Below are 72,089 nucleotides of genomic sequence, written 5' to 3'. Positions count from 1 at the left end.
CTCTTTAGAGAAGGTTCCTACGGAAATTTAAGGGTGTGTGAGTTTGTGTTTGGATTGGCGAGGAGCATAAAATCAAAATTCATACATGAGCTCCACATTATTGCTCATTTCATCTTCGAAAATTCCCAAATTCAATACCACATTGCCATGTTCATACAAATTTTCAATCATAACAATGGCATCCAAACAATTTGTCCACAATTGTGCATCGATTGAGCAATTAGCTTCAACCGTTTTGTCAAATTTGTGGTGCATATACTAATCACTAGCCAATTTAATCATCATAATTGGTAAAATATCAATTAATCATTCACAATTTAGGCATAATTGGCCATTAATTAGGCACACACACCTAAATTTAGGCCGTTGATTTGTGCAAAAATTTCATTAAACACTCATTGCATTTCATCAATTGCACACTTGATCACACATACATGAGTATATACATGCTAAATTAACTCAATTTGAATAAAAAATTGATCAAATTTTAACTCAATTTACCATTGCACACACACAAAAATTAGGTGCACAAATCCAATTTTTTGCTCAATTAGCAACGAAATTAGGCCAATTTGCACACACATTTCTTGCAAAATCATCAATCTACAAGCATTTAGGTGTTCAATTTGACCATAAATCTTCTCATCAAAGTTATTTAAAAGGGGCACACACATTCAAATCTTGCCCTAATTTTGGCAATTAGGCCTACTCCATGACCGGAATAGCCTCACATACACATCAGTTTAGTGATTTGCACGCACAATTTATGCAAAACTACCATTCCACAAGCATCTAGGCATCCTATTTGATTACAATTTCATTCCAATTTCATCAAATTAGGCATAAATTCCATCAATTAGGCACACACACCTATATTTAGCAATGATTTAGCAACTCAATGGGATCAACTTAATCAATCAAAAATTGAACGGAGTAGGTCAATCCACTTACAATTGATTGCTTGCTCGCTTCGTCATTGCTCCTCGCGTAGACACTCCATTGCACACACATGTGTGCAACTCCGATTCAGTCCAAAATTGATCAAAAAATTGACCAAAATCAACACTCAATCACATGATTAGGCATAGATTCGAGCAATTAAGAGTGATGATCCTCCTCAATTAAGGGGATTTAGCATACATTACAAATCAAAATTAGTGGTTAGGTTAGCACATTTAGCATAAATTGGATGCAAAATTAGTAAAGGTTAGTGAAAAATTAGCAAAATCAAAAGAGAATTTAGGGAATTTTGGGGTGAAATGACTCTATACACATCTAATTAAACCTAATTACACTACACACAAATCAAATCCTACCTAATTAAAAGAAATCGGTAATCAAATTACTCTTATCTTTTGCAACCTCAACTCCACAAGCATAGGCAACCCGTTCCCCGGCAACGGCGCCAATGTTTGAGGCTCGCCATAGCATAGGCAATCTCCCAAAAAATCTATCAATCCGGAGAGAGAGAGAGAGAGAGAGAGAGAGAGAGAGAGAGAGAGAGAGAGAGAGAGAGAGAGAGCATGACCCGGCTAGGGCTTGGAGGCATCACACAAAGAATGTGCGAGAGCGTCATCAGATGCAAAGATTGAGAGGATTCAAGAGCGTGCATCCTCCAATGCAAATAGAAATCATCCCAAATCAACTAATACTAATCGCACATCAAGCATCAATACAAGCAATCATCTACACACATCAAGCAATGAAGTGAAACACACTAATCTTGGAGTCTCTCAAGCACAACTCTAATTACATGCATTGATGATTAAGCACACAAGATCCCATTCAAGTCGGCCACCCCAACCATGCCAATCATGGTGTCCAAATCAAGTCACACATAATCAAATTAAGCTCAACGCTTCTTAAACCTACACACACACAAGCACACCATTAGAGGACAACTCTAATCCCTTAATCACGAGTACGCCCACTCCACTTAATCGAGAGAGTTAGATAAGGACTCCACTAATCGGAGTAGCTTAGCATAAGTAAGAGTTAGATTAGAAAAGGTCAACACTTCAAAAAAATGACGAAAAGTAGAGAAACATGATTGACAACATAATGAAAACTAAATTAATTAAGAGAGTATTACACTAATTACATGTGATTAGCACTAGCCTTCTAAGCATGGGCATTAAGCTCAAAGGCTAGGCCATCAAGACCTACTCTAGAGAGAGAGTTCTCAAAAGGACCACTCCAGAATGACCTCTTTGCATAAAAGGGTTCCTTATAAAGGCATGCACCACAAAGCCTCCTACTATGGGATTAAGTTGAGCTTTCTAGCTAGCATATACAACTTTGGAACTCCCAAATTAGCCCAAGATCTTATACAATGTGGATAGAAAATTTTGTGCACTATAGCACATCCACAGCTTGACATCCACAGCTTGGTGCATAGTTGGTGTAGCCTGTGTTAGCCGATGCTAACATTCCCCCCTTCCTAATTTGGCGCACGTCCTCATGTGCCGGTGAAGCAAGACACGGTGACATGATAGAAAGCATGTCCTTGGAAGAAATGTTAAGCTGCAAAACATAAGAACAAGTAATGAGAAAAAAGGCCACAAAGGATACAAAACATGAAGTACAATGAGAATTCATGCAAAGTGAATTTTTTCTTCTAACTAATGGGTGAATCATGGTAAAAAACTATACAACATAAAGCAAAAAAACAACTATACTATTGTGAAGATTAAACCACTTGAAATTTTAGTTTTATGCATGAAACACAAGCAATCAATTATGACCCTAGGTACTGTAGGTTCATAAACCTACTAACCTAAAAACTATGTGAACAATCTTAATAAATCATTCAAAGTCTATCATGTCTATGGGCTATTCAAAAAGCTCCTAATCTATTAGTACATTGTCAAAGCTTTTTGAAGCTCATGGAAGTTGTGTTTTTGTCATTCATAGAAAAATTAAAGCACAATCACAAGGTTACCACCCCAAGGCAAGTCTAGGTGTGACTCTCAGCTCCTGGAACCCTCAAGAAGGGGTTCCAAAAGCCTACTAGCTTACCAAGGCAACGGCTAACCCTTATCAACCCAGGGCATCGATTTAGGGCCTTGATCAAGTGAGCCAAGGTGATTCCCCTCGCCTGCCAAGTGCCAATAAGGCGCTAGGCCTCACGTAGACACAACATAACATAGAATTTTTATTTTCATGTCCCTTAGTATCATTTTTGCTACTTTTTTGGACACTTCTTCGCTTCATGATTCATTTTTTACCAAATTTTTATTCTTCCAACATGAGATTCTAATGGCAATTGGACTAAAAGACTAAAAACCTAATCATAGCCCTAGGTTATGTTAAAAATGAATGGAGTATTAAGACTATCACTAAGAATCTAGGACTAATGAGAAATGAACCTATATTAACCTAAGGTCAAGGCCAATTACCTATGATTTACACACATAAAACCTAATTTTTTTATGAGTTAATTTTCACAAAGCAAAATTTTGAAACTTCAGGATGCCTAGCTTTCGAACATGAGAAGAAAAATTTCACTTAAGCCAAGCAAAAGAATTAGAAGATGAACAAAAGAGCAAAATCATGGAAGGATTACACCTATTCATGCTCTTTGTGTATCCTTGAGCAAGCATCCCCTTTGTGTAGAGAAGTCTCTTGATCTTTTTATTTGCAAAAGAAGCTGATTTGAAGACAAGTGTAAACACAAGCTCCAAAGCCTTTTATTAAAATCCAAAAGCACACAAAAAACATTAATGAAAACCTAACGCTAGGGTCTTGCATACCCAAATTTGCCAAAGGGAAAAAACCCAAGGAAAAAAATGCCTTTGGTTATGCACATGATGCTCTAAAGTAGCAAATTTATGCATACATAACAACAATGAGAGAGATAAAATGCTTCTACATAAGCACATTTGAGAATTTTTACCAACTCTCATGCATGATTCAAAAGTTTGATTAGTTTCAAGCTCACTTGAAGTATGGAATTAAAAACAAGCCAAGAGCTGAAAATAATGCAACTTTATGAAATGAAGTGGCTCTCGATAGCCAAATTTTACAATTTAAAGTTTTCCAAAAAGTTGGCTTCTAACAACTAGCTCACATGAGATTTTCAATTTTTTAGTGCAATCCATGAGCTAGAGATGAGTGCAACTTGATGAAATGAAATGAATGGCTCTTAATATCCAAATTTGTCCTTTGAAAGTGCTCAAATAAGTTGGCTAAACACTAGCTCACAATGAAAATATTTAATGTTTGAACAAGCTATGAGCTAGCATGTATACAACTTTAATCCAAACATTTGGATTAAAAGGGTTCCTTATAAAGGCATGCACCACAAAGCCTCCTACTATGGGATTAAGTTGAGCTATCTGGCTAGCATATACAACTTTGGAACTCCCAAATGAGCCCAAGACCTTATACAATGTGGATAGAAAATATTGTGCACTATAGCACATCCACAGCTTGGTGTATAATTGGTGTAGCCTGTGTTAGCCGCTGCTAACAGTAGGAGAGATATTTTTTCAACACGCTTGCCTTGAGTGAGAGTCCACAGTGTGTCACGTTTTTTAAGCATTTCCCTACACTCTTCCACACTATTCTTTGGGCACCTCACCTTGGTTGCCTACAGGGCTTATGAGTCTTATGGTCTTGCTAGATAGTTGCATTGTGATTTTAATTATCTCTTGTACGCTTGCACCCACTTCAGTTACTCAAGAAGACCCTTGAGATTGTGCAAATATTTTCTTTGTCTTCGGGGTAAGTGTAGTATTGAGAAGTCCAAATTGATCTCTCTGAAGTAAAATGACACATTTGATCCTTCGGTATGGTCAAGGGAGACTATGTCTAAAGGAAGGATATTTCAGCATTTGGGCATCCCCTTTGGGAGTGGACGTTTCACACAAGAAAAGGTTTCAGTGGATCTCAGAGAGAAGATCTAGAAAAGACAAACGGGTGGAGGCCATCATCCCCATCACCAACAGAAGCTCTCGAAGGTGCCACCAGGACAGAGCCGCTGCCACCAATAAGCCACCTACCTCAGAGAGCTTCCACAAAAATCCACAAAACCCAGATTCACCAAGGCGAGCATGAGCGGACCAGAATTTGAGCGCCAACAGAAAGAAAAGTCCACCATAGACCAGTGATCACCACAAAGTACTACAACCAATAGATCCACCAAGGGAGCAGGCTAAAAAAGGGGAGCCAAGCCCGAGCTAAGAAAACCCTTGCTGCCTGCACTTGAGTGAAGGGCCCGCAATGGCGAGACGCTCACCAACTGGTTGCTGGTTCTCCCCCCGTAGGAGGCAGGCGTAGCAACCTCTCTCGTGATCAAAAAATATGGGCCAACGAGGGTAGGGCGCGGTAGGAGATGCGATAGCTCAACCGAGAGATAGCCGCGCTTGGCAAAACCCCCACCCCTACAAATTGGTCCTTCTCAAGAACCCCACCCTGCCGTAGAACCGCCCTGAGCCTCTTGCTCCATGGCCTTGGAGGGAGCAAGGTGCGGGAGCAGAGAGCTCCGAGAACCCTATATAGATATTTGAAAAAATCCTTACTAGAAATCCTATGCATAGATCACAAAATGAAAGTGATTACATCTAAAGAGCACCAAGCAAATGTTCAATCTTGACATGCCTGACTAAGAATTCCATCATTGTCATAGAACTTCCAAAGAAGCAACATACAAACGTATTTCATCCAACATCCAAAAACGCAATCTACAAACACTACAATAATTGAAAAGAGTTGGAAGAAATGCATCCGCCGATGTCTTTGAAATATCAACCATAGTCTCCTAGAACATGAAACGGGAGCAAGATCAACAAAGCCATCTCATATGAAAATGGTTTGCTCATTTCACTACAACATTCCAAACTCCCCAAAGAAACGACAACACAAAAGAGGGGAACCAAGGACTTTGGAAATAGATTTTTTGATTTGATAGGCCCCGAAGCAGAGTTTCCTTGTAACTATGATATCAACAAGGACACAAACCAAATCAAAGCATCGACATAGATCACTTGACTAGCCCATGAAAAAAACAAGGCTGAAGTGCCTACAAGCATGGAGTGAATGATGGACAAAGGAGTGAGCACATTCCCAAATACAGCAGATAAAACTATAGTAATGCGACATCCAATGCTAAAAAAGTGACAATTCTACCTCTAAATTTATCGTTGCATCCTTATAAACCAAAAGATTTTGGGCTGCTACATGTTACATGAAGAAGAATTTGTTCTACATTTAACTACTAACCTTGCTCTGATTTGAAGCCAAAAAGAGATCTGTTATCTTTCTTGTTCCGGCTTGTGGAGCAAGCAATAGCTTCTTCGCTATCTTTGGCTTTTTAATGGAATGCCCCTTTTAAGTTTACTTTCTCATCAGGGGTAGCATTTGCACCATCACTACTAGCCATCCCTATAGGATGTTGAAGGCCTGTTGTAGCTCCTTCTCGCAAGGGGAAGGGCAGATGCACTCTCTCTCTCTCTCTCTCTCTCTCTCTCTCTCTCTCTCTCTCTCTCTCTCTCTCTCTCTCTCTCTCTCTCTCTCTCTCTCTCTCTCTCTCTCTCTCTCTCTCTGGGAACAGATGGTTTTTTTCTCAGTACAATAAATAAGAAGTTATTGTAAGTCAATCATTTTTTCGACACTGCTAAAAATCTCAAACAAAAGCAGGGAGACTTAATGACTCAACACTAACAAATCATGTACAAATATCCCCTAACTAGTTGTCAATCACCTGGGCACTCCCATCTGATGCAAGATTATCACAATTTCCGAGCGATCACAATATAAGAGCCATGAGCCCTATCTAAAGCTCCATCAAAAAAAATTTCAAAAGAATCACAACACCATGAGAGCAAAAAAAAGGCGGCCCTGAAGAACCAACACAGGCTCTTGAGATCCCAGACTCAACCACGAAACAAAGGATTCCTGGGGCATAGCATCTTCTAGTGGCTGGAGAGACTCCGAACACAACATTGCTCCTCAATTCCTCGCGACCCAAGAAACTGGAGCACCAAGTGAGCTACTAACGAGCTCAGATGACACAGCCTTGCAGAGGCGAGGAGCATCCGGAGGGCAAGAGATGTTGCATGCCTTCTGCAAGAAAGACACCGAAGAAGCAGGCCGCCTCATTTGCCTCCTCTTCTCTCTCTCTCTCTCTCTCTCTCTCTCTCTCTCTCTCTCTCTCTCTCATGTACGTTGGAGAGGGGGAATAGGGAACACACCCAGCACACCAAATGTCTGCCTCTCTATAGCCCAGGGATTCCACAGCACCCCTAACCTCTCAAATAACACCTTCAAATTGGCTAATTTGCATTAACAATCCCACCATAACACACCGAGCTAACGCCTTGCACCTTGCAAGAAACACCCTTCAACGTATACACACCCACACTGCTCAACTCACCCTTTTTACTCACAAAACATACCAACTTTTCCCTCCTAGTGACACCCTTCAAGCTGCAAGCAAACCCTCTGCAAACACCGGCAAGTACACAAGGAGCTAGGAAAAAAAAGGGAATGGGGAGAAGCAACACAAGACGTAGGTGCTAACACTTGGTATTATTGCATGGGGGGGGGGGGGGGGGGGGGGGGGGGGGGTAGTACAGTAGAATATGCAACTCCAATGGCCAGCTTTGCACTACAAGGCTTGCAACTTTCAATCACACCCTCAAGCAAAAAAGCCCTCAAATCTTCACGTTTACATTCTTTTATAGGGGGTGTATCTAGGAGGCCTAAAAAAGAAATAATGGGTGTGCTTCTCATCTCTTGCACTTCACTTAGAGCTCTTTTTGGAATTTGATTTGCATTGTTAGCATTTGTTATAGTTCATTTTTGGTAGCTTTTGCATAGTGTACACATCTCTCTAATGTCCGCCCAACTCGGCCACCCTTGCACTTGCCCTTTGAACCCTTTGAACTCCTCTCTCTTGCTTTGCTTGATCTTAGCTCTCCATTTTCCCTTGCTAGATCCTTGAACGGCCTCATGCTCGCCTTCTCTTCACTGTGGGACCCCTCCCCTCCATATGCAATAGTGACATCGCTATTGGGGCAGGACCTTGCCCTCAAAAAATTGGTGCGGGCATTGCCGCTTACAAAAATCCACGTCATCCGACATCACCAACTGCCGTCGGCCACCGGTTACGGTAGCGCGCCACTACTCAGCTCTACCCTGCACCACCAAGCCCAAAACAGCGCTCGGCGCCGCCCGAAATACCACCGCACAGAGCCCCTACGGGCTGCCATCGTTAAGACAAGGAAGCTCTCACGCTTCACCACATGACCAATAAGAGCCCACGGCTTGGGTCATGTACCCCCATTTGTTGGCTCCAACCAGCATATGTGGGATTAGCTCCCCTGCCATGTGGCAGTCACGGGCTCGCCTAGCCTTCAAGGCCCTTGGAAGATTTTTATAAAAAAACCCATGCTTAGTTTTTTTTTTTTGCTACTTTCCTCTAGGCTCCCATTTCATGTTCCAATGTTGGAGTTCTACCAAACATCAAGCGAACTTATCCGAGCAAGCTCAAAACCGAGCAAAGTTATAAAGTCATTTGAGAGAGAGAGAGAGAGAGAGAGAGAGAGAGAGAGGTTTCTCTAAAACCAAATAGTAAATGTCAACACCATTGCTAACAAAAACATAGTTTTTGGAAACTTAGAAATACTTCATGTGGAAAGTTCTAGAAGTACATGGACCACGTTTTGAAGTTAGGTCACCATTATACAAATCTAGTGATCGACTTTACTATTAGTATGACTACCAGCAAGTGCAAGGCATCTTCACAAGTGTGCTATGTGTGAAAGAAGACACAAATTTACTAACACATATATCATGTGACTGTGCATTAAATCTCTCGGAGTTCTTTCTCATAAGGCACGTCTCTCTCAGGCTCTCCCATTCCTTACCTTCCCTTTAGAGAAGTATCTCCCATTCCCTTACCTTCCTTTAGAGAAGCACTTCAAGAATTGTCGATAGTGATATGAAGTATCTTGTGGAATGTTCCTATGACGTTAAAACGTCTCGTCCTCTTCATCTTTTGCCCCTCTCTCTCTTCTCTCCCAAGCTACGATTCTCTCCCAAGCTATCAACCTTTTCATGGGTTTTGACCTTAACATCAACTACTAAAGGATCTATGCCAAGAAGCTCACACAAGTTTGACTTTATGGCCTCCTTATGGGGACTACACTTTGACCTTCGTAATATGAGGGTGACATCTAAATCTCCCATAGTACATCTCGCTGCATGCATCAAATATTGAACAGCTTCTTTCACAAAAATTAAGGATGCGGTTCCTTTCCATTTTGAATCATTGTTTGGAAAAATCTGGCAAATGTCAGAAGGACATAGCATCTACCACACAATGGAAATGCACACAGTATTGGAATATGCTTCACATTCTTGGTCATGTCGCATAGTCATGGCGTCGGCAATTATAAGAGGCAAATTTGGCTCCAATCTATGAAGACCAAAACTAGGCCCTACTCTAAAAGGTAGTACAAGATCCTTATTCACACTTGGAACGAAAGTTTCAACAAGATGGACTTTCCATACTATTTTGTTTGTGGAAAAATTTAGTATGTTTTGAGCTTGTGTCTGCTAGAGATAAGGTGGTTCTTGCTACCTGGACGATCATGTCCACCCACAAAGAAGAACGCTACTAAGTGAGAGAAGATGCTTAGATCTCTCTCTCTCTCTCTCTCCCCCCCCCCCCTAAAACAATCAACAAACAATATCACTATCATCGGGACAAAAAGCAATTTGTTTTACATATCAGTGTTTGGGAAAAGTGTGCCTCAACTTGTCCTTGGGCCGGTTGAAAAATCAAAATAACCGGTTGATGGGAGAGGAAAGAAAAAAATCCTCTTGAAAAGTTTAGGAAATTAGAGTAAAATACCAATTATTAAAAAAAAAATCCTCTTTGAATCTATCATGAAGGGAATTTTGTATGTTTGTGAATTTGTTTTTTCCCTAACACTGCATTAGATACAAAAAATGTCTACAGCAAAGTGTCAAGCATGAACAAAATGTCGAGCTTGGAGAATCTCCATGAAAATTTGCAAGTATTCAAAAAAGTCTTTGCACTCCGAGGATCACAACTGACTACTTCGATGTGTGCCCTCATATCTCTTCACTTTTTAGCCTTCAGCCACCATGTTTGTTTTTTCTTCCACTTAGCTCTTATGATAACGAAGCCAAAGCGTGAACACCAGCACACATATTATGGAGGAACCCCCCTCTCTCTCTCTCTCTCTCTCTCTCTCTCTCTCTCTCTCTCTCTCTCTCTCTCTCTCTCTCTCTCTCTCTCTCTCTTTGAGATTTTATAGTCCTTCGTCCTCAATGCCCGCCTTGAACCGCAGTGGGTGGGAAGGCAATAATCCGAGAGCCATGTGTCTAACCATCAGGACGAGCTTGTTCACTTGACTGCACCAAATCTAAAACTTTATCTGCCCTATTGGCCTTTGAAACTGCACTGCCGCCTTGTCAGTGGGAACAACAATCGATGAAGCCCGGTTGCAAGCCCCTTTGTGCCCACTATCCAGCCGACACGTTTCTCTTGTATTGTTGTCGTCGTAGTGCAATACCCCATGTCCTACTACCCATGTCTTTTATTTCACATTACTTGCGTCTATCCCACGACAATAGAGCAAATGATGGGCACTGAGAAGATCGCATAACGTTAGTGGCTCTCAGAGCACGTAGAGAGTAGTATGTAGGACATTGTCAACATCTTTATATGTAATGCTTTTGGAGAGATATTGTCATGTCGTTGTCAAGGAGTGACTAACGCGCAACCGACGAGAAAAGGAGGGTCATGGGCTTTTCATGGCATTTACTCGTTTCTATTTCTCTCTTTCTCTATAAAACAAAGGGAAAATTACTAGAATACACCTCTAATTTGTGGAATTCTCAAAATACCCCTCAAATTTTAAAAATTCCCAAAACACCCTTTATATATTTTGGTTGGATTGTTCATATTTTAATCTTTATTCTTTTTTTATAATTGAGATCCATTCTGAGTCCTTAGCATGTAAATAACCTGGCAAAGAATTATGTCTAAAAATAATGAAGCAATTCATCTCCAAAGCCTACATAACCAGCACAAATTCTAGTTTTAGCATCTCGCATTGATAAACAATCAATCTTCTTATGAAAAGCTACAATTTTTTTTATTTTTGAGAAATTTAATCTCACAACCAAGGGTATTTTTGGGAATTTCGAAAAGTTTGAAGGGCATTTTGGGAATTTATGGGGGTATTTTAAAAATTTCCACAAATTATAGGGGTTATTTGGTCATTTTCCCTGAAAACAAAACTCTCTGGAAGAGCGCGCTCTCCCCCAGAGAGTTTTTCTAATGTACGAGCAGGGCCGTAAGTTTGAAAGAGGGGGCGCCGGCCTTGAGAATCTGTGCAGGAGCTGCTAGTTGCATGGGAGAGAGGCCGCAAGGGGGACTGGCCTGGAGCAGAACAGAGGAAAGAAAGAGGGCGTTGTAGTTTGGAGGACCCTACCACCATCTGATCGGTAAAGCTGGGGTATCGATGCAGGGAGCTTTAGAAAAGGATCTCTGGTTTTCAGAGACTCTGTCTTGAAGGCTTTGTGTTTCTGACGCACAAGGGGGCTGCTCTAATGCGACGGGCCGCCCTGGATTGGCAGAGTAAGTTGTAGAATTGGTGAAGTACGGGGTTCCCCCTGTTCCCAATTGGGGGTTTCCGCACTTCGGTGTTAGGGAGCAGACACTGCCCTTGATTGTGATTTATCCAAACGTCTACTTATCATCAGGACAATAGCTCTGCTCATGACATCGTGGTATGCAGGATGATGGAGCCGGTAACAGCCATGATGGTTGATGATGTGGGCTTCATGATCTCAATGATAATAAGGCAGTGACGATGATGATAGAAGTACTAATGATAGAGAGGATGTCGATAAGTGTGAGATTAGCACCGTGCTGTTGCGGGGTGATGATATGTCGATTACATTACAAGCTTACATTCTCCTGCAATGTCAACACACTAGAAGAATTTCGCAAACTAATTTCGAGCTGCCACCTATGATTAAGCAGGAACATAAGTGCATCTGAAATGTTAACTACCTTTGTCTCAAAGAACTGTCTCTATGGTGCAGAAATGATCCCTAACTACAGTTTAGATTGATGACAATACAAAACCACACTAAATGCACCTGGTTTCCAGACTTTCCAAATCAACATGTGAATAAGAGTAATGGATGATCCATGATACAATTTAAATCCTCATCTTTAGTCAACAGATTCGCAAGTACCTTGTAATCTACAATAATTACTTAGGGAGCAACCACCTTGCCTGACACCGAAGAGAAACCTTTTGCAGCACCCTTCACTCCGTCTTGCCTTGCCGATAGCTACGAGCTACCCGCTACTCCCCTCCATTCATGAGTTGTTGAGCTAGCGACTACAGCCTTTGAAAGGTTTTGAAAGGTTCACTTTTGCAGTATATCAAAACCTTTGTGCAGCATCCATAGCAAATGTGGTGCTCTTTCATATGTTCGGGCTAGGCTGTTGAAGACTACGTACATTGTAGATGGAATGATAAGGCAGTCACCTACAGTAGGATAGTTTTTTTCTATATTAGACAAAACGTACGCGCGCGCGTGTGTGTGTGTGTGTGTGTGTGTGTGTGTGTGTGTGTGTGTGTGTGTGTGTGTGTGAGTGAGTGAGAGAGAGAGAGAGAGAGAGAGAGAGGGAGACAAGGAGAGAAGATGAAAAATTAAATGTTGTAAGAACAAGCCAAGAAGAACTTAAAAATCTAACCAACACTTTGAAACTTCACTAGTACATTCCATTTTGGCTATATAGGAAACAATTCCTTTACCTATGTGCACTTAAATTTGTGAGGTTCTTTGCAAATTGTATATGCCTTTTGGATGCTATTACATCTATTCAAAAGGGGTTGGACTACAACTAAGTGACCAATAAAAAAGTCTTTCTTGAAAATACAAAGTTACTTTCAATGATATTTTTAAAAGTCTTGAAAATTTAATGATTTATTTAATGTTTTCACACTATTCTTTTCAAGTATGTGGAGGAAATTTTTCTTTTCCTCTTTTTTTCTCAAGTGTCATGATTGTAAGTTGAAACATCCTTTTTGGGAGCTAGAAAAAATGGAGTCATCCATGAAAAACATTTATCTATAGTTTCAATAAGATACAATCTAGAACCAAAGACTACAAACACACATTGCTCATATTGACTCCAACCTGCACATAAGCTCTACCAACTCTACTTCTTCTATAACTTCCCTAAATTAGGCATTCCTTTTGACAACACTTTCTTTTCCTCTCTCCCTGAAGCACTTGCCATAATATTATGTATTGAAAAACCCTCCACCCTCCACAACAAAGTGTACAAATGCATGCATGCACTCTCTCTCTCTCTCTCTCTCTCTCTCTCTCTCCAAGAAACTACCATGGCTTGACTACCTATGACCACCGATCATGCTTTGGGAAAGGGAGCATAACCTTGGATAATCAAGGAGTTAATGTAAGGGTGGATGATTCAAGTTTCCATGAGGTATGCTAGAGGAGTAACAATGATAGATAGATAATATGTAATTTGATGCTAAATGTTTCCTTTTATGATTTAATTTCTATATGTATCTTGTTGGATTTTGCTCGCTTTTATGATTGCTCGGAAAGGTTTCCTCGGAGTTTGAAATTCCCCCCAATGTTGGACTACCAAGCCGTAAAGCCCGGTCAAAAACTCATTGAGTCGGCACTGAAGTCATCCAACCTCACAACATTTCACAATGCCCCGAGCCCTTGAACTGAGGCCGCAAAAACCAAGAAAACAAGCTGTAGCCAATTCCAGGCAAATGCACCCAACCTTCAGACTCCTTTAACTGCTCCGGGCTCCATTTGATGAGAAATCAATTCCTACTAGCTTCATATATTGCACACCCTGCTCTAGAACCTTGTCGACGCTCAAGAGACACCAGATGACCCACCTCCCCATGTGGTGAGGTAGGCACCAACCTAGCCCTCGGCAAAACTTCAACTGACCATAACTTGCAATCCGTGGCTCCTATCTGCAATCTGAAAAGACGGGTAGGCTCCACAAATCAAGCTCTACACACCTATACCCTGTCGTCCACTTGGATCACATGTCCCCAGCTGCCCTGTCTGGCAAGAATCTGCTACACATTGAACTTTCAACCTTCCATAACTTGGGCTCCATAGCTCGGTTTGATGAGCCGTTTGGACCTGCTCCTTCAGCACTTCAAGCTCTACATTCTTGGACCCAAAGACTGCACCTTACATCTCCTTCACCTGCTACCTAAATGAGCTCCTTTTGGAGCCTTTCTTGGCCTATAAACTGCATCAGTCATACAACTCCACTGCTACCTGTCAGTCCATGATTTTCCTAGCTGCTCCAGCCCTTTGCCATGCTTCTGCTAGCCTGCATATATCTGCCCATGCCACCTTCTAGAGTCGACACACTTTGCCTGCACCATCATTGCCCACCCCCCAGTTGAGTATTTATGCTCAACTACTTAAGAGTTTGATAACCTTATAAACTGCAAACACTGAACACACTATGAGAAACTTCAAAAAACTTAACCGTATGTACACATTTTATTCGTAACATATGGGGCATTGTTTAGGTTGGTTGCCCAACCCCCTCCATAAGAATCTGATGCACTATTGGCACCAACTCCCTTTCAAAATAGATCTTGAGACGCAGACCATTAACCCTGTGTTTGAGGAACCGACCATCCATCCTTATTAGTGCATAAGTACCATTGGGAAAAACTTGATGAACCTTGGAAGGTCCCGTCCACTTTTTTCTGAACTTCTTCTAAAAGGTGAAGTCAAGATAGCTCTCGTACTTCATTATTAGATCACCCTTCTCAATCCACTTTGTTGGCAAATGTTGGTTGAACTTTGCTACCCTTTTCTCTCGCTGCTTCACATAAAAATATGTCGCTGCCTCATGATCCATCTTCAAAGTTTCAAGACTTGTAATCCTATGCTGCAAAACATCTGGATGAGTCTTATCGATTCGCCACAAACCTTTGAGAACCCCTAATTGCACATGCGCAGGTAGTACCACTTCCCTGCCAAATACCAACTCATATGGAGTAAAGTTGGTCGCCACCTCATAAGAAGTCTTGTAAGCCCACAAACATTTGTCAAGGTTAGATTCCCACCCTTCAACCTGCTGGTATATATACTTCATAAGCATCTTGACTATCTGCCCATTGGCACTCTCCACCAAACCATTGCACTGCGGATGGTATGGAGATAAAAATCGGTGTTGAATCCCCAATTTGTCCACCAAGGCACGCACCAACTTACTTCTGAACCCTTGTCCTCGATATGATATAAGCACCCATGGCACTCCAAAATGACAACATATGCAATCAAATACAAACTGAGCAACAGTATGTGCATTTACCTCTTTGACCGCTTTAGCCTCGGCCCACCAAGTAAGGTAGTCTATGGCCACTACCACATATTTCTTACCGCCCGCTGACTTGGGCTATGGACCAATTGCATCCAAACCCCACTTTTCAAAGGCATCATGTGTGATGATAGCCCCTTGCTGCTCAGCTACCAGTCGTCTTTCACCCATCATTTGGCATTGATGACACGTCTTGCACCAATAATGCACATCTCGCACAACAGAAGGCCACCAAAACCCACTTCTTAAGATACGAAACAAGACTTGACTCTTACCCTGATGACCGCTTTCTTTGTGGCATTGCTCCAATACCATACGGATCTCTTCCTTGTAAAGGACACTACATAGCACCCCATCTCTATCGTGCATCATAAGATCTTCTCCAATCAGAGCGAACCTTTTAGCCTTTTGAACAACTCTCCTCTTTTGTAACCTGGAAGCCCCGTCGGAACATTGACCTGTACACAAGAAATCATCAATATCCTTCAAAGTCTATCTACCTGCATCAGTGGCCGGCCCCACATACAAACTCAACACTTGAGTCTGAACACGAGTGCTAGCCAAACGATCTGCTTCCTGGTTTTTTTCTCTTCTCACATGTTTGAACTGCACTGCTTCAAAAAACTTCAACAGCTTCTTTATGGAAAAAAACCAATTCTTGAGGGAATCCCTCTTTACCTGCCATTGGCCCAAAAGTTGTTTGACAACTAGTAGAGCATCCCCTTTTACTACTAACCTTGATATGCCAAACTCAATGCACTGCTTGAGTCCCAGATGTAAAGTAAGATATTCCGCTTCATTGTTGGTATACACCTCCTCCAAGTCGTAAGCTTTGGAAAAAATAAATGTGCCGTGTGGGTCTTGAATGACTACACCTCCACCTGCTTTCTGTGTTACCCTTCTGTAAGCACCATCAAACCACATCGTGAAGGCCTCTTCCAAGTCGAGTTCCTCCTTATCCTCCTCTCGTACCACTCTTAGATAAATTGGTAACTCAACCTCCTTGTTGACTAGGATATCTGCCAAATGAGACCGTCGCGTGTGGTCCACTTTGAACTCAAACTCAAACTTTTGAAGCTCGATTACCCACTTCATGATCCGTTTCCTTGGCTTCAAGTGTAGCATCACTTCAGGCAAAAGATTGTTAGCAGTCAATACATAAAACTTCCGAACGACCAAATATACTTTGAACTTTCTGCAGGCAAAGACCAAAGCCATCACCCATTGTTCCACCTCCGTATAAGTAGCTTCCCCTGGACTAATGACCCTGCTTTCGAAGTAAGTAGGCTTATAGCTCCTTCCCACCTTTTGTAGCAATACTGCTCCGATAGCCACCGTTCCCACCATCAAAGCAATATAAAAATCATCCTCATGGTTAGGAGGGCATACTGTAGGTAACTGACATATATTACCTTTCACTTTATCAAATGCCTCTTGAGCTTCCTCATCCCATTGAAATCCATGCACCTGTTGAGCCCTTTTCTAAAGAGGGTATACATATTGAGACAACATCCAAAAGAAGCAGGATAAAAACTTTAACTTATGCACGAAGGACTCCAATCCCGTTGCACTGGTTGGAGGCTCCATAACAGCCAATACTTTCACCTTCTCTGGGTCTGCTTCAATTCCGTCCTGTGATACCACATGATTCAGCAACTGAACCCTGGGTTGTGCTAGCTTGCACTTCTTTGGATTCAATTGACCTCCTTCTTCATCTAGCCTTTGGAAACATAGCCTTAACTTCAACAAATGTTTTGCCCTGGAACTATAGCAACCAGTATCATCCATAAACACTCTGATGAACTTACCCAAGTATGGACCGAACACCTTGTTCATCCAATCTTAAAATGTCACATACGCATTCACCAGTCGCAAAGCAACCCCATGGAGAAATGAAGGTAGTCTTTAACTGGTCCTCCAAAGCAATATCAATCTGAAAATATCCTAAAAAACCATCCATAACGGAATAGCATTCATGTCCGGCAACCTAGTTTAAAATCTCATCTTGAAACGGCAAGGGGTAATGATTCCGCTTGGTTGTAGCATTCAAAGGCTTATAATCTACACATACTCGCCATTTCCATTTTTCTTCGGGGTAATGACGACAGGAGAGCCCCACTCAGACTCCTTTACTGGATATATAATACCTACCTCGAGCAACTTGTTGATCTCCTGCCATAGAGCTTCCTTTTGAATATCTCCCAACCTCCTGAGCTTGTGTGCTTTTGGCCTGTATCCTTCTTTACGTAGAATCTGATGCTCCACTCCTTTAGCTCCCCTCAAATCCCTATACTCTGTTACAAATAAGTCACGATAGGATGCACATAGGTTCATATATCCTTCCTTCTCCTGCTTTGTTAAATCTGTACCTAGCATATCTTCCACCTCTTTAGCCTGCAGACTACAAACAGGAACTTGCATACCTCTCCTTGCAGTGGTAGAGTCTAATGTGACTCCGAATAAATATGTATACAGCTTCAATAAATCCTCATCACTCTCCTCCTCTTCGACACTGGTTAACCCTTCATCATAAGTAGACTCCGTTTCATACTCATAACTGGTACTGAAATCTCGATTATATCCACTGGCTGATGGATGAAAATGACTTTCCTTGGTCGGGTGCATGCCTGCAATACTTTGGCTTGCCTTGCAGAGTTCTCCCAAATTTGAACCCTAGCAGGATTCACTTCACACTCAATTGGGAATTTGGCGGTCTAAGTACTCAAAAAACCCCTTTGTCCCGCTAACAAATTTTGAAATTAAATTTTAAATTTCAATTTGAAGGTGGGAAAAGTGGACCCTTGAGCAATGTAAAAACCTTCATCTAAAATTTTTGTTAAGTATGGAGCCTTATTTACCCCTCGTAATTTTTTGTGAAAAAACGCACATTTGTAAGGCCCCATTTATGAGGAGAAGCCATCATGCGTGAAGAAAAATCACTTGTCAGAAAATAAAATCACTCACTGGAAACCAAAATTTTCACGGCCAATCTCAAGCCGGAATATTATGGCCGGACGGCGGCCGGAAAGTGGTCGAAAAACGACTGGGCGGTTGGCCGGTGGCCGGTAGTCAATGACCGGTGGCCGGTGGTCGCAAGTCAATGGCCGGTGGCCGGTCGCTCGCTGAATTCAATGGCCGGTCCCGAATTCAAAAAGCGAACTTGTCTTCTCAAGGGCGACCACACATTGGCGGATTGGAGGGTCCGTTTTGGAATTATCTACACAAGGGCGGCTCACATGGTTGCCTCTCATGAGAGAGGGTAGCCCTTTTGGCCTATAAAAGGAGGCCATTTCTACACGCATTTGATAGTGTGAAGTTGATGCAACAAGGTGAGTGTGAGGTGGTGAGAGTGAAGCAAGGCGGGAGCTCTATTAAGGGTATAATCCCTTTATAAACTATTTCTTGTTTTGAAGTACTAAAGCCATTGAGTGGCTGCTTTCTCGTGGACGTAGCCCACATTGGGTGAACCACATATATCGTGTGTACTCTCTCTCTCTCTCTCTCTCTCTCTCTCTCTCTCTCTCTAATCTCTTGTGTGTGAAATCTATCCCTCTCCATTAAGAAATCTATCTCTCTCCATTAAGTAATCTACTCAAATATCTATTTAGCTATGTCTTATTTCCTAACAACTGGTATCAGAGCAAGGTTTGCTCGTAGCTAAATTATCTCAAGGAAAGGATTCCTTGAATTGAGTGGGAGTTATGGCGGAGGAAGGGAAGCTCAAGATTGAGAAGTACAACGGCAAAAACTACCAACATTGGATATGAAAATTGAAGACTATCTCTACCAGAAGGACCTCTATTTGCCACTAGGCGGTCTTGCAAAGAAGCTCGCAAAGATGGCAGATGAAGCATGGATTGTCCTTGAATGAAAGGCATTGGGAACAATCCGGTTAAGCTTGGCGTCAACAGTGGCCTTCAACGTTTCGAAGATGAAGACCACAAAGGACTTGATGAAGTCACTTGATGACTTCTACGAGAAACCTATTTCTCATGAAGCGCTTGTTCAATCTAAAGATGGTAGAGAATGGTTCGGTTTCAAAACACCTAAATGACTTTAACACAAACATAAGTCAACTTCGATAAGTGAAAATCAATTTGGATGACGAATTGCGAGCTCTCCTTATACTATCATCTCTACGGGATAGTTGGGACAGCCTTGTGATGGCTGTAGGTTATTCTATCTCTGGCACAAATACTCTTAAGTTTGATGATGTTGTGGGTGTTCTCCTAAGCGAGTAAATGCAAAGGAGAAGCACATGAGAATCATCAAGTTCTGCACTATCAGTGGAAACAAGAGGAAGGCCTAAGGAGAGGTTCAAAAACCAAAAGGGTCGTGATCGCTCAAGGCGGAGCAAGTCTCGCACAAAGTCAGTTCTTGAATGTTGGAACTGCGGCAAGAAGGGCCACGTCACGAAGGATTGCTGGTCCAAGAAGGGGACATAGTCTCAAGACAACAAGCCAACATCGGAGGCCAATGTGGCAGGTAAAGTAGAGAAAGATGCTCCAATTCTCTCACTAGACAATGTGTCTAATTCCTGGATAGTAGATTATGAGGCTTCATTCCATGCGACACCACACAAGCAACATTTCCAAGATTACACCAAAGGTAATTTTGGGTATTAATACTTGGGAGATGATGAAGCTTGTGAGATTGTCGGCAAAGGTACAGTTTCTGTCAAAACTACTAACGGAAATTAATGGAAGCTTAAAGATGTTAGGCATGTTCCTTCTCTTCGCAAAATTTTGATCTCTACAGGACAATTGGACGATGAAGGTCACAACATTGCATTCATAAACAAACGGTGGAAGATCTTCAAGGGACCTTTGGTGATTGCCAAGGGAGAAAAGGTTGGTAAACTTTACTTGTGTACTGTTACCACGCAACCTTCAGCATGTGCAGCAACTACAGAAGTTGACAGTGTGGTGTGGCACTATCGGCTTGGGCATATGAGTGCCAAAGGAATGTAAATCCTTCAAACAAAGAAACTTATACCAGGCTTGAAAGAAGTGGACTTAGAGTTCTGTGAAAATTGTGTTTATGGTAAACAAAAGAGGATAAAATTTCAAAAATCAGGAAATGAAAGAAAAAATAAAAAACTTGAGTTGGTTCATTCTGATGTTTGGGGTCTTGCAAGTAAACCATCACTTGGTGGCTCATTGTACTATGTAACATTCATAGACGATGCGACTAGAAAAACATGGGTTTATGTCATGAAGAATAAGTCCGATGTATTTTTTATATTTCAAAGGTGGAAAGCCTTTGTGGAGAATGAAACAAGTACCAAGGTTAAATGCCTTAGATCCAACAATGGAAGCGAATATTACAGCCAAGCTTTTGAAAGCTTTTGTGCTAGAAATGGAATTTGGAGGAAAAGGACAACCCCAAGAATACCTCAACAAAAAGGGATTTTAGAAAGGATGAATAGGACAATCATGGAGCGAGCACGAAGCATGCGGCTACATGCAGGCCTAACGCTTGAGCTTTGGGCAGAAGCTGTAAGTATGGCTGTGTACTTAATCAACTGGTCACCCTCAACGGCATTGGATGCGGGAGTTCCAAAAGAGGCATGGAAAGGTAAACCTGTGAATTATGCATTCCTCAAAGTGTTTGGGTGTCAGGCTTTCATGAACATAGATAGAAGCCTAAGATCAAAGCTAGATGCAAAGTCCAAAAAGTGTTTCTTTATTGGCAAGGTGACTTTGGGTATCCTCTATGGAATCCTGAAGATGGTAAAATCTTAAGGAGTAGGGATGTAATTTTTAACGAGCAAAATATGTACAAAGATTACATGGAAAGAAAACAAACAAAAGAAACAAGTGATGAGTACATGGAGCTTGAGGACGGTGAAGACTCAAGGACTACAAACGGTGACAATGTGCAACAATTTCAACCAAATGAGGAGCCTCAACCTATTCCCCGAAGATCTACAAGAGCAAGTAGACCTCCAGAAAGGTTTGTTCCTTCCTTCAACCATCTCTTGATCTCAGATTGTGGAGAGCCGGAATCATACGAAGAAGCTATGCAACATGAATCCAAAGAAGAATGGAAGAAGAGCATGCAAGTGGAGATGGACTCACTACATCGCAACCAAACATGGGAGTTGGTTAAGTTGCTTAAAGGTAAGCGGGCACTTCAAAACAAATGGGTGTACAAGCTGAAGGAAGAAGAAGGTGGGAAGAAAAGGTACAAGTATAGGCTTGTGGTAAAAGGGTTTTCTCAAAAGAAAGGTATTGACTTCAATGAAATATTTTCTCATGTTATAAAAATGAACTCAATTAGGCTTGTCTTAAGCCTTGTGGCTACTCATGATCTAAATCTTGAGCAAATGGATGTAAATACGGCATTCCCTCACAGTGACTTGGAGGAGGAAATCTACATGCTTCAACCAAAGGGGTATGAAGTAAAAGGTAAGGAGAAAATGGTTTGCAGATTAAAGAAGAGCTTGTATGGTTTAAAGCAAGCATCAAGACAATGGTACTTGAAGTTTGATCGATGGATGTTGGATCATGGATTCACAAGAGTGCAACTCAGATCACTGCGTATACACGAAGAATTTGGGGAATGGGAAATTCATCATCCTAATGTTGTATGTTGATGACATGTTCATTGCAAGTGCTAACATGCAAGACATCAAAAACCTAAAAGAGGAGTTGTCTAAATCTTTTTCAATGAAAGATTTAGGTACTGCAAAGAGGATACTTGGTATGAAAATATCAAGGGACGGGATGAAGAAGACAATAAAGCTATCTCAAGAGGATTACATCAAGAAGGTACTAGAAAGGTTTGCAATGCAAAATGCAAAACCAGTTTCTACACCTTTGGCTGGTCACTTTAAATTAATGAAGGATATGTGTCCAAAGACACAAGAGGAGATAGCCTATATGTCTAAAGTTCCATATGCTGCAGTGGTAGGTTCTCTAATGTATGCTATGGTCTGGACAAGGCCAGACATTGCACACGCAGTGGGAGTTGTGAGTAGGTTCATGGACAACCCAGGTAAAGAGCATTGGCAAGCTGTGAAGTGGATAGGTATCTAAAAGGGACAACAACAAATGCTTTGTATTTTGGAGGAACTGATATTTTTCTTCAAGGGTATGCTGATGCAAATATGGCAGGTGACAAAGTTACTCAAAGGAGCACTGCGGGCTATGTCTTCACGGTTGGAGGCACAACAGTAAGCTGGGCTTCAAAGCTGCAGAAAGTGGTCTCACTTTCTACCACGGAAGCAGAGTATGTAACAATGACGGAGGCAAGCAAAGAAATTCTGTGGCTTCACAAATTCTTGAAGGAGCTTGGATTCAAACAAGACAATTGTGTCTTGTATAGTGATAGCCAAAGTGCTATCCATCTTGCAAAGAACTCAGCCTTTCATTCAAGGACAAAGCACATTGAGGTGAGATATCATTTCATACACACTCTTTTGGAAGAGGGACAGCTAAAGCTAGGAAAGATGCATACAAGTGAAAATCCTGCAGACATGTTTACAAAGGTGGTCAACAAGGAGAAGTTGAGCTTTTGCTCATCTTCAATCGGCATTCAAGGATAAGAAGCCAGGATGGAAAGTAGTCACGAGTTTGTTTTGGAGATTAGTCTCCAAGTGGGAGATTGTTAAGTATGGAGCCTGATTTACCCCTTGTAATCTTCTATGGAAAAAAAATGCACATTTGTAAGGCCCCCATTATGCGTGAAGAAAAATAACTCACCGAAAAATAAAATCACTCGCCAGAAACCAAAATTTTCACGGCCAATCTCAAAATTTTCACGCGGAATATCCTTTTTGTCGGAATATATGGCCGGACGGCGGCCGAAAAGTGGTCGGAAAACGATCGGCCGGTTGGCCGGTGGTCGGTGGTTGGAAGTCAATGGCCAGTGGCGGTGGCCGAATTCAAAAGCGGACTTGTCTTCTCAAGGGCGGCCACACATGGGCGGATTCGAGGGTCCGATTTAGACTTATCCACACAAGGGCGGCTACACATGGTTGCCTCTCATGAGAGAGGGAAACCCTTTTGTCCTATAAAAGGAGGCCATTTCTACACACATTTCATAGTGTGAAGTTGATGCAACAAGATGAGTGTGAAGTGGTAAGAGTGAAGCAACGTGGGAGCTCTATTAAGGGTATAATCCCTTTGTAAACTACTTCTTGTTTTGAAATACTAAAGCCATTGAGTGACTGCTTTCCCGTGGACGTAGCCCACATTGGGTGAACCACGTATATCGTGTGTAATCTCTCTCTCTCTCTCTCTCTCTCTCTCTCTCTCTCTCTCTCTCTCTCTCTCTCTCTCTCTCTACTCTATAATCTCTTGTGTGTGAAATATATCTCTCTCCATCAAGTAATCTACTCGAATATCTATTTAGCTACGTCTTATTTCTTAACAATTTCCTATGTGGGTTCTCTACATTTTTAGAAAACACTTTATTTTGAGCATTGCATTGCACTACCATGAGGGTGACAAGGTAACTTTAACCATGATTCTCTAGGGCTATCAGAGCATCATGTGGCATTCACAAGATGATGATGTAGTCATGAGAATTAAGCATCATGTGGCATTCACAAGATGATAATGTAGTCATGAGAATTAATATTAGTAGGCAGGCAATGTTTTTTTCAAAAGCATCCAACTTGGCATTGCCTTGGTCTATATCTATGCCAAATGTGTTTTATTTACTTAGGAAATCACAAGAAGTGCTAAGGCAGCTTCCTATCAAAAGAAAGAGAGCGAGTCTTTCTTTTGTGATCTCACTTAAATATTGTGTGAAAAAGAAACAAGGTTGTGGGATACATGTTGATATTTATGATAGTGGATTCCTTGAATAGAACACATACTTAGGCAACACGTTAATCACTATGTCTCTCAAGTGTGACTCACTTTAATTAGATCGTAACAAGTCCCTAATAAGATTCCTATCTAGAATGTGGAATGCCCAACATGGGTAGGCAAGAAACGTTGAGCTGCTTGGATGCGAATTGAGGGAATCTCTTCTCATGCAATCAACTATTCTTGCACCTTGAAGGCATGTGGCACTATGAAATATGAGCAAAGAAGAAGGATGTGTACCAAGGCAATAGGATACTTGTTGAACTCATGGGTCATAGTGAGCTATGCAAGTGGTTCTTCTCTCACGTGTGCTACCAAATAGGCCGCCAAATCCAATTTCGTATGCTTTCATAAGGAGACACCCTTGGCCACCTCTTTTAGTGCTATTGACCAAGTTTATGGCTTAAGGGGATTCCCACAAGGGGCCACAGGTTTTTGGCAAGTTTTGAAAGGCTTAGAGAAGCCACCAAAGGAAGCAGAAAGGAGGGGTCATCAAATTTTGTTTTTTTAAATCATCTTTTTTCTGATCTTTTTTGCAAGACGGCAACCAAAGCTCCATGGTTATAGACCTAAACTTTACATAGGTTGACAAAAGCAGGGATTTGTGAGCAAACACAAGCAAACTTGATTAGTCGAGGATTTCTTGCAGCCGCAAGCTTATGGAAGATTATTTCTTAGCCACACGACATAGAAGAGCTTTGAGCTGCTCACAATTCCTCAATGCAATATTGCCCTAAAAAGGCCAAATAAGCTTGTGGAAGATTTTTACTTAGCCACACATAACAGAGAAGAGCATTGAGGTGCTCACAATTCTTCAAGGCAATATTGACCTAAAAAGGGCACACTTGGAACTCTCCCAATTTCTAGGATTAAATATGAGTGCACACTTAAAACTCTCTCACTTTTCACATGTGAGAGATTTGCAAGATTTTTCAATAGAACTTGTAGAATTTCCCCTTAAGGAAAGTTCAAAATCTAGCTAGGATTTGCAGTTAAATTATGTTAAACCTTCATTTTTCCATATTGCTTGGAAAGCCTTCATTTTTCCATGTTGATGGGCCTTGTAGGTGTGAAATTTGTAGCCTCCTAAAACTACCACATCGGCCTTAATAATGATGTACATAATACACTAAAGGTGGTTTTTTTTTAGCATTGTGCAACACTAGGGTAGAGTGTTCACACCTTAGAATGGAGCATCTACTTCTAATGAACAAAAGTCCATCTTCCATTGGGAAGGTGCAAAAATTATGGCCTAACCAGATGATTTCAAATTTGAAGATAGGGGATAGTTTTTATAAAAAAAGATTTGCGGGTTTGCCCCTACCCTCCCCCTACCTATGGTAGATATAAAAAATAAGTAGGGGTTACCCCTATTGTATACGCTTATGGTATCTCTATTAAAAACCCATTTTCCTTACACTCACATGATACCATATGCAAATCCGTAGTGACTCCCCCTGTGCGCTCCTTGCCGCACTGTCGAAGCAAGGGACTTGCCAATACACCGTGTGCGAGCCACAAACGGCTCCAAGCACACAACAAGCCTAAACTAGCAAGCTCAAGAGAACAAAGGGTGTGTCACTCACCGCTCTACGCTCGCCTTCGTGGTGGATTCCTCGCCGCGATGAAGAAGAAGCTGCAGTCGTGCCGCACTCAACCGCTTCGCCGCCGTCGTGCCTTCGTAATGCTCGATCGCACACACACTCTCCCTCTCTCTCACACACACACACACACACACACACACACACACAAGGAGGTGAAGAAGAAGAAGATGGAGATGGAGCAAGAGCACTCTTCTATTGCACAAATGAGAGAATGAGTAAAAATTAGGTTTAGTTGGCTTTTATAGGAGCTCACCCCATTCACACTTGGGCGCCCATGCTTAACCAACTAATCCTTTGAATGTCCAAGTTAAAGTGCGCCTCTCATTGGCGATCACTCATACCCTTTTCCTATTGGTCCGACAAGCCCGGTACCTGACTCTAAATAATACAACGTTTATAGATCATAGGGTGTCCGTGTGCCGTGAGGGTTAACATGCCCCCCTTCCTGATGTAGATTCCGTCCTCGGAAGCTATTGAGTTGAAGCTGGTTCGTCGAGGTGGAAGAGCATTTGAGATGAATGTCCTTAGCCTTCTTCAGTCACTGCAAAATCCAACAACATTGGCACAGTAATGGCATTCTCTTAAAAAGCATATGCAGTTTTAGGTAGACCCATTGATTGGTAAAAGAATTTCAAACAATTTGGTCGCAATGAACATTAAATTGCAATGTAATCATGCATAAACAGATGTAAAGGTAAAAAATTAAACAAGTCTGGGGTCGCTAATTTGACAGTCGAAAGGCACTAGAGATCGAATATTAATACCATGGGTAAGCTTCTTAATTTTCAGTGGTCAATTAAGTTGTTTAATCGCGAGAGCCAAGTATTCATGTTCGAGGGCTGACTAGAGGCTATATCTAGAAAACCTTGTAGTTAAGCTACCATAAAAGGAATTTCTCATGAAATCATCGCCTGACTGATTACTTTTTCTTTGACCCCCCAAAGTCTTTTCACATTGATTCAATTATGAAGTGGGTGCTTATTTTGTATGCCTTGGGTTTTTTGCTTTTCAAGGAAAAGCGCCCACACTGGGAACCTCTAGGGCTCTAGTACCATAGGCAATACATGTGAGTGAAGTACCAAATCAAGCTGAGATTTCTCTTCCAACTTAAAATTTTACATTGTGGCACTTTGATTTTTTGCTTGTTCATTTTCAGCATTTTAATTTTGTAACTTTGGGGGGTCATAAACACTGTTACCCTCCCCAGGCTCATCACATTAGTAAACTCCCTTTATAATACTTAAGCTAAAGGTCAATAGGGTTAAGCCCACTAGAAAGCCCTAGTACATTTCATACAATGCTGCCTAAATCGGATTAAGAACCTAAGTAACCATTGCTTATTAGGAAGGCATTCCCCATGGTATTAAGAGAAGATTTCTAATATCTAGCTTGGTCAAACTAGCTTAGTCGGACTGCTTGATTTTTACACCTAAACAAGTGATTATGACAAAACATTACATTGAATTAAATGTTTGATACTAAGCAAATGCGCTGAATATTATGCTACCAATCACAATCAAAGCAGACAAACATAGATGCAAAAAGATAAGGGCAATGCTAATGGTCATAAAACACCTGTTTGTGTTGATGGTCGTGCTTGATCTGAAGGTTCCATGAAGGTCCACATCCTATCAATAGCAACACGTTCCTGTACACACTATGAAACACAAACAATACCTCTAGGAGGCACATCAGTGGGAAAAGAGAACTTCGCTAATCTCTCAACTCTAAAACAGAAACACTCCTATCGTACTAATCTTACCCACCCTCCATCACTCAAGTGATGAGGATCAAAGGTGTTTCATGGCATAGGTTTCTGTTTCACTGTACCAGATGTGACATGTGTAGGTCTGAGTCAATGTTTTGACTTTAATGTGCATACTCGTTTGCTAATTGCTCTTGCTCTTTTTTCTTTTTTTTTTTGTGAGTATAAAGCTTTATATGTACATTCCCTAAGATCGGAGATTAAGAGGTCAGGGAAAAAGGTTGAGAGGGAAACAAGTGAATAATGGATGTCCACAAACACTCCCCCCTTCCTTGGGTAGATCAGACCATTTGAAATGAGCTTGTCACCCTTTGAAACCAATTGTTCCAGTTGGTAATAGGTGAGGATTTTTGCCAGTAGTTTTCTATTACCCTAGGTGCCTCGTCAAGTTGCAAGGGTGGTAAGGTACTCTCCCAGGATCGAACTTGAAGTGGTTCATCAGGTGATTCTTGAACACTGGGAGGTGTGGATTCTTTTGTAGCTTCATGGAGGTCCACTACTATAGATGGAGGCTGTGTAGAAGCTTTTACCTCTATGGATGTATTACATGATGAGCTAGAATCTTCATGGGGCTCCCCCCTTCCTGAGCTAGGTGGAACAAATCGTTCTTTCTTTGGTACCCAAACTAGCTCGGGAGCAGGTGTGTAGCATTCTGTGATTTTTTTCTTTCCACGATCATTGATTCGTTTTGGAGCTACGGGATTGGGCTCACTTGGGTCAGGTGTTAGGTAAGAGCACAATCTACGTTTTGGCACCCAGATTTGATCATTTCCTTGATAGTAGCCTTGGGCTTCCAATAGTCGTTTAGGGATCCATCGCAACGTTTTCTTACTTTTCTTGGAGCGAGTGGTACGTTTCTTACAAGGCTTCTGTTTTTTAGCACTAGCTATGGTCACTAAAGAAGCTTTAGGGACCCACTTGTATGTTTTCTTCGTTACATTAGGATGAGTCTTGTCAAAAGCGATATGCATTGCTTGTAGCATATTTAAGGGTACATGCATTTCATCCCCCTCAGGTGTTACCCAGGTCGTCCCCCTATTTCCCCAAGTGTCTATGGTTGCTGCTAGGTGGACCCAATCCACATTGTCTGATTCAGTCATCCCAGGTAGGATATCCATATAAGGAGAATCTTGGCCAATGTCTGTATCCTTCTTACAAGTGTAACAATATTGTAGTGGGGCCGAGTGAACTGTGGTGTCAGAGCGATGATCAATAATGGTTTTACTCCCTAAGGGGTGTACCTTACCAGTCACCAAATCCACTCTAAGGACAGAGTCTTGGAATTGCAAATAGACATGATTTTTAGACCAATCATGAACCATTTGTGCTTCCCTCATGAATGGTCGTCCTAAAATCATTTCATATGACATAAGGTGTTTAGAGAAATCCATTACAATGAACGTATGTCGTACCTTATGTCCTAGAACTTTGATCTTAAGATCCTTGAGCATCCCCATAGGTTTGGCTATGGTACCATTTGCCATCTTTACCACAATGTTAGTAACACTGAGGCGGGGTTTTCCCATGGATTCCCAACAATCTTTTGTAACGATGCTAACTCCCGCACCACCATCAAGAATTCCCTTTATAGTTAATCCCTTGGTAGTGATGGGTAGGGTCGCATTAGACTCGTCGCCTTCAAAATACTGCCCTAATTCGTTAATGGGTACCTCGATCACAGACTCGTGTCCATCTAAGTCAAGTGATTGCACATGATTTTCCTCCTCATTCATAATCGAGTCAGGCCTATTTGGTTGCGCAAACTGCGGTAATCCCGTTCGTAGCTCTCCGTTAAGGAATGCTCGAAGTGCAAGGAATAACTCAGGATCTCCATACAGCTTTGCTATGATCGTGGTTCGGACCTCAGAAGACATGAAGTCCACTAGTTTGGCAACATTCATTGGCGTTTTGCAGGGTGTAGGTCCTTGACTAGGAACTGGTGAGGATGGAATCTCATATTCCTCAATGGGATCAGGTATTCCTTCGTTAAACATCCTTTCCAACAAGAAGGGTGTATGCTCACTTTCTGATGTCCCGTCCTCACTCCCTTCTTGGATGATACTAGATATGGCTAACGGTCTATGGTTCATGTGGGGTGGATGAACTTGCGTGGGAAACACTATGTCATGAATTTTGACATGCATGGGTTCTGGTTCTAGTTTCCTTTGAGTCTCCTCCACTAAACCTCTTAGATGTTTCACCTGCTCAATCTCGTCTATTGGGTTTGGGTACGTCCCAATCTTCTTTTTACGATTCTTCCCTTTTTGCCCCTGCGGTTTATCTTGGGGGTCTTGGATTGGATTTGGAAACACTTGTGGTGTTTTCAGAGGCTCTTTATGATTTTCTCTTATTCGGTTTTCATTTGGTTCCATGTTACGGTTTTCTTTGTCGGTCTTTCCCTTTGTGGTATTGGTTCTAGTCTCCATTGTCTCGATTGAATCTGAATCATCCTCGAGGTCATTCATATACACGGGGTCATCTCCTGTTCCTATGTTTGTTTTGGAACTTGGCTTTGAATTTTCCGTATTCTGTGACTTCTTCCTTCGTGTCTTCTTTTTCTTTGCTTGGATAACTGACGCGGTATCTCTCTCTTCGAGGATATGTCCTGGCCCTTGAAGCATGGACCGTGTAATCGCATAAGCGGGTGCGACGGGTGGTATTGGCGATGTCACACTAGCAATTTCGACCAAATTCAGGGGTGTGATTTTAGGCGCATTTGGGTTATAGGGGCATTGGGCAATCAAGTGATCTATGCCACAACGATTACATGTGAGTATTGGCATTGCAGACGTGCTCCCTTGATTCATTTGCAGCCTAATAGGGCACTCCGCTGCTCGATGTGGTCCACCACACTCGTAGCATTGAAGAGGTGGCCTCCTAGCCTGGGTGTTGATATTTTGACCTCTGGATGCGAGAGCAGCAGCTTGATAAACCGGCTTGACTTGTCCCCAACAATCTTCCATGTAGTATATAGGACACTCTTCCAATGTATCAAGTCCGTAGGCAATACTAGTGTCTATTTCCTCCTCACAGCCATCTGCATAAGCATTTGATGGCTCGCAACCCACTTGGTTCATAGGGGCGACTCTTGGATGCGGGGGCTGCGGTCCTAGCACAGGAGGTGGTAACGGTGTAGCTTGTACAACATTTTGAGATCTAGGGACCATGTGTTGCGGTAGTTGCTCAACAGGTGGAGTAGGCATCAATACAGGAGCTCGAGGCGCATCCGTCCAGGCTACAGGTGGTCTATTTGCCATCATACGTTTGATCATTAAACAATCCTTAGCTTGGTGACCATACCTACCACATGCGTTGCAAGTTCCATTAAATTTTACTCTAAACGTAGGGGACTCACTAGTGCTATGTGGACCTAAGCAAATGGAACACCATTGTTGCTCCCTTCTTGGATACATGTGACTATTTTGAGGGGGTCGATTATCCTTAAGAGACTCTTGGATTGCCTTGGTGAGGTCTGTCAAGAATGTCTCAAATACCTTTGGCTCATTGGCAATGGGCTTTGCAGTCATGGTTTCATACTCAATGGCTTGTGAGCTAGTGGATCTCGTGTCAGTAGACACCCTCATGCCTGCTATCATCAAGTTGTCCTCTAATTGGATTGCATTGGTAGTGACATCTTCCCAGGTTGTGATACCTCTAATCACTAGTCCATTATAGATTCCTTCATTCCTCAACCCTCGAATGAATCGATCAAGCAGTTGGTTATTGTTGAAGCGCTCATTTACAGGGCAGCGAGAGTTTAAGTGCTTTAGACGACTAATGAAGTCCCTTACTGACTCTCCTTCCTTACGTTCGGCCTTCTGTAGCTGAGATGCTACACCCCAAAGCACACCTTCTCGTATGTACTCCTTTAGAAACAACCTTCGAAGGGTAGGGTAGATTGTTTTCTCGTCCACCCTTAGGGTTCTATACCAATCTCCAGCCTTCCCACTTAATGTCAAGCTTAAGGCATTGCACTTATGTAGTTCGTTGCGTTCCCCTAAGGAATCACATACTTGTTCAAACACTTCAATGTGTTTTCTAGCATCTTCGTCCCCATTGAATTTTTGCGTGAGTTTGGCAATTTGTACTGCCTTACTTCTAGGCTCTCTATCAGATGCATGACGCATATTTTCCGCGATAGATCGACCTATGGTTTGAGCAAACGCTGCCAAGTCACCTATGTGAGGAGGCAGGGCCGGTGGAGGTACTCTTGGAATCATATGTGGGAGAGGGACGGGTGCCGGTCTTGGCATATGTGTGGATGATGCAGGATATGGAACATAATCGGGCATAGGTCCACTCGGATAAGGGCTAGGGAGCGGCACTCGAGGAGCATAAGCAAGTGGTACAATTGGAGGTGTGGGGGCCATGTATGCATAAGGGGCTAGAGGCACATATGGTCGAGGCCCCATATTAGGTACTACGACACTAGGTAGTGGCACTGCGCTAACCGTAGATGTCATCGGTACATTCTCTGTCAGGCTTATCCCTGGAGTGAGCACTGTGTTTTCCTTAATAGAGGGTTGAGCCAAGTTAGGGAAGCTAAAGTTTTCGCTCGGAGGCTCAGATTGCATAGAGACCCCAGGTGAAATGACGTAAGATGGGTCCATGGGGCTCATTAGAGAAGTCTCCATTTGTGATAGAGTAGGCTGTTGAGCCTTGCTCGTATCCAGAAATCTCATGGGGCCATTTGAGAGTATATTTACCCCTCGGTTTTTCCTTTCTGATTGAATAATGCCATGGATAACATTACAGATCATTTTCTGTCAATCTTCGATGCTCGTGGCACTAGAGGTGGATTGTACAATCTCTATCCATCCCACATGGTAGGCGTGGCCAGAGTGTAGATCCGTCAACACCTCAGTGTGGAGGTCGTATGTCCAATGGTCATTAATGAACAATCCTTCTAGAGTCGACGTGTTAACGGTTTCTTGTGAGGTAGAAGCAATGTTGCTCCCCGTGGTTTTACTTGTCACCAACGGTACTCTAGAGGGAACTTCTGAAGGAGGCAGCTCAACAGGGCCTTCTTGGTAAGAAGTTGGCAGGATATCCACATGGACACTCTTTGGGGGTGTGGGGTCCACGTGCGATGTGAAAGGAGAGTCCACTTCCCCACCCCCTTCGTGTGCTTCATTTGCATCAGGTTCCGAGCGAGTAGCTCTACCTAATGTTTCCATGAAACGGCTAAACATACTAGTACTAGGCTGTGGAGCTTCGGGAGGTGCATGGCCTTCTCTCTCAGTGTTTTGGGTAGGGTATGCTTCCATGATTTCTGAGTCGGAGGAGGAATCACTAGCGGCTATTTTAGGGTCTTGGGTGGTGCTACCTTGTGTCTCCGCTGAGGGTCTAGATCCTATCGTGGATGGGTAATGGGTGTCCGTATGAACAGAGGCACCCTCAATATGCTCGTGTTCTAGCACCCGCCCAGAGGGTAAGTGCATGTGCTTTTGATACCCTAAGGTGTCAAAAAGCTGCTCTAGGAGGCCTTGTGACTAGTTTTTAGCGTGTTTTTTGTTTGTTTTTTTGCTAGATTTTTTAGAGCGTGTCGTGGAATGGGCCGTGTGATAGCTCGAAACGAGCGTATCGGTCAGAGGGTCGTGCCGTGCTTTACAGCCCTCCGTTTGGTCACTCTATGCCCTCGGAATCCCTAAAACTGTCAATTTCCAGTAGGGAACTAGGCCCAAACTAGAAAGTCTAAGGGTGCAAGTGGAAAGAGAAAGGAGGAGAGTGGAGGACTTGTCCCACATGCTCTCATTCTCTCTTGAGGGAGTAGGGTATATATATAAGAGTGAGTTTAATATATATCATATGATTGAGGACTGGGGCCTGGGCCTGGGCCTGGGCTTGGGCTTGGGCTTGGGGAACTGATCCCGATCTAACTTTTATACAAACCAACCCGTACGTTTTAAGAGTCACGTTTTTTATTTTCGAAAAATTTAGCCGCCCGCTCGCTCGCGTTTTTATTTTTCGTTTTTTTTTTTTTTTTTAAATAAAATTTTTTTCCAGAATTTTATTTTATTTTTTTCAAAAAAAACTCCTTTTTTTTTAATGCAGAAAATACAGAAATTGAAAACGCAAAAAATTGTAGAAATTGAAAACGCAGAAATTGAAAATGCAGAAATGCAGAAAATTGAAAAAACGCAGAAATGCAGAAAATTGCAGAAATTGAAAATACAGAAATTGCAAAAAATGAAAAAACGCAGACAATAGCAGAAATTGAAACTTGACAGCAAATGCAGAAAACGCAAAAAACAGAAATCTCCACACACTCCTTCCCTGCCTTTCCTATGATAGAAATTGCACCACAAGGAAGCGTAAAGTGCTAACCGAGCTTAGTGTAGGGCATATCCCCGGCAGCGGCGCCAAAAATGTGCGCTCCTTGCCGCACTGTCGAAGCAAGGGACTTGCCAATACACCGTGTGCGAGCCACAAACGGCTCCAAGCACACAACAAGCCTAAACTAGCAAGCTCAAGAGAACAAAGGGTGTGTCACTCACCGCTCTACGCTCGCCTTCATGGTGGATTCCTCGCCGCGATGAAGAAGAAGCTGCAGTCGTGCCGCGCTCAACCGCTTCGCCGCCGTCGTGCCTTCGTAATGCTCGATCGCACACACACTCTCCCTCTCTCTCTCTCTCTCACACACACACACAAGGAGGTGAAGAAGAAGAAGATGGAGATGGAGCAAGAGCACTCTTCTATTGCACAAATGAGAGAATGAGTAAAAATTAGGTTTAGTTGGCTTTTATAGGAGCTCACCCCATTCACACTTGGGCGCCCATGCTTAACCAACTAATCCCTTGAATGTCCAAGTTAAAGTGCGCCTCTCATTGGCGATCACTCATACCCTTTTCCTATTGGTCCGACAAGCCCGGTACCTGACTCTAAATAATACAACGTTTATAGATCATAGGGTGTCCGTGTGCCGTGAGGGTTAACACCCCCCTCCCCCCCCCCCCCCCAACCCCATAAATATGATACCCCCCTCCCTTATCTTTAACCTTGAGAGATAAATTATTGGGGGCCTGCCGCTAACTTATACGCTTATGTAGCTTGTAAAAAAAAAAACCTCCCTTGCACTTACGTGGTGCGGTAAGTTTTCCATGGTGAATCCCCCGAGATTTATGATTCCCTATATTGCCTTCACCAACCCGCTCCTCAAAAAAGCCAAATGTAACTGGAGGGAGTTTTTGAAACCTATTAAAAGATTCTTATGGAGGAAGAGCACTAAATCTTCATTTCCGTGACAATGGGAAAAGTGGGAAGATATTGCTTGATTGTTGGTCCAAGGTGGCCTCGGAATTCTCAACCTTCCAGTTTATGTTGAGTCCCTTTGTTCTAAGTTTGTGGTCTCAATTGCAAAACACGACTAGTCTTGGACTGTCATGACCAAGGATATAATAGACAAGGCAAAACTTTTCTATGATGATGGTCACTGGAAAGGTCTTGAGGCACGTGACAAACTATTAACCTTGACGTTGGCGAAATATGTGCGATCAAGTTGGGAAGGTGCAAAGCTGCTACCATATACATGTGATAGTGATGTGTGTGTACACACTTAGGACAGCCGGGGCATTTTTTCCCCCACTACGAGGTTTTCCCCCTTGTGCATTGTATAAACGCCCACCAATCTAGGGCTATCTATCTTTCCATTACACACAAAGTAATACACTCTTTGTTGCGTGCCTTGAGGTTCCTTCGTCTTCTCCAAGTTGTGTGTGTTTTCCTGCAACCCTAATTCCAACAATTAGTATCAGAGCAGGTTGTGTCCTCCCGAGAATAGTCTTCAATAGCTCCAACACATGCTTGCTCACTTTCTCCGATTTTTGTGAGCTTTATGATGCAACATGTCCTTGTGTGTCAAAGGGTGTTTGAAATATTATGCAGGGCATTGATGTACGTCTTAGTTGTGAGGATGTAGGCAATGATGAGGATGTTGTAGATCTTGGTGGTAGGATCTCTACTGCCATAGCTATTTTTTCTACGGATGAGCAAGCTCATTGGGCTGTAAAATAAATGCAGGCTCATGCATTGATTTCATTTTTTGTGAAGCGCACTATTACTCCTCACATTTGTTCAGTAAAATTTGCAAAACAAGCTTGGGATATGTTGGGTGTTCTTTATGCAAGTCACAATGAGGCAAAAATTGCATTGATGTTTAAAGAGCTGGAGTTGAATATTATACATGAGGAAGATCATATGGACACATTCCTTGCTGGTGTCAAGGATATCAATGAGCAACTTATTTTTGCAGGCGAACTCATTTCTGACAGTTCCCTTGTGCAGACTCTTCTTGATGTTTTGCGAGATTCTTACCAGATTTTTGCTAGTACTTGGAGACTTATGACCCAAGGAAATCCATAAGTTGTCAAGTATATGCATTATGCACATTGATGTTGCAAGAGTCACTTTCTAGAAAAAACAGGACTAGAGAGTGTGCAGTTGAACATGCCTTTATTACTACTCAAAGAAAAGGTGGTAATAGCAATGTAGCCACTTCTCATGGTTCTTCTGCAAGTGATAAATCACTTGTTCCTAATGCTTCTATTGGCAAAAAAAAAAAAGGGAATTCTAGTGAAAAGAGCAGTTAGAATTCCAGTGATTTGTGTACCTCTCTTGAGTCTATCCCTCATTGGAATTCTGCCACTTTGTGTCAGCAATCTCTTATCCGGTTTAGGGAGTTGGAAAGATTGTGGAAGATTGTGCTTACTACTACAAATGGCAGTTCTTTCACGCTTGTTAATGCATTGTATGTACCTAGAATCAAGAAGAATCTTTTGTATGTATCTACACTTGCTAGACTTGGTCTTGTAGTCAAATTTGTGGATGACAGATGTACAATACATGATCTCAATTTTGGTGATGAAATTGTTGCATCTTGCATTTTATACCATGGGTTGTATAAGCTCACTTTGTAAGACAAGTATGGGTAAAATTTTGCAAATGCAAATGTGTATTCTAAGGCTATTTCAGATGCAAACTTTGGCATGCACTTTTTGGACATCGAAATTTTTCCAGTTTGCTGGGTTTGAAAAAATCTAATATGGTTGCTTCTTTGCCACCTCTTGAAGCACTTATCAAACATGTTTTTGAAGGCTATATTTTGGGTAAGATGTTGCGTTCGAAGTTTTCAAAGGATGGTTCAGTTAGGACCACATGCAGGTTGCAGCTGGTGTATAGGGATGTTTGTCGGCCCATGCAAACTTCGTTATTGGAAAATTACCTTTACTTCATGACTTTCATTGATGATTACTCCAGGCATGCATGGGTGTATCCGTTTAAAGCGGTCCAAAGTGTTTACGTGCTTCAATTTTTTTTTGGTTATGGTTGAAAATGTCTCAAAGTGTACTATGGGCACCCTCCGTTCCATCGAAGGGGGGAGTATATGTCTCTTGAATCTAATGCATTTATAGCTAGTCGTGGGATAAAACACCAATGTACAGTTTCGTATACACCTTAGCAAAATGGTTTTGCTGAGAGGAAAAACAAGTCTCTTGCAAAAATGGCACAATGTATGGTCAAAAGTCAAGCTTTGCCGCATTCGTTTTGGCTTGAGGCCATCATGTGTGCCACTTATGATATATATATATATATATATATATAAAAAACATGTGTCCTACAAAAGCTTTGCAATCTATGACTCTTTATGAAGCATGGCATGATAGGAATCCTTTGTATTGAGCACATGCATGTTTTTCGTTGTTTGACATATGCTTTGGTGCCACAAATGCAGCACAAAAAATTGGATGATAATATTGTCAAATGTATTTTTGTTGGTTATAGTGCTAAAAACAAAGGTTACAGGTTGCATCAGCCGCAAACAAAGCATATTTTGGTCTCACAAGATGTTGTTTTTGTGGAAGATTCTATTGAACCCTTGTTGTCATGTACTAGAGACAGTTATGTAAGCTCACAGGACATTTATGACACTTCATTGCCTCTTTCAGTGGTGGAAGTTTGAATGTAAATTAATGAGGAAAATGTACCGCCTATGGGGGTTTCCAAAATGGTTATAGATCAGCCTATATTGATGCAGATGTACATGTACTTGATGAGGAAAGGGCTGAGAATGAGCACGTTAGAGGTATGCCAAAATGGCTGGTGCATACTTTGCGTGATGGTAAATTGGATGCACCTTTGTCTAGAAATATTCGTTCAGGTTCTCATCATGCATCTTATGCATCAGATTGTTATGCTTTGGTTGGGTCTAGTTTATGTGATGTTAAGGAACCTCGGTCTTTTGATGAAGCACAAAATTCAAAAAATTGGATGTCAGCCATGCAATCAGAATATGATGCACTTATAGAAAATGACAAATGAACTTTATGTGATTTTCCTCCTGGCAAAAAGGCCATTGGTACAAAGTGGGTTTACAAGTTGAACCACAAGCCGGATGGTGAGATTGATCGCTATAAGGTTCGACTTGTTGCAAAAGGTTATGCACAACAAAAAGGCATAGATTATGAAGAAGATACTTTTGCTCCCACTTGTCGTATGACCACTATGCATTTTCTATGTGCACTGGCAGGTCACTTTGGTTGGGATGTACATCAGTCAAACATTGTTACTGCTTTCTTGAATGGTGACATATTTGAGGAAGTTTATGTAACGTAGCCTCACGATTTTGTGAAAAAAAGGACAAGAGGATAAAGTGTGCAAAGGTAAGAAAGCTTTGTATGGGTTGAAGCAATCTCCTTGTGCTTGATATGAGAAGCTGACACTCATTTGGTCAAACAAGGCTTTCGTAACAATCCAACAGAAAGCACATTGTATATAAAGCATGAGGGTGATGTACTTCTCAGTGGTTCTCTATGTGGATGATTTTCTGATCACTTCACCAAATGAGAGACATATCGCTGAATTTAAGACTGATTTGAATGCTACTTTCAAGATGAAAGATTTGAGGTTGTTGCATCATTACTTGGGCATACAATTTGGTGGTATTGCCTTGTGTCAGACAAATTACATAGAGACATTGCTATGTAAGTTTGGACTTGAGGATTGCAAACCTATTGCCACTCCCATGGAAATAGGTTTGAAATTGAGTCTTCATGATGATGGTGATCCTACCAATGTCACTCTTTACCAAATTGTTGTTGGCTGCCATATTCATGTATGCAACACAAGGCCAAATTTTCATTTTGCAGTCTCACAGGTCAGCAGATTCATACATAGCCCAGGGTCTAAGCATTGGGAGTCTTTCAAGAGGATTTTTTGCTACTTGAGTGGCATTTTACATCTTGGCTTGTTTACCCCAAGGGGGGATAATTGCCGCCAAATTTACATGCTTGGACTCAATTGGGATGGTTCTTTTGACACACGAGTGTCCACAAGTGGTTTTTGTTTCATGCTTGGCAGTTCATGCATATCATGGTTGAGCAAGAAGCAACCAACCTACTGTGGCCCTTCCAATTGTGAGGCTGAGTACAAGGCAGTATTCAAAGCTACAGTTGAGTGTGTATGGCTCAGACGCCTTATGGCTGATTTGGGTGTTGGATTGGACACTGCCAACACTGTCTACACTGACAATCAGACCGCATTGGCAATTGCGTGGAACCCTGTTTTTCATGCTCTCACAAAGCACATTGAGGTGCATTACCACTATGTCAAGGAGAGGCTCTCAACAGGAGAGATTAGCTCACTTGGGACTTTCATACATAGCCCAGGGTCTAAGCATTGGGAGTCTTTCAAGAGGATTTTTTGCTACTTGAGTGGCATTTTACATCTTGGCTTGTTTACCCCAAGGGGGGATAATTGCCGCCAAATTTACATGCTTGGACTCAATTGGGATGGTTCTTTTGACACACGAGTGTCCACAAGTGGTTTTTGTTTCATGCTTGGCAGTTCATGCATATCATGGTTGAGCAAGAAGCAACCAACCTACTGTGGCCCTTCCAATTGTGAGGCTGAGTACAAGGCAGTATTCAAAGCTACAGTTGAGTGTGTATGGCTCAGACGCCTTATGGCTGATTTGGGTGTTGGATTGGACACTGCCAACACTGTCTACACTGACAATCAGACCGCATTGGCAATTGCGTGGAACCCTGTTTTTCATGCTCTCACAAAGCACATTGAGGTGCATTACCACTATGTCAAGGAGAGGCTCTCAACAGGAGAGATTAGCTCACTTGGGACTTATAGATATATAAGTATCCATCAAACTTGTCAAAAGCATGGAAAAACTTATACCTATGAAAATATTTGGCACAATAAAGAAGTGTAAAAATAGCAAATATGAAAAAACAAGGATCCACTTTATGTCCTTTACAATCTCTTGGAGCAACATCCATATGTAGCAAATTTGGAAGGTATGATTAGATATTGATATACGCAATCGCTACAAAGGTAAGATATGTATCCTATCAAATTACCAATGTAGAGGGGACTATTCTTGCTAACTCAAAATTACTCTAAGTCAATAGGTAATGCTACCAAAAAATTCATGAGAGTTAAATTTTAATCAAAAGAATAACATCGGCAAATTTTTATAAATAGGCCATAAATTTCAATATGAACATTTTTCCTCTCTTTAGAAGCATAAAATCATGTTGAGAACTACTAAGGCTACTCACGTAATAGAGTAGCCCTCTCTAAAATGACTTGTAGGGTGGTATAGGGCTAAAAGTATGAAAAATAGCAAAAAACGGCACTTGTTTTATGGCACAATTTAGGTTGAAAAATCATTTGCAAGAACAAGGTTAAATGTGGAACTAATAGCTCAAAAAAATGTCAATGTTTTTCACCTCATACACCAACTTTGTAGATATAAACACTCAAAAAAAAAAAAATTAACTCTTCAAAAAATTTAAGGAAATTGCTCAATTAATAGGACATAAAAGTGTCTGGGGACACATAAGTGTCCTATTACCAACCTAGTGATACACATGGTAACAGGTCCCCCTGGGAATGATGTGGTGAACAAGAGTTGGCACATAGAGTATAGGGAAGTGCCTGCAAAGTGCCATGTCCTATGGACATGACCAGTCCACAAAGGCAAGCAAGCCCAAATCTTTATGCAAAGCTTCAAACTTCTCACAAGGCAATGCCTTTGTGAGAAGATCCATAGGGTTGGCACATGTTAGCATATAAGCCAAGCTAATCTCTTATCAATGTAGATGAGAGTGACAGACTCTTGTCCACTCTCAAATCATCCAGAAGGTGTCTAATCCACATATACTCAACCGTAGCTATGAAAGTTGTCCTATACTCAGTCTCACAACTAGAGGTAACCACAATAGGTTGCTTCTTGCTCAACCATGATATGCATGAACTATCGAGCATGAAATAAAAAATCCTTGTGGGCACTCACAACTAGAGGTGGCCACAGTAGGTTGCTTCTTGCTCAACCATGATATGCATGAACTATTGGGCATGAAACACAAATACTTGTGGGCACTCATGTGTCATAGCAACCATCCCAATTTGAGTTAAAAAAAGGCATGTAAATTTGGAAACAATGATCTCCCCTTGGGATAAAACAACCTAGGATGTATAGTGCCGTTTAAATTCAAAAGATCCTTTTAACTAACTATCAATGCTTAAACCTTGGGCTATGCATAAATCTTCTCGTTTGTGATACTACAAACTAAATATCTAGCATTGTATTGCATACATAAATGAGGCAACCAACAACTATTTGGTACAGGGTAACATATGTAGCATGTCCAACATCATGTAGACTTAAATTCGAACCTATTTCCATGGAAAAGTCATTTGATATGCAATCAACGAGTCCAAATCCATTTAAAATCTTGAATATACTTTATTTGACATAATGAAATACCCTCATCACATTGCTTAAATTGAATGTCCAAATAATGATGCAAAAGCCCCAAATCTACATCTCAAATGTGGCTTCAATTATCCTTAAATTCAACAATATGTGTATCCTTTGAACTAGTGAAAAATAAATCGTCCACATACACAACAACTCTAAGCTATACATCATTCACATGTTTTACATACAACGTGATCTCATTTGAACTATTTTAAAAGCCATGTGTAGTCAAATGATTATCCATTTTCTCACACCAAGTACAAGAATATTGATTTAAACCATACAATGCTTTGTTACATCTTGCATGCTTTCTTTGCTTGTCCTTTCTTGAGATGTTGCATTACAGAAAGCGGTTTTAATATCCGACTAATGCACGTCCAACCAAAATAAGCTATCGATGCATAAATGAAACAAACAATAGTCGTACAATAAGTGGGAGCAAAATTTTCTTCATAACCAATGCCGCTTGCTAAGCATAATCTTTTTTGCATGCCTTGCTATTGTTCTTCACAAGTGCATTATACTCATTTTTCATAGTAGACATCCAATTCTCTCAATTTTTTGCTTCATTGAATGTAAGAGTTTCATCCTCATCACACATACTAGACAAATCCAAAGCATAACAATCTGATGCACAAGAAGCATGATGAGAATCCAAATGATTACAACTAGACAAAGGTGCATCCAATTCACTATCATACAAGTATGCATCTGCCATTTTGGCATCCCTCTAGCTTCCTCATGTTCAACCTTATCCTTATTTAGTGCATCATTTACATATGCATTGAAAATAGGTTGATCTATGAGATCACTTGAAACCTACGTAGGTTGAATATTTTCCTCATTTGGAGTTACATCTGCATTTCCACCATTGAAAAGAGTATCAAAAATATCCTACGAGCTTATGCCTTTCTACATTACAATGACTAAAATGCATCTTCCACAAAAACAATATCTCGAGAAGTCAAGATGTGTTTTGATTGCACATGATATAACCTATAACCCTGTTCTCAACACTGTAACCAACAAACACACATTTGACATCCTTATCATCCAATTTCTTGCATTGTTATTGCAGCACTAGAGCATAAGCCAAGCAACCAAAAACACAAAAGTGACCAATAGATGGATCCTGATCATGCCATGCCTCATACAGAGGCTTAGACTGCAAATCTTTGTTTGGCACCTCTTAAGTATGTTGGCAGCATATATGATAGCCTCTAGCTAGAAAGCATGTGGCAAAGCTTGGCTTTTGACCATACTTCATGCCATCTCCATAAGTGACCTAGTTTTCCTCTCATCAAAACCATTTTTTTGAGGGTGTATAAGGCACTATACATTAGTATTTTATCCCATGGCCAAGCAGAAATGGATTAAATTATTTTGACATATACACCCTCCTCGATCAAAACAAAGGGTGGCCATAGTACAACCAGATACATTGGCAATAATTAGAAAAACCTGTTTGAAGAACATAAACACTTTGGACTTAGCCTTAAGTGGACATGCCTTTTGTATGATATGAGTAATCATCAATGAAATTCATGAAGTATAAATCATTACTAAAAGAAGGAGTGTGCATTGGGCCACAAACATCACTATGAACAAGCTGCAACTTGCAAATAGCCCACACTGAACCATCTTTAGCATTCTTCCCAAAGTATAGACTTCATAAACATGCTTATATGGTGCCTCTAAATGGGACAATGAGGCAACCATATCAAATTTCTACAAACGCGTCAAACTGGCACAATTATGATGTCCAAAATGTGCATGCCATAGTTTAGCATCTAAAACGCCTTTATAATGTGTAGCTACATTTGCAAATCCTTTTTCACACTTTTGATAGATAATTTATCTTGTATAGCCCATGAGACAAGGTACTTGATGCCACAATACATGTATCATACGAGTTGAGCTTGTATAGCCCATGATACAAGGTACATGATGCCGCAATAGTATTGCATGAATTATGGATGCATTATGGACAGAAGGGTCATAGTAACATTGTGCACTAAAATCCCATTCTACATCAATAATAGAATTGGTAGATTCTAAAATGACTACATTTGAAGAAGATTCACTTTCTTTCTTACATGACTTTTCAACTTTTAGCTTAGGACATTACTTTATTAGATGATAAAAAACTATGCAATAACTCCAATGCAACTTTTTCTTTCCCCTTTTAGGAGATGCATTGTTGTTATGGGAGACATTTGTCACTTATGGTTTGCTACTTGAAGAAGAAACATTGGAAGTAGCAACATTGTTATTGCTATAACTTCTTTGTGCAACAATGAGAGCCTGATCAATATCATGTTACTTAGCCCTTTTTTTTACATAGCGTCATGTAGCAGCAAAGTGACCAACCCATCGAACTTTTAGCAGCATTATCATTACCCTATGCGACAAGCCTCAAAGCAAAAGCAAAAGTCTGATACATATTTAGTATCGCATCCAAAATTGTATGCATAAGTGAATGATCGGGAATGAATTTACCTGCAGCAATAAGTTTCTCATTGATATATTTTATTTTAGTAAGAAAAATGTTTGTTTTAGCTTCCTCAAGCATTATCTTTGATCCTAGTTGTTTGTGCAGATATGCTATTTTTGTCTCATTGCAACCTACATACAATCCAACTAGAATGTCTGAAGCGTGTTTTCCTTTTTTGGATGGAAATATGTGAGGAGTAATGGTGCACTTTCAGATAGATAGCATAATTAATGCATGCACCTATGCATCTCTACTATCCCTATGAGCTTGCTCACCTGTAGGTAAAACAACACTAGTAGTGGGAGCATAAATACTAGAACCTGCAACATCCTCCATGGATCCTGGGCATATATCTAAACCTTTTTGAAAATTAATGCAGATAGATAGCATAATTAATGCATGCACCTATGCATCTCTACTATCCCTATGAGCTTTCTCAGTTGTAGGTAAAACAACACTAGTAGTGGGACTAGAAACCTGCAACATCCTCCATGGATCCTGGGCATATATCTAAACCTTTTTAAAAATGTTCCATACACCCTTTTGAAACAAGTACATGCTGCATTATGCAATCTCACAATGAATAGTTATCTCCATCCGATTGATCATCAACAAACAACATCTTGAAAACATCATTGCTCTCCGCCATAGTGAAAGACTGAACCTAATGTACAAAATGCCCAAGCTGAGTAGACATTAAAGGGAACCTATACGTACTATATAGCACAAATCATACTAGACTATCAGACACCTATTATTCCAAAAATTGCAGTGAAAGAAATTATACACAAGAAGAAAATTGCTTACATGATACATGTAGTAATGGAAATGGAGGCCAAAATGAACCCAAATTAAAATTATAAGCACATCAGGCTCTATGAGTTCTCCCAATGTATTTATGGACCTATAGATGCTCACCAAAGCTCGCTCAAATAAGAGAAAATGAGAAAGTGGGTTTGCGTGATGCTAGCAACTATGCCCAGGAGGACACTACCTACTTCAGTACCCATTGTTCAAGTTAGGAATGCAAGAGTGCACATACACTTGACGATGAGAAAGAAGATCAACGCATGTCTCTCTCTCTCTCTCTCTCTCTCTCTCTCTCTCTCTCACACACACACACACACACACACACACACACACACACACACACACACACACACACAGATTTTGATGTGCATGCTCAAAATCAAAAGTGTATGTAGGTGGGATATCCTCGTTGGCCATGGTAAACACATGCGAGAGAGAAAACGTCAACTTGTACCTTGCAAAGCTTGAAGTCTTTGTGTTTTTTATAATCGATGACTTTTGCGTTGCATGCGATCCTCGCCTTGAGAAAATTGTAACGCTTCAAGTCTTGTTCTTCATAAGAACACCTTCATTGATTCTTCACAAAAACTCGTTGTTTTTGTGAAGGATTTTGTTCACTTGTGAAGCTTCCTCCTTGAAGAAAAAGGAATTTTGAAAGAAAACTTGTCTTTCTCTAGGAGTGAAAAGGAAGGGTGAAACTACTTCCTTAAAGTTTGTATCTTTCCTTTCCTTCTAGATTTCTTTGTCAACTCAAGTATGCTATCTTTCCTCATTGTATACAACAAGGCTTAATAGATTGGATGGTAGGGTGTTGGCCTCTTACCCTCATGGGGTGGGTTCAATCGTCCTTCATGCAAGGGTTTAGAGGGCCTCCCTATGCGTGCAGCCAACGACTCCAACAGAGCCTCGATGTTGGTCGAGTTTGCCTTGGTCACCCACTGGGGTGGGCTGCGCTTCACTGTCTGGCCTCCCGTGTTGCGTGCAGGGCTCTGTTTTTGCCTTCTTTTTGTTTCGTTGTGGTGAAAATCGTATTCTCCACCTACAAATCGTGGGAGAGGAGATGCGCGTCGCATGCACATGCAGTCCGCTTTTCCCCTTTCTCGAAATAGCTTGGATACCAGTGAAAGGGTGAGAGTAAGTGTCGTATGCTAGTCTCCACCCAACCATGCTATCTTATAGCCTCCCCCTAGCATACACACTATCCGGTCGTGCTAGTGGCCTTGCCCGTAGGACCCATGTCCTTTGATGCTGCATTAGGTTATCTATGATAATCCTACAACTGGTATTAGAGCATGCTAGTGTGATTAGCATCTTCTAATCACCCGTATTGATCCTAATTATATCCCTCTCTATGCTAGATTGTTTGGCACCCTTTCTTTTCCATGACACTAATCATTTATACCTTTAATAAACCTCTAACTAGCTCCTAATTACCTCATTGAAAGCACAACCATGGGATACTTCCCACATGAGTGTGACTAAACCTAATAAAGAGCATCATTTTAGGCTCATAAATTTGTGTGTGTGTGTGTGTGTGTGTTTTTTTTTTTCTTTTTCATATAATAGTTAGCCTAATAAGCTCTCTTTAATTAGAACTCTTAATCTCTAATAATAGAGGAGTTCAAGACCTCCTAATTATTTTCCAAGTTTGGGTGTGTGTGGAGAAAGAGGTGTGGAACTACTCTAGCTTTTGAGAAAAGTCCGAGGGTTTCAACCTCCAAAGTCAGCAAGATAACAAGATTACTTTAGCAAATTAAGAAAGGGAGGAATCTTTTTACATGGAGGCTCTCAAGTTGCACCAAAGGTAGCAAGTAGCTCTTCCTTGTCTTCACTCATGGTGCTCACCCCACTAGTATTACCCTACCTGCCTCATGTGCTACCTACCCACAAGTGCATCTCAGAGCATCCTCATTGTCAACCTGCCTGATATGTGGACATCGCTCTGTGCCTATACAACCTTAATGAGCATCTCAAGTTGCTTGCACAACTAAGGTGTCTCAAGAAGTCGTTGCATCCCAGCGACTAGGGGCATCTCAAGACATGGTTTCCTTGGCACCACTACCTTGGACTCTACCAACCTCCTCCGTCGACACTTACCACAAGCAGGCATCTTAAAACACATGTCAACCCCACCTCCCTTGTTCTGCAACTCCAACAATCATTTTGAAATGCCCCAGAACCAAGCCCTCTTTGCACATCTCAAAGTGCCTTCAATCCCACCCTCCTTGTTGCAGAGCAACTTTGACAAGCATTTCAAAATGCCTTGTTGGTTGTTTTTTGCAACTTTTCTACAATAATTGGTGCCCATACCTTTCTCTACACACTACAATAATTATGGCCCATACCTTTCTCTACACACTATATCATCTATAGTTAGTGTACATAAAGCCTTTGAAGCCTCTCTTCTCACCACGATTACACTTAACCCACCTCCATTGAAAACCCCTCTTTCCCTATAAGGCCACATCTTTTCGACATTAGGTAATTACCATCGAGCCCTCCAAATTGCACCTCAAAGTGCTTTAAGAGATCCACCAAGAAAACACCGAGAACTCATCTTCTCAAATTTTCTTGTATTTTGATTTGTATGACCATCTTTGAGCATGGTGTCTCATTTTTTGTAGAGTATTGGACACTACCCATTTGAAACATCGGGTATGATCTTCCTCACACCCCTCACACATAGGTGGGAAAAAGGGCGCCTATAAATTCATTGGCTAGGGCTTCCACACATGACAAGCCAAGACCAAAAGATATTTAATGAAAAAACAATTTTGGTATGTGGTCAAACCACTTGGGGAGAGAAAGGAAATCAAAATCAGGAAAAGTGCTACTTAATTTTCTTTAAGCATACTCCTACATCACTCGGCAATAATTTTGTGTAGTATTTAGATAGTTGCACACCTTCTTATGAGGATTCGATCACCCTAGAGAAACACTTTGGAGCTAAAGCCAAACACTAAAAAGAAATATCTAAAAATGGACTTTTACAACCTAAACAGAGAACCCAACAAAGATATAGCCTCACAAACTTAAAAGCGTTTGCACACAACTCACATACATCTCACTGCACTATAGATCAGGGTGATCAAGTGGTAGTAATTCTCAAAGCAGTATTCCCGGATGCGGTGTATGGATAAAGTATGATTATATGCAAAGAGAAGGATCCAATACCCTCGCTTGAGGACATCAGAATCTCTTCATAGGATTTTGAAAAGAAGATAAAAGTCAACCACAACATTAGACGAGCATTTGCCAACCATCGCTCCAACAAAAACAAAAGCAACCTCAAGTGCAAATACTATGGCCATACAAATTATATTTCAAAATATTGTTATGAAGTGAACACTTGCAAGCATTGTGGCAAGAACGATCACTCATCCGAGTATTCTAGATACAAAGATAACAACAACAAGCATAAGGCAAATATAAAGAAAAACAACCACTACACAGACAATTGTGAAAATGAAATCAATGTTGTTGCTAAATTTTGACATTGAAAGATGAATCGTTTGGTCTAGTTTAAGCAGTTTAAGCTAAGTTTAAGTTAATATATTGCAAGCACTTTAGCCATGTGTTCCTCAACCCTTTTTGTTGTAAGGGAGGATTTTGTGTATCTCACTTTGTGTTTAGGGGAGTTTGTGCATCCTTTTTTTTATTTTTTTCAAGGTACCCCTACGGTGTTTGGGGGAGAAAGTGCGAGTGATTTAGTGTGACAAAACCCACATAAAGAGGGTTGTTAGGGTGCGGGTTTTGTAGCACTTGATGTGTGTGTGTGAGCACCTTCTTACATGTAAATGCTTCGTCAATTTGTTGAAATGTGATAGACCATGTGATTTAGTCTATGTGGAATTCTAGTGTGCAATCTACTTTCAAGGCAATCCCTGTGACATCATCAATTGATGTGCAATCTATGTGGAAATCCCTATGACATCATCACCTGCTTGTACAAATATGCATAGCTCAAAGCTATAAATTGAGCTTGTGTATATACTCAACAACCAATCAATAAACTTTGTGTGTTTATGATATGCTCCTGTGTGTGTGCCGAGAGGAAGCGAAGCTCACATTGCAACCAACCAACTCCAACCATGCAAGAATGATGCCCCTGTGTGCAAGTATTCCACCGTGTGGTCTGAACCTAGTCATAGACCCCCCCCCCCCCCCCCTGCAAGCACTATTTGACATGGGGTACTAATAAATGCCCCAAGACGGTGGGATCGACGGCACGGGTTGAAGCGCACGAATCTTGGGACGGGGGAATGGTGCAAAAAAAATTCAACGTTGTTATGCCGTGGCACATGCATAATGTGAAACTAAAAATATCTACCTTACTCTTAATGCTTTTGTTATGCAGGACCAAGCGGTATAATGTACATAGTGTGATATATGCGAAAATGGATTCCACGAATGCAGTTCTGTGCATGCCTCATTGGGGCAGTAAGGCCTTGGAAGTGCACTATGGTGTGTTTTGTCACATTAAAACATGCCCAATTTAGTTTAGATATGTACAAATGTCAAAGCGTTTCAAAGTGGCATGCTCGTTTTGTCTAGAAAGTTGAATGCAGGTGATCTCGACCAAAAATAGCAAGTTTCATGCGCAAGCAAAAAAGATATATCCAAAGTGCTTGCCAATTGGAAAAATGAGGTTCAAGTTGAAATTTGAAACTAAAGGATTTTTCCACAAATTTAGGGATTTTTCTCAGTCCATTTGAGCATTTTACGGGGAAAAATTTGACAATTTTGGACTAAAAATGGTCAAAACGCCTCAAAATGCCACATCACTCACCGTTGCGTGACTATGAGCAGGGAAGGGACATTTTTGAAGTACAATATCAGCACGTTGAGCTTCTTTGTGAAAGGATACACATGCTTCTTCATGGTGGGCTAGTATAGGCCCATGCTGTTTCAACCCTGTATTCAAGGTTGTGGGGCCACCAATTAGGGTTTCCTCTATTCAAATAATCACTTGGGCTTCATAACTGATGTTTTGAAGCTTACACGAAATGGCTACAATGAAGAATTGAAGCATTAAGTTAGGGTTTTTATTAGGGCAAAAGAGCACTGCATGTGTGCAACAGTTGGTAGCGAGGCTACACCAAATCTTCAGACACATGAGAAGAGTTTTGAGTTGTTGTTTGCTCTTTTTCAAAGTGAAGCTTTCATGGCTGAAATTTTTCTCTTTTTGAGTCCAGAGTCCCCCCCCCCCCCCCCCCCCCAAAAAAAAAAAAAAGCACTAAAATACCCCTCTAATTTGTGAAAATTCCCAAAATACCCTTGTATCTATTTTGGTTGGATAGTTCACAATTCCTAATCTTTATTCCTTTTTGACAATGAATATGTGTTTTTGTGCGCTTAGAAGTTAACATGTAATTTGTCACAAATCACCTTTAAAAAAAATAAAAAATAAAAAGACTATTCTGTCCTTTAAAATGAAGTCATTCATCTCCAAAGCCTACATAACCAGCTCAAATTCTAGTTTTAGTATCGTGTATTGATTGTCTTTTAGTTTTAGTATCTTGTATAGATAGACAATCAGTCTTCTTATGAAAAGCTACAAAATTTTTCATTTTTGGAGAATTTACTCTCACAACCAAGGGTATTTTGGAAAATTTAGGCATTTTGAGAATTTATGACAAAATATTGGGGCTATTTTGGGAATTTTTAAAATTTGAGGGGTGTTTTGGTAATTTTCCAAAAAAAAAGTACTCTGTGTGTGTGTGTGTGTGTGTGTGTGTGTGTGCATGTGTGCGCGTGGCGTGGCGTGCGAGCTGATCACATGGCACAAAGTTACAAGGACAAAGGCATATAGGAGACTGGGAGAGGTACCTAGGGTACAAAGAGTAGAGTGAATTCTCTGTACGATTTGCATGCCCCCTCATGCTCTTCAAAGAACTTTCCCCTTTCCTGTCTACCACACGCTCTGTGCACAAGCTTACTTTTCCCTCTCTCTCCCCTCCCCCTAGGGTACGGGGGTGAGATCTATGGAACTCCAAGATGCACTGCACAATAGGCTTGTGCGTGCAGGGCCAAGTAGCTCAGGGATCGCCAACAACACCCTCTGCTACAACAGATAATCCCCTTTTTCAAGGAGTTTTTCCTATTGGGAATGTTAAGTATGGAGCCTGATTTACCCCTTGTAATTTTTTGTGGTAAAAACGCACATTTGTAAGGCCCCCATTATGAGGACAAGCCATCGTGCGTGAAGAAAAATCACTCGCCGGAAGATATGGCACGTGACAAAGATACTCGAAGGAGCACTACTGGCTATGTCTTCACGGTTGGAGGCACAGTAGTAAGCTGAGCTTCAAAGCTGCAGAAAGTGGTCTCACTTTCTACCACGGAAGCAGAGTATGTAGCAATGACGGAGGTAAGCAAAGAAATCTTGTGGCTTCACAGATTCTTAGAAGAGCTTGGATTCAAACAAGAGAATTGTGTCTTGTACAGTGATAGCCAAAGCGCCATCCATCTTGCGAAGAACTCAGCCTTTTATTCATGGACAAAGCACATTGAGGTGAGATATCACTTCATATGCACTCTTTTGGAAGAGGGACAACTAAAGCTAGGAAAGGTGCATACAAGTGAAAATCCTGCAGACATGTTTACAAAGGTGGTCAACAAGGAGAAGTTGAGCTTTTGCTCATCTTCAATCGGCATTCAAGGATAAGAAGTCAGGATGGAAAGCAGTCACATGTTTGGTTTGGAGATCAGTCTCCATGGAATATTCCTTTTCCCCGGAATATTATGGTCGGGGATGATGGCCGAAAAGTGGTCAGAAACAATCGGTCGATTGACCGGTGGCCGATGGTCGGAAGTCAATGGCCGGTGGTGGCCAGTGGCCGAATTCAAAAGCGGATTTTTCTTCTCAAGGGCGGCCACACATGGGCGGATTGGAAGGTCCGATTTGGACTTATCTACACAAGGACGGCTACACATGGCTACCTCTCATGAGAGAGGGTAGCCCTTTTGGCCTGTAAGGAGGCCATTTCTACACACATTTCACAGTGTGAAGTTGATGCAACAAGGTGGGTGTGAGGTGGTGAGAGTAAAGTAAGGCGGGAGCTCCAAAAGAGTATAATCCCTTTGTAATCTACTTCTTGTTTTGAAGTACTAAAGCCATTGAGTGGCTGCTTTCTCGTGGACGTAGCCCACATTGGGTGAACCACGTATATCATGTGTACTCTCTTTCTCTCTCTCTCTACTCTATAATCTCTTGTGTGTGAAAATTATCTCTCTCCATTAAGTAATCTACTCAATTATCTTCTTAGCTACGTCATATTTCCTAACAGGGAAACCAATGCAACCCCCATCTCTTGCATTTCTCCTAGTGAGACCAATCATGCAGATTCATAGTGGAGCTCTTCATCAAGCTCACCCACCCTCCTATGCTACTATGGCCAGTATGCCTCCAAGAAACCTGACTAATGGGGGATTTTCTATTGTTGAGCAGAGGACTGCCAATGAAACCCCTCTATTTCATGAGCATATGCATGTTCATACACCTCAGATCATGCTCAATGTAGGATTTTCCACAACAGAAATCAGTCACATTAGAGATTTCTCAAAGCAGCTGGGAGGAGGCATGGGTTTTTGACTGATGGAACCCAATCTAGGTGAAAATGGGGGTATTGTGCCTCTTCTTGTCAATCACGTTAATCAAGCTCATGACAGAGCATCCGAAGACAAATTTGGCCAAGACGAAGAATTTGAAAGTACATCAAAAGAAGTCGAGGCTATTATCCCTACCAAAGAGTTGGATATTTGGTACTCCTAACTGCAAGGCAGAGTGACCATAAGGCTGCTTCATGATGTAAGGCCATCACTTGAAGCTCTAAAAGCTTATATGACTTAGATTTGAGAGAACAGAATCATCAAGGTAACCCATGCTACAATACCTCCCAATATAGTTATTATTTATTTTTTGTGAGGATGCACATGATGCTCTTCAAATCGTCAATATTCCTATCAAGGATTCGGAGGGTAATATGTTACATATGCAACTAGTGGCGTACAAGAATCTTCCAAATGCTTGCTTTCACTATTTCAAGCAACGAGACTTCATTAAGGAATGCCTTGATCTTAAACCTCAACCTCCATAAGATCCTAAACCTCATCAAGAAAGAAAGGAATCTCAACCTGTCCCTAAGAGAAGCAGCTTTAAAAACAACAAAAACTCTAGACCATCTTTTTCTAGAAACAAAAAACAGTTTTAGTCCTCTTTTGGTGGATGTTTTTGACCCTTTCAGCTATGACATTCAAGAACCAGAGGAGAACAATGAGAACTAGGACATCAACCCTATGGAAGGTGATGAGAAGATGACTGCACCCCAGGTTCCTATCCCTTCTCAAGATCCAATTCGAGAGCCTGTATAGAACCTCCCCGCCCCTCTAGATAGTCCCTTGAATGAGACAGGAGATTTGCCCCCCTCCTTCTCTGATTCTAAGGACTTTTCTATCCCTAATACCCAAGACAAAGGTAACCATGAAAGGGGTACTAATGAGGACCTAGGGAACTAGAGGCCAATCTCCTATTTGACTTTTGTGTAAATTTTTTTCTTGTCTTTAGCTAGAAGGATGAGTCCTCTCATGCATCAAATAATATTAGCAGCACAAAAGGGCTTCATAAAGGAAAGATTTATTTTGGATGCCATAATCACTTTGTGGGAGGCCATAGACTTTATGCAAAACATTGAGAAGGACTTCGTCTTTTTCAAAATTGACTTTGATAAGGCATATGACATGATGGAATGGGATTTCATTTTTCAATCTTTGCATGATATTGGTTTTGGCAAAAGTTTTATTAAATTTATTCAGATTCTTTTTGGAAATGCTTATGCAAGAGTATCTATCAATGGTGATCTCTCTGAGGCCTTCCCATTGAAAAGATCCACAAGACAGGGATGTCAATAGACCCCGTCTTATATCCTATCTGCTCTAACTCTCTGGGCTGGTCGGTATATGGTGCACTAGAAAAAGGACTGATGAAAGGGATTAAAGTTTCGGGAGTTACTAAAGATTTAGCGCTTCAACAATTTACTGATGATACTAATTCTCTGATGTTCAATGATAGAGAGACAGTGGAATTCTTCTGGAATTGCTTGGACACCTTCTGTATGACTAGTGTCTCTGTAATTAATCAAACTAACACTGGTTACAAGGCCTCCAAGGAGCATATCCCACAAGTCATTACTAAAGCTGGATGCAAGGAAATTAGAGATGGACATGCCTTCAGACCCTTGGACATCCCAATGGGCCGATGGGAGTCTTAAAATCAGCAAATGGAAGTTCCACCAGTCTTCTGTCTCATCGAGGGCATTTATTCTCACTATTTGCTTCCCTCCTTAATTTATTTCTTATCTTGTTGGTGTCCAACTGAATTAGGCGTTTACAATGGCAAGATCTTTTCTATCGGGAGGGGAAATGGATCATCCAAATATCTCTAAAGTTCCTTGGGACATCTGCTACCTTCCAAAAGAGAAAGGATGCCTTGGCATTCTCAATCTTTACCATGTTTCAATCAAAATGACGATAAAATGGATTTGTAGAGCATCAGACTCAGAAGACTATTTGGCATTGCTTCTCAAAAGAGATGTGCCAAAATTTAAGCTACAAAAATACAAAGCATGGACTAATCTCCAACTCAGAGATGTATTGCTTACTCCTCAACTATGTGTTCCTTATGGATCCAAGCTGGTGTGCAAAATGTGGAATGCCTGAAACTCTATTGGATCCAACTAGAAACCTACCAAAGAGTTTTTAGCTAACCATATATCCTTTCTACTCGATTCCTTTTGGTTTGGATCTTTTGCATGTAAGGCCAAAGCTGGAGTCAGTAGGAAGGTAGTGTTACAAGATTCAAATCAGACATTGGAAGGATGTGGAGGAGAATGGGCAGCTTAAATCTCTTGAATATCTTCAAAGGGATTTCTCAATTTCAGCTATAGATGCCATTTGGTGTCTTCAAAGAGCCAGACAATGTATGGGAAAGTTAAGGATACCTGCCAAAGCAGTGAAAACTACTAGCAAGGCCTCATTCATAGTTTCTCATATGTTCAAGCAACTCAAACCCAAAGGGATTGTGGAGAAATCCCTCAAACAAAAGCTTAATAGAATTTGGAAGCTCAATTGGAGCAGTAAACGATGGACCTATAGGTTCAAATGTCTATGAGCCTATCCAATTGCTAATAAACAAAGCACTCTAATGTGGCTCATAATTCATCAAGACATGTGGACTGCTGAAAGAGCTCTCAAAGCTGGTATGGGTAATGGAGTGTGCAACATATGTAAGTTGGCCATAGAAAATTGTGCTCACATTTGGTTCAACTGCCAAGAGAACAGGGACATCATCGAGCTTATACACAAAGTTCTCCCACAAATAAGCCTAAAGCCTTTGGACTTTAAAGATCTACTGTTGGGCAACTGTAAAGGGATGGATATTCCCCTATGGAACATTTGAAGAGGCCATATCCTGTGATGCACATATCCGGAGTGCTTGCCAAGTGGAAAAATGAGGTTCAAGTTGAGATTTGAGACTAATGGGATTTTTTTGTGCAAATTGAGGTATTTTTCTTAGCTCGTTTGAGCATATTATCGGCCAAAAAGCGCATTTTTTGGGTTAAAAATGGTCATGAAATGGTAAAAAATGATACAAAATGGCTCGAAATTCCACATCACTCACGATCCCATGAATATGAGAAGGGAAGGAACATTTTTGAAGTACAATATCAGCACTTTGAGCTTCTCTGTGTTGAAAGGATACATAGGCTTCTTCCATGGTGGGCCAGTGCCGGCCCTCACTGTTCCAATCCTATATTCGAGGTTGTGAAGCCACCAATTAGGGTTTTCCTCTTCAAATAATCACTTGGGAGTCTCCAGTGAAGTTCTAAAGCTTCCATGAAACGGCTACGATGAAGAATTGAAGCGTTAATTTAGGGTTTTTATTAGGGCAAAAGAGCACTGCATCTATGCAATTGGGAGCGAGGCTACACCAAATCTTCAAACACATGAGAAGAGTGTTGGAGTTGTTGTTTGCTCTTTTTCAAAGTGAAGCTTTCATGGTTGGATTTTTGGTCTTTTTGAGTGTGTTTTTGAGTCTGGGCTCCTCCGCCCCCGCTCCCCGCCCTCCCCTTCAAAACAAAAAGAGAAAAGAAAAATTATCAAAATACCCCTCTAATTTTGTGAAAATTCCCAAAATACCCTTGTATCTATTTTGGTTGGATAGTTCACGATTCCCTAATCTCTATTCCTTTTTGACAATGGAGATTTGTTTTTGAGTTTTTGAGCACCTAGAAGTTAGCATGTAATTTGTCACAAATTACTTTTAAAAAAATTTATGTCTAAAAATAATGAAGTCATTCATCTCCAAAGCCTACATAACCAGATCAAATTCTAGTTTTGCCGATCTCTCTGTTGTTTCCAAAAGGATTGGTGATAACATCTTGCCTCAATAATTGTATCCGTCTTTTTCCTTGTAACTTCCCCCACGAGTTCAATTTGTATACTCACCCAATCAAGGCTTCCACGCCTTCGAAAGATGTCATTTATAGCCCCTTCTAATATAATTCACAAGCGTTTCTCTGGCAAAAAAAATTCTAGTTTTAGTATCTTGTATTGATAGACAATTGGTCTTCTTATGAAGAGGTGCACAAATGCAGTGAAAAGCTAAATGCAGCGAGAGAAGAACCTGACGTGGCAAGCCGTGGCAGCAGATGCATAGTAGTACGGCTTTGCACACAGTTGGATGCTACGGCTCGAATTTTTAGCGCGAAGCTTGAGGGTGAGAGAACGATTTCCTTGCAAAGAGGAAGCTTGTGTGAGCAAAAATGTCAGTGCGACAACTTCCTTATTTCCAGGCGGCACTACACTCAGAGTACATGTATCACAGGAACAGAATAATAGAGATAGAAAATAAAAACAGAGGAATAAATCTTTGTATTGATACTGTTTGATACAACAGAGGAGAAAAATATATGGGTGCACTCCGTTGTACGGAGCTCGAACCTCCCGACCACCCCCGAGCTTCAATTCGCTTGCATGCAGCGAGCGTCTCACTCGCACTCGCACTCGCACTCGCACTCGCACTCGCAGAAGAGAGATCGGTGAATGATCCCCAAAACGCACCACCCGTCCTTCTATTCTGATTTTTTTTTTCCTCCAAAAGCATGCGACCTCTCAAAATAGCCGCTTTTCTATTTTTGGCATTCGGTCGACTCGACTTGCGCGCCAAGTATACCTGCCAGAACAAGGTAAAAACGTGATCGCGAAGCGATCCGTAAAGGTTAGATTTTTGAAACTTTTATTATTATTATTATTATTATTATTTTTAAAGTCCACAAATTTTTCAGCTGTCTTCAACTGAACATAACTCCCAAACAGAGCCAAAACAGCCCAAGTCCGTCTCACACAATCTTGTTGCCCTCGCTGCGCTCTTCGACGGCTATGTGATGGAAAATTTCCATAGCCTGCTCTGATTTGCTGAAAATCAACCTGCAAAACAGCATTTTCTACAAAAACAATGCAAAAACAGCAAATCCCACTTTTTTCTTTATCTTTGGCCCTCAACGAGCATCAAAACATCAAAATCTCTAAAGACTCAAAGAACCAAAGTTGTTCCTTATAACGCAAGCTTCAATCGCTTCATACATCACTTTTTCAAAATCCCACGTTAACACCTTCGAAAATGCCCCAGAAAGTGCCTTCCGGATCAAAAAAATTTATTGGACGAAAACAATCCACACATCCTTCTACACAGTGGACTAACTTTAAAACGACCAAAACTTCCTAGAAAAACAAAATTTATTACTAAAACACCTCAAAATCAAGTCCTGTTACAATCTCCCCTTTTCAAAATTAACTCTGTCCTCAGAGTTGGAAGGAGGGAAATTCGCTTTGCAAAACACTAAGATCAACCGATGATGCATCCTCTACTGGATAGTTCTACCACTTAACCAAAACTTCCACAATGTCTCTATTTCTCAAATGTTTGACACGCCTATCTAGCATTAAGTCTGGTTCTACTGTCAATGTTCCGTCATCTTTCAACTTAGAGTTGTCCTGTAAAACATGATGCACGTTAGGAACATACTTTTTCAATAAACTCACATGAAATACAGGATGCACTTTGACATGAGAAGGCAATTCCAATTTGTAAGCTAATGAACCAATGCGCTTCAACATGTGCACACCCTTTGAAAAGCTACATAATTTTTCATCTTTTGAGAATTTACTCTCACAACCAAGGGTATTTGGAAAATTTAAAATGCATTTTGAGAATTTATGACAAAATATTGGGGCTATTTTGGGTTTTTTTTTGGGGAATTACCAAAATATCCCTCTAATTTCAGGAAATTCCCAAAATACCCTTGTATCTATTTTGGTTGGATTGTTCAAGATTTTCTAATCTTCATTCGTTTTTGACAATTGAGATCCGTTTTTGAGTGCTCAGCATGTAATTTGTCACCAGTTACCATCGGAAAAAAGGCAATCATGTCTAAAAATGACGAAGCAATTCATTTCCAAACAGGCCTGAAAATTGTAGGGCACCCTTACCCATCCTAGGGAAGAAAAATTTTCAAGAGTGCCCGTCCCATGGGAAGGGTTGTTTGACATTTTCGACCTTCAAACTGAAGGGAAAATTTTCCCTACCCTTCCGATCAAATCTTTACCAAAATCCAGTTTTTTCACATGTGTTTTCGAACAATTGTAACTTGTAAAGAAAGTTCTAAAGTACAATGAGAAAGGGTACACTTTGAAAACATTGCACATCAGTACTAAAAATCATTTCCTACAAGATACACAATGAGTAAGAGAAGTAGTAAGCTATAAATGGAACATGCAAATATTTGGAACTTGAAATGTCTTGTAATAGAGCTGCGTTGACAACATCATACATCTTGGAATTTGTTGGATGTACCCTTTGCTAGAATTGTAACAATGAAGAGTCTCCCCTCGAGTTACAGACCTTCCATTGTTGAGCTCATGAAGTTACCGCTATCGCTATTCTCTCTGTGAAGCTAGGGTAGACATCTCTTCAAACTTCCAACTTCTAAGTTCCCTCTAAGTCGTTCTCGTCTCCTAAGAATCACCAATGACAAACAATAAGATCCTTATAACATTATATACGTAAATTGTAGCATCCTAATCATCTGACATGGTGCCATCTTAAACATGATGAAGTGATAAGTATGGGTTTGTATAAATAGGCTTTGGGAGCATGCCTAGCAAACCAAGAGGCTAGCACTATGTGAATCATGATTTGTGAATACTCTCTCCGTAATTTCCTTCAATAAGGCATTATTCAGCGATGCTTTGAGTTAATCTCTAGTGTACTTATTTCTCTCTTTTTCCAACCCACTAGCCTTGATTACATGGCATCCCGCAAACCTCCTCATCTCAATTGGAACTTGGATATAGAAGCTCTGTGTTAGCAGTTGGTGGATGAGAGAGACGAGTGACGAGACTCGTCACTCAAGCCCGATGCCCTCACTAGAAAACTCACGAGCGATTGAACTTTCAACTCTCAAGTTCAAACTTTAAACTTCAATCTTCGCACTTCGTCTCCTCTATAGTCTGCCCAACACATTAAAATTCCCTATATTAAAAAGCTTACCTGAAATTACCTATATTAAAAAGTTACCTTAACTTTTTGAAAGGTGCATGGCAATGCATGCTTGAATAACCTTCAAAATCAGACTCCATACATTAGTGACTCTCAAAGTCCATAGAACATCCTCTAGGTACAAGTCCAAAAGTCCCAATCCCAAGCATTCGCATGATTAATCTTTGCAGGGCACTTTGAGAGGTTGCCCTTCCCTAGGAAGGCCTTGCAAAAATATGCCCTTCCTTGGGGCAGGGCTAGTCGAACAACATGTTCTTCCTTAGGAAGGGCTATTATAAATTTGCCAGTCGAACAACATGGCCTTCCTTAGGAAGGGCTATTATAAATTTGCCCGGCGTGTGCAGGGAAAGCAGCCAGGGAAGGGTTGCAATTTTTGGCCCTGTCTCCGAAGCCTACATAACAAACTCAAATTGTACTTTTAGCATCTTGTACGATAGGCAATCACTCTTCTTGTGAAGACCTACAAATAATTTTTTTTTAATTTTTTTTTCGACACACCATAGGGCCCACAGGGGGAGGTGCTTATCCCTTCCAAATATTAGCCATGTTACATGGTCGGGCAAGGGCCGTGTACCATCGGGCAAGAGCCACGCGTAGGCATCACCATGGCCACCTAATTGATGCACCACATGCTGGGAACGACGGAGAGAACTCGTAGCAACCAGCTAGGAACCTCCTCCTCGGGTGACCCACCCCAGGAGGAGGATGCACTCGAGTGTCCAAGGGCAAGAGCCCTAGCAACGTGAACACCAGGTGAGCACAAGGTGTCCCTCTAGAGTGTGACCCAACGGGGGATTTGAACCCACAACCCATAGGTTGAGAGCAAATAATTTTATTTTTGAGAAATTTATTCTCACAACCAAGGGTATTTTGGGAATTTTTGAAAATGGGAATTCACGACAAAATATCGGGGCTATTTTGGGAATTTTTGAAATTTGAGGGGTGTTTTGGGAATTTCCACAAATTAAAGGGGTATTGTGGTAACTTTCCTTTAAAAAAAAATAATTGAGGTGTATTTTGGGAATTTTCCACCAAAAAAAGTGCTCTCCTAGTCTCCATCTCTCTCAATGGCACAAAGTTCAGAAGTTCAGAACGACTCACGAGTCACGAGTCAGAACAATGATGTCATCTGACTCCAGAGTCCAGCCTGTCTGCTACACACGTGCTTCGACGAGTCGACCCTCGTTGTTTGCATGGCATGGCTGTGGGACCCTGGCCTGGGACATCTCGTCATTTTGGGAGAGAGAGTCACATGCCACTGATCAGAGTATATAATCAGTGGCAGCTCACAGACCAGTCACGGTGTACATACCACTACAGTGTCGCACTATCTCCCCCTCTCGCTCAGAAGATTCCCCGAAAAATTTTCCCACTGCACAGTGTATAAATCTCTTTCCTGCGTGAAACAGTCCCAGCCAGGCTTCAATGATCGATCCTCATCCACCATTCTCTGATGAGCTCACTCCCTCTTTATTTACTGTCTTTTTCTTCTCTCTACTCAGTCCACTCTCTGACAGCTCGGCTTAAACATACCATGACATGCGCACTCTGCGCAGATTCACTACACTGTTTACCGCCTCTCTCTAGGCTCTCCAGTGGAGTGCAGTCTCCGACTCTCACACTACACACTCTCTCTCTCTCTCTTTCTCTCTCTATAGTACGCACACAAACCAAACACGACCTCCTCGTCTTGAAAATGATCCCCCGAAGTTCCGAACACGAGGTCGACTACCGAAAACACGCGCACACACCCTCGGTGCCTCTCGCTCTCTCTCTCTCTCTCTCACACACGTAATAGTGTACGTGTTTTTGCCATGAAAACAGCAGCTAAGCTAATTCCAAAGCACGATAAAATATACCTAGCGCTGAAGAGCCAGACACGAGCAATTGGGCGCTCTCCCCCCCCCCCCCTCTCTCTCTCTCTCTCTCTCTCCCCCTCCCCCCACCCCCCCCAACACACTCTGCGGTCACTGGTGTCAAGTGGTGACTGAAGGCACCCCTGCCCAGTGCCCCCCCCCCCCTCTCTCTCTCTCCCTCTCGTCTGTGGGTTTCTGTGTCTTTCGGTTACACCGGCTCAATTAAAGTATCGAGCTGTATATGCAGTCTGTGCTTTAATGTTTTGAGTGTGTGTGTCCTCACTTGGTAAATCCACACTCAATTCTGCTCAGCTGAAGACTGATAACTGAGCCTGGCGTGACCACTCTCCTTGTGGCACCATCTTCTCTCCACTACGTTAAGTCGCACTGTGGAATTTATCTCTTCTCTCTCTCACTCACACACACACACACACACGCACACACACACTCTCAGCTCAGCTATGGAGCCTGACTCCTTCCTGGATCTCCTATCCCCAGGGTTCAATGACCAGAATCCTGAATGGGGAAACCCTGCCGACTTCGATCCTTATTCGATGCCCACGTCCGCCCTCGCATGGCTTACTGATGGATTCATAAACACAGAAGGTATAGAGGAATATGAGGACGAAGAGGAGGAGGATGATGAGGACGAATTTGAGCCTCAGCTGAAGATGCCCACCTCCCCATCTTCTGCCCTAAACAGCTCCATTTTGTCCAAAGCTTCCGAGTACAGCTCTGTTCTCAAGCTCTCCGATATCGCCTCTGCCCTTCATAACTTCTCCAAGGCGGATGGCATGGCAGGCACACTGCCTTATCGTCGCCGTGCCCGTCAGCAAAGTCCTTCACCCGTGCAGAGCGCATCGAACTTCAAGAACTCCCCGTCGGTTCCAAACTGTAGCTTTGCTACACGCTCATCTTTGCCAAATGTGTGTGCAGTTAGCAAATACAGTTCTCAGGCACTGGAAGTGCAGCCCTGCTCTTTCAATGCAAGCTCAATGAGTAATGTGAAAGATGTGAGTGTCAGCCTTGTGAACGCGACCAAGAGCGGGTCGAAGCAGGTGACTATTGAGAAAGAGGCATGTATCAAGGAAAGTAGTGACTCTGGTGCTGCTAATGAGAAAGAATCTAGCAGCAAGGTCACTAGTGATGGTGGTAATGGCTGGGATGTCTCTGACAATGATGATGAGGATGAGGATGAGGGTGACAATGACTCTGCTTACTATGAGGACCTGAAACCATGTGTGTCCCATGTAAGGATTATCAGGAGACCCAACAGCAATTGTGGCCAAGCATTAGGTGCACCCTCACCAAAGCGAGCAAAATTGTCTCATGTGAAGGCAGAGGCAACTAGTTCTTGTGATACAGCCAGCTTGCAAGAGGATAAAGATGGGGAAGGTGGTCTGAAACAGATTAGGAAGGAAGGCATGTCACAGCGAGAGGTGCACATTTTGTCGGAGAGGCAGCGGCGCAAGAGCATGCGTGAATCCTTTTCCATCTTGCAGTCCTTGGTGCCCAAACTCAAGCTCAAAGTGAGTGCACATATTGCAAATACTCAAGTGTTACTGTGTCTTTTGCAAGCATGAATTTTCTGTTAAAGTCATGGTGATTTGTCTTTTGCATAATTTTGGTTGATCTCCTCTTTTTTTGAGTCTTGCAGCACACGGATCGGATCACAGTCTTGACAGAGGTAATCACCTACATCCAGTCTCTGCGCGGCACGCTCGAAGAGCTGGAGAGGAAAAAAGCAGACATAATGGAGTTGCTAGGCTTATCTGCAAAGGGGAAGTCTCGGCTGTGCCTTGCTGATGTCGAAGGCACCATCACATACGTCAACTCAAATGACAGTGGCAGCTCTGATGAGAAGGTAACTAGTCTATGATAACTGGCTAATGGACTGAATTATCACTTATTGCTGGCACATGGACACTCACAAAGATAGCAACAATGGGATAAACCAAAGATAAGCTCGGAGCGTTCGCCTTTTGAGTGAAAGGCAAATACAGTCATTGACCTAGTGGAATACGACTATATGACTGAGGAGCTCATGTTCAATGCATTGGAGTAAAACCTAATCCTTGAATGAGGTAGGGCTGAGAGATGAATAGAATTTGTGTGGAATAGGGATTTGTGCAAATATTTTTTTAGGGTACAGGAGAAGGAAGGAGTCGCAAATATACATGTATAGAAGCGGATTTCTGTTGGAATCAAGAAGAAAACTGTACAGTTTTTAAGAAAGAGCGGTCATTCTATCCATGAAAGTATGTATGTGTGAAACTCACTTGATATATAAAATTTATTATAGGGTGCAGCCTTTGAGAGTGCAATTAGCTTGTCAAGATGGCAGAGCATGAAGATTTGTACAAATTTGCATGTATATTGGCCGCATCGGAGTGTTTGTGGACCATTGTACAACGTACTTACCTTGCAATGCTAGCTAGTGTGTCGGGCCAAATCTTTTGTGTATGCATATATTTCATATAACTTGTTGCAGGTTTGTGCAATTGTACACTCCCTCTTTAATTCACAAGAAGATTTTGACAGTATCTCATGTAGGAAAATGGGCTCTTTCATATTGTTTGCATGTGCTGTTTAAGATCACGAGCTTCTGCTTGGGAGGCACCACATACCCAGCTAGGTGTTGTTGGCAGCAGGGGATCGCCGGCCCGGTGGGTACCTAGGTAGGTGTGGTTGGGGGCAAGGGTCCATTGGTCTGCCCATGGGGCTGGCGATCCCTTGCCCCCAACTGCACCTAGCTAGGTATGGGGTGCCTCCTTTGTAGAAGCTCATGATGTTGGGGTAAGTCACAATGTGAGAACTCTTGTAGGAATTTGTCCAATAGCGCTTGTGTTATAAATGCAGGGTGGAGATAGGGCAGGTGGATGGTGCAACTTGCAGAATGGGGAGAGGGTGGCAATGGTGGAAGTGACGGTGCGGATGTGCGGTGCGGATGTTTTCGTCACGCTCAACACGCCTCACCGCAGAGGAGTGTGGTCAGGGGTGCTGTTGCTACTTCAGAAATTCCGCATTGAGGTGTCGAATGCCACTCTAGCCACATCTGGGGACAGCAGCTTCCACTGCATTCATGCCAAGGTGAGTGGACACCAGATAATCGTTCTATGTATGTGTGTAGTAATGACAGTGAAGTGGGGTGGGCCCTGCTGTGAAGCATTCAAGTTTTAGCTGGGGTTCATCCCCCCCTCTCTCTCTCTCTCTCTCTCTCCCCCTCCCTCCCTCTTTGCCAATGAGTCTCTTCTGGTTGTCGAGGCAGATTGGAAATTGGCATGGTCAGTAGTGAATCCTCTCTCTCTCTCTCTCACACACACACACACTCTCTCTCTCTCTCTCTCTCTCTCTCTCTCATACACGCGCTATTTTCTGGGCCGTCGACGAATTCCTGAACTCTCAATACGCCCACTTCCCGCCTCACACACATTCACATTGTATTCTCTCTCTCTCTCTCTCTCTCTCTCTCTCTCTCTCACACACACACACACACACACACACCCACCCACCCCCCTCCTCCCTCTCCTCTCTCTCTAGATCTATCTCACGGACCAGGGTTCAAGCTCCGCCATCTTTCATGTTGTGGCCCCAAGTAGGTAGAGGGTCGAGGCAAACGAGAGATCGGAAATTTTCAGACTTTCCCGTAGGCCTATACATTAAGAGAGAGTGGGCTGCAACAACTTTCCATCAGCTCAACTATTTCGAGTTCGAGCCTCGAGCCTCGGACAGGACCGGCTCGGGTCGAGTTGCCTTCACGGGGGCCCGGCTCGGGCGTGGTTGCGTTCCATGGGTCGACGGCCGTGTTGCGTTTCGCGGGTCTTGCGTTCCGGGTCCCTAGCCCCACGTAGCCTCAAGCTCCGCCGCACTCACGGAGGGTCATAGCGTGCCCCGGGGAACCTTGCAACTTCGTACCATCCCCTGCTTTAATGTATTGGCTTCCTTATTGGGGCATGTACCACAAGTGGCAGTATTTAATAGTCTTTGACATATATAAGTAATAAGTATAGTGATCCTCCGAATGAATGCACTGTCCATCCAGTTGTTTTTTGCCAGCCTTTTTTTTTTTGGGAAAAGTACTACTACCTCCGTCTCTACATGACATAGGGTTGTTGAGCCTATGGTTGAGATTAATTAGAAAGTATTCGGATGTGTTACAGCTTATCCTCAATGTTCTCTCTCTCTGATAAGCTTAAAACCATTGGATATTAAAGACCTACTGTTGAGAAATTGCAACGGGATGGATGCCCCTGTATGGAGAGGACATATTCTGTAGTTCACATGTCTGAGAAGAAATGCTTCTGTCTTTCAACATCCTATTGCCCCTCCTATTGTCCCTTCTCGAACGAGATCTTCCATGCGTAGCTATTCATCTGTGTAGACAAGTTAGGGATGTCCTTCAAAATGAAACTGTCTCTTCCTTACAAAGATGTTGTAGATGGCAACAAAGGAGTAAAATAGTGCCTCAGTTTTTCAACCCTTCTAGTCTCAAGATGAAAGAGGCTACGTCTTTGTAACTCTTATGTAATGGGGTTTACTCACCCCCTTCCTGAGGGTGCATTGTATCTCTTTTCACCCTTTATTTAACCAATACAAAAAAAAAGTATTCGCATGCTGTTGTAGCAGCTTTTTGAGTGATGAAATATATTGGCAGCTGCTCATGAAGGAGTCAAGCAAGAGGGAGAAGGAGAGAGAGAGTGGTAGAGTTTTTAACCCAACTTTGCCAAAATTGGCAGATTTGGGACCACTTGGGCGGCGTCGGGCCTCGTTTTTGCTATAGGACAATGAAGGGGGACGACTCCTAAACTCTACTGTGGTTTGCGTGTGAATCCTACCTAAGAGTGCGCTCCCCCATAGCCCATCAAATAAATAGGGCTTGCTACGCTTTATGGAGGGCCTGCAAAACAGAGAACTAGAGCCCCATAAACCAGCCAGCAATCGGTAATAACATTGAAACTTGCTTATAATGCGAAGAAGATTAGGCAAGATCTTCCATCTTATTGGAGGCAGCTTGGAAAAGTCGAATTTTCACGATTTGTGGGGGATGACCGAAGGACCTTTCAAGAAAAAACTATTGCAGTTGCCTATTGGAGAGGGTATGGGGCAGCTACTTGCACATTAGAGGGGACTTCAAAGACACCTGAAGAGGGCCTATGCAAGAGCACTAGAGGGCCCATGCAGGAGTACTCGTAGTGGCCTGGGGTTCATTCAAGACCTGGTGGGAGATAGTGTTGAGAAACCCCCCCCCGCCCCCCCTCCCCCCCCCCGCGCGCACTATCTCACACGGGCATGGGCTGGATGGGATCAATGGCTCACGCCTTTTTTGGGGAGCACGGGCATCGTGGGCCGTTGATCTCGCGGCGCCCCCCGAATTAACCAATTTGCTTGAATTTACTAAAGCTGACCCGAATTTACACGACGGCGGGTTTATTACAAAAGAAACCCTTCTCCCATTGCTTTCAACGAGCATGCGCGGGCGAGCTTTCTCATGTGTGTGTTTTTATGTACATATGTTTAAACACACACACACACACACACACACACGTGCGCACACACAAAAACAAACCTTACAAGAATTTAAGATCACTGTTTTGTGATGTGCTTAGCCAAGGAGCATCTTTTCAGTATTCTATGTTTGAGTTGTGTTGTTATATGTAGCATTTCCTTTGCTGATTGTGATTCGTTTTGCCTTGAATTCCAAAAAAGAAAAAAAGTAGAGAGTTTTCTTATGTATTGTGATGGTACATTGTGTTTTAGAAAGGCCAAAAGGTATATCCCAAAGCTTGATTTGGATAATTGAGTGCCATTTAATAGACAAGCCTATCTTGTTACCACACGATTCAGATTTGTCTGAGTCAACTTACTCTTAAGGATGGTGATAGAAGGAATATAGTTTTGTACATGGTAAAGTGAAAACATTAATCTATTTAAAGATTCTTGTGGTAGTGGTAGTAGTTGCACCCCCATTGTCAACATGTGATGTTGTATTTTGTATGCTTGCCAAAGTATTCGCTCTATGACCCCTGATTATTTTTTCCGAATGTTGTAGGCTACCAACCTCTCATGTGTCGAAGGAGTTGACCTTCAAGAAAAAATAGAGGGCGTTATTGTCAAAGAGCTAAGAAGACCATCAAGAAAGGGACATTATTAATCACAACGTTCAAGCTCGCTTTGAAGCTTTGGGACATCTTATGCTTGTTGCAGAGATGGTGTGTAGTTGCGGGACACAGGTGAAGAGCAAAGCAAAGATTAAATTTCGCTTGTGACGCGAAGTTGGTCACAAGCAAAAGTTGGTCACTTTCGGTCTCTTGGAAGTGGTAGTATCATCCACATGATTTCAAGAACAATGTACATAACTTGTGTGCTAATTGCTGAAATTGTAGAAAAGCTATTTAGTGATGGTGATGAGGGAATTAGCAAATAAATTGCAAAGGTTGGAAGTTGAGGTGTAATTTGATTTGTTGCTAAATGCATTATTGAAATCGGCAGAATCTCTGCAGCATTGCTCCATGAGAATTACAAGTGCAGACCTTCTATTGTGAGCTTCAAAGATACGGTGATGATCTCTTTGTAGTAAAATCTTCTAGTTTATTTTGAAACTATACATGTGTGGTGATGTAAATTAGGTAGCAAAAAACATAGTCATACCTTGTACCCTTTTGGTTTTTGTGTTGATCACATCCTTTTATTCCTTGCTAAATATAGCTAGATAGAATGCTTTTTGTGTTGAGGATATGAAACCCTAGCCGGTGGTTTGCTAAACGGGATGGGGAGTAGGGGTGGTGCATGGCCCTACTGTTGGGGACATCTCGGGGGAGGGACCTTGGTAGAGCAGCTATGGGCTTCCTCTTCCCTTTCTGTCAAAGCACCCTCAGAGGAAAACCTTTTGCATTTGTCGACAAGCAGGTGGGGCAGGCTCTTTTTTCGGGGTAGTAAGGACAAGGACGGTGCGGGAATTTACCATGGGGAAGTGGGGCTCTTCTCCATTTCCTATGATGCTCTTTGCCATGGGTGAGCTTCATCACACGATGCAAGGTTTGGCAAATTTGGTAGAAGGGCCCTTGGTGGTGGTTTTCGGCGCATGGCCGATCTCTCTTGAGTTTTGTTCGTGTTGGTGTTGTGTTGGTTGGCGTGACATGGAAGGGCAGACTCTTGTTGCAAAGACTCTTCTCTTGGTTCTCGTCGGCTCAAGATGGCTCTTGTGGTATGACTAGGTGGACATTCATGGACGGGGTGGCTGTCCTCCATGCATGGTGGGATTCCCCTCGTTTACTCTTTGACCCCCTTTTGATTGGGTTGTTCCCTTCAAAGCCAGATTGGTGTAGTCTTGTGGCATTGTCGTAGGTTGGTGGATCTTGATTTGTTGGTCCAGTTTGTTGTTTTTGTGGTGGACTTTGGTTGACTTTTTGTGGACATGGGTGTGGTGCGGCAGATGGACACTCATGGTGGCATCCCAGTGGTTGCTTCTTTGTCTTGTTACAATGTTTTACACAGTCACGCTTCTCTCACTGTTTTGGCAAGGGCTCTTGCGAGCGGAATTTATATCAGAAGAAAAGAGAAAACATCTATACATCATCATCCAAGTGGGGCTAACAAGTATGATGGCCACGACTTCATATTGGTTAGCCGGATTACAAAAATGAAGTATGTACAAGTGAATTTCCTACAACTCCCTTGAAATGTATAGCATATCAAATTGTGAAGTATCATGCTGTAATCTTTTTGTGCGAGCATTTATATCCCCAAATACAATAACATCACCTTCGTCTTTGAAATAAGCAATGTCCTCTTCTAAATAAGAAAATGGATAATCTCTATCCATACAAGCATAAAAGAGGGAATCATGATGAGGAATGTAGCAATCGGCTACAAAAATGGGTGCTCTTTTTGGTGTCATAATTTTCAGTCATCCATGACATTTGTACTTGTTATCTTTCACAATCGATACAAAATTTTCCAATCCTTTTTTAACCATACATGTTACCTCTCTTTGCTCTCTTTGTTGCTTGAGATTCTTTGACCACATCCATGAATGTACATTGTAATCCTCCAAGCTATTAATCCTTTGTGTATCATACTCCCAAGTTTCAACAAGAATTACAATATTAGCTTTGCTTGCTAGTTATCAATGTCAACCCCCAAATTCCATGCTTATCCATTACAATTCCAAGAGCATATTTTCAATTGTAACTTGGTCTCATAGATCACACATCTCTATTTGCTCGAGACACTTGCCTCCTCCTTGGGCACATTTTCTTCGTGAGAGGTCTCCTTGTTTTTCTTATTCTTTTCCTTACATGCGTTGTGACGCATATTTTGTTGCTTAATAATGTAATCTTCACATACAAAACATTTTGTATAGCTCAAATAGATCCAATTATTATGAAGGATAATCTTTCGTTTGGTCTCGTCTGACATGGTGAATACAATTGGCCGTTCTTCAAAGCGAGGAGCTCCTTGCTTACCCACTCTATGTGTACCATAGACCATAACTTTAGACATGCCAAAGTGGGTTTTAAAAAAATATTTGATAACAATCGCAAGAGAAGGACGTGTCTCTAACTTCTCTTCGGAAATTCCACAAATAACAATGTTCTTGGAACGTCGTTTTCGTTCCTTCAACTCCTCCATATTCACATTCTCAACCTTCTTTGTTTGAACCATAACTTGCGTAAGTGAGGAATTAGGAACAACATTGTTACCACATACATTAGCCCAAGACTTGTTTGTGTATACATTTTTCATGTCGCATACATCCCGGCTCATGGTGTCAAATTTCTTCTTTTTCAATACATGGTCATGTTCTACTTTGCTTATGCGCTTCTTCAAAGCATTCAAGTCCACAAGAGAGCATTTACATTCCTTGACTTCCTCTTCAAGTTGCATCATCAAATGTGTTGTTTACATCTCAAGTGTTCTCTTGAGATTCTCATTCTCCACCACAAGTACCCTTAGTGTGCCATTCTCCATTGCAAGTGCCCGTAAGTCTTTGCCTTGTTTGTTTACGGTCTCTTGCAACAATACCAAGTATGCTATGATCATGGTTTTCGATGCCGTTGGTTGGGTGGTTGTGTTGCTATATCCACACTAAGAAGATTTTGGATCATTTTCCACAATGGATGTGGACCTTGTTGAAGAAGAAGAACCGTTGCAAGTGCCGAAAGACATTGTATGTAAAATAAGAGAGGAGAGTCGACTTTCCTAAATCTATTCACTTCAGAAATGTTGCTACAGAAATGCATTCCATAAGTCTAATTTTTTTTGTCTTCACATCAATGCGTAGAGGGCGTCGTGCTCTTTGATTGAGGCTATAGATCACCCAAGTTGGAGTATGGATGAAGAAGTAATGATCAAAAGAGTATTGTTGTCTACTAGGTCAAAAAATGACTGCACTAAGAGAGAGAGAGAGAGAGAGAGAGAGAGAGAGAGAGAGAGAGAGAGAGAGAGTGGAGATTGGAGTGTTTGTGGGAGGAGAAAAATGGAATTCAAGGGTACCCACCCTGGGTAGATGAGCTCTTTATTGGAGTTGCTTCAATGACATCCAATAGAGTTATGAGCTCATCATACTAAATGTGTCCGTGGAAGGAAGATAGACACATTGCATCTAATATCAAAGGTACCCAAGAGTGCAAGGATGCATGTGAGCAAGCTTTGGAGGTTGCCAAGTTCCCGTGAGTGAGATTTTTCTTCACGACCAACTCATTTTGCGTGTTGCCCCTCTGAGCATTGGGCTCAAGCCACACAAACATTGATCTTGGAGTTCTTTGCATGGCACCACCTTTGTGGACTCACATATGCACTATGGTTTTTTTTTTTTTTTTGAGGTTGTTTTAGCCTATTAAGATGTCCTTAAAATCATCAGGCCAAATATATTGTTATCATGCTTGATATGTGTGTGTGTGCGCGCGCGTATGAGAGAGAGAGAGAGAGAGAGAGAGAGGAGAGAGAGATAGAAGAAAAGAAAGAGAAGGTTTGATACCACACCAAGTATCCCAAGAGTTCTTGAGCATCTATCCAAGGAGTCTTGAACTCAAGCCAGATTATTCAAGGGGAAACTAGGACAACCAAGTAGATAATCAATTGAAGGATTGCAATCTGCATGATGCAAAGGGACTAATATTCACTAAGCTCGACTCAAGAGAGAGTAGCAACACTCTAGCATGCAATGTGGAGTTTTGCATGTGTTGAAGGCATGGAGTAGATACTTTGTAACTTTAGCATGACTTATTCAAAGTGGACAAGTTATAATCCTAACTCTCATGCAAACAAGAGTTAATACACTCATTGTTTATAAAGTGAACGGTTTCAATATATTGCCCATTTTTACATAGCAACTCTTACTTTGGGGATAATCAAAAGGCATTTCTTGCAAGAAGGATACAAATCTTGCATACAATCCCATTTATTGTCATTGATTGCACACTCTTTAGTGTTCTCAAGGAAAAAGAGATCTTAAATATACTGTTAGATGTATTTGTCATTGCTAAGGATGAGAGAGAGAGAGAGAGAGAGAGAGAGAGAGAGAGAGAGAGAGATTACCAATCGTGCCCGTATGATACACAAGCACATTGAATGATTGTAGGTCCACTTGAATGATTGTTGGTCCACTTTTTTGGAAGCATTAGACAATTTGAGAAGCTTATTTTAATCTATAGGACTCAACTTCTATAGGATGATAAAACATTCATTGTTCAATTGGTATTATATGTTGTAAACACAAAGAAAGCATTGGAAAATCTTCATCACGTTTTGTTACAAGAATGAAGCATCTATTTTTTTTGCCTGCAACATCGCGCGTGTCACATACTAGTTTACAGTATGTAGAGTGAAAAGTCTTTTGGCAAAAGAAAGAAAGTAAGTCTTTTGAATTTTCATTGTCAAAAGGCTTTTCATTCCGATAGTCTTACCCCTTCACTTTTGCACTTTAGATTAGACTAGTATGTGATCCGC

General features: G+C 41.7%; 1 protein-coding gene across 2 annotated transcripts; it reads left to right on the top strand.

The window, feature by feature from the left end:
• The first annotated feature begins 61,286 nt into the window (after positions 1-61,286).
• LOC147447304 (uncharacterized) lies at positions 61,287-67,673 on the top strand. Of its 2 annotated transcripts, XM_086523138.1 has the most exons (4): positions 61,289-62,668; positions 62,797-63,003; positions 63,999-64,229; positions 67,189-67,673. In XM_086523138.1, exons 1-4 carry the CDS (start codon positions 61,601-61,603, stop codon positions 67,288-67,290), a joined length of 1,608 nt encoding a protein of 535 aa, XP_086379264.1. In that variant the 5' UTR covers positions 61,289-61,600; the 3' UTR covers positions 67,291-67,673. The 2 variants fall into 2 exon arrangements, with proteins under 2 accessions (XP_086379265.1, XP_086379264.1); XM_086523139.1 differs by lacking the exon at positions 63,999-64,229 and having other exon boundaries at positions 61,287-62,668.
• Positions 67,674-72,089: the final 4,416 nt, after the last annotated feature.

The sequence above is a fragment of the Adiantum capillus-veneris genome, chromosome 11, assembly GCF_014529385.1.
Source record: "Adiantum capillus-veneris isolate H3 chromosome 11, ASM1452938v2, whole genome shotgun sequence".
NCBI classification, from domain to species: Eukaryota; Viridiplantae; Streptophyta; class Polypodiopsida; order Polypodiales; family Pteridaceae; genus Adiantum; species Adiantum capillus-veneris.
The sequence above is the reverse complement of the archived record's forward strand: the minus strand, read 5'-3'. Positions and strand labels throughout refer to the sequence as shown.

Bases quoted from the DNA above. Each gene is read 5' to 3' on its own strand.
- LOC147447304 (XM_086523138.1), top strand. From the start codon at position 61,601: ATGGAGCCTGACTCCTTCCTGGATCTCCTATCCCCAGGGTTCAATGAC. The intron at 62,669-62,796 runs GTGAGTGCACAT...TGAGTCTTGCAG, and splicing joins TGCCCAAACTCAAGCTCAAA to CACACGGATCGGATCACAGT. The intron at 63,004-63,998 runs GTAACTAGTCTA...TTATAAATGCAG, and splicing joins GTGGCAGCTCTGATGAGAAG to GGTGGAGATAGGGCAGGTGG.